This window comes from Mytilus galloprovincialis, chromosome 8 (assembly GCF_965363235.1).
Source record: "Mytilus galloprovincialis chromosome 8, xbMytGall1.hap1.1, whole genome shotgun sequence".
Classification (NCBI taxonomy): domain Eukaryota; kingdom Metazoa; phylum Mollusca; class Bivalvia; order Mytilida; family Mytilidae; genus Mytilus; species Mytilus galloprovincialis.
Window position 1 is genome coordinate 86,957,669 of NC_134845.1, and position 65,436 is coordinate 87,023,104.

At 31.5% G+C, this 65,436-nt stretch overlaps 2 protein-coding genes and 1 long non-coding RNA gene across 3 annotated transcripts; all 3 read left to right on the top strand.

Annotated features, from left to right (window-relative positions):
* Window positions 1-10,741: 10,741 nt before the first annotated feature.
* LOC143043811 (uncharacterized) lies at window positions 10,742-28,667 on the top strand. Its single transcript, XM_076215992.1, has 3 exons — window positions 10,742-11,081; window positions 26,338-26,425; window positions 28,498-28,667. The coding sequence occupies exons 1-3, from the start codon at window positions 10,776-10,778 to the stop codon at window positions 28,665-28,667; spliced, it is 564 nt and encodes a 187-aa protein (XP_076072107.1). The 5' UTR covers window positions 10,742-10,775.
* Window positions 14,004-21,794, top strand: LOC143042740 (uncharacterized). Its single transcript, XM_076215182.1, has 3 exons — window positions 14,004-14,644; window positions 15,929-16,042; window positions 18,418-21,794. The coding sequence occupies exon 3, from the start codon at window positions 18,425-18,427 to the stop codon at window positions 20,516-20,518; it is 2,094 nt and encodes a 697-aa protein (XP_076071297.1). The 5' UTR covers window positions 14,004-14,644; window positions 15,929-16,042; window positions 18,418-18,424; the 3' UTR covers window positions 20,519-21,794.
* A 27,622-nt stretch (window positions 28,668-56,289) lies between the features above and the next one.
* LOC143043639 (uncharacterized) lies at window positions 56,290-60,715 on the top strand. Its single transcript, XR_012968521.1, has 4 exons — window positions 56,290-56,636; window positions 58,192-58,279; window positions 60,033-60,166; window positions 60,585-60,715. It is a non-coding gene; the product is annotated as an uncharacterized LOC143043639 (long non-coding RNA).
* The last annotated feature ends 4,721 nt before the right edge of the window (window positions 60,716-65,436 follow it).

Genomic DNA, 65,436 nt, shown 5'->3' on the forward strand with positions numbered 1-65,436 from the left:
GGTATATCATCGTCGTAACTAGTCTGAGATTACTCTGACGTCCAAACGGCTGTTTTGCCAGACAAGCTTGTCTCGGACTACATCGTAACATGTGAAGATTGGTTGGTTATTGGTTAATAAAAAAAAGTGACAAATATTTCATGCAAATTTAGGACGTGACAGTTATCAATACATTAACATACAATATATAGGATTACTCGATCAGGGGTTTAGGTCTTGTAACTGTTGTATAGGCCATCCCGCACAACCATACCATTGTGAATACCCCACATGTCAATGCATGTTAGGCAATAAACAGGGGTGGATCCCGCCATTTTTAAAAGGAGGTTTAAACCATACTAGTTTATATGTAACTTTTTAAATCATGCATTGATCTTCCAAAAAACATGAAAAAGGGGGGGGGGGGGTCCAATCACAGGAACAATTTTTTAACAAGCCCAAATTCTTACTTTGCCTTTGAACAGGCTACTATCCAAGAGTGTGGAGTATTGGAACGTCGATTCATACCTGTATGCACAAATTTAACAAATGTGAACATTTTTCCTTCAAATTCTTGGGTGATGATCCATGATCAATGATTATTCTGATAGACATGTATTAAAATATTCATTTCTACTCACCAATTGCAATTTCCAGCTCAGCTTATATTGTACGATAGGTTCCTTCTACCATGTCAACGATTTTATGTAAAATAAGTTAGCTATTAGAAGCGCTGACACTGCCGACACACATGCGACATGAATGCAACAAAAATAAAGAGGGTACGGTAACGTTAAATCGTTTACGGGCGAAGAATTATTTTCCGTTTTTAATTAAACTTGTCAGATTTGATTAATTATCGTCGAAAAATGTCCCTAATGGATAGTCATTCAAATTAAACCAGCTTTATTATGCTGTATGCATGTAATATATATGTAACCTGGTCTTTAAATGTACTTTAAGTACAGTGTCTGACGTATTTATAAACATTTTCTTGATTATTTATCCTATTTCAAATATAAATTTGAATGAATTTATAAGCCTTTTTCTGCTATAATATTCAAACTTTATTTTTTAACGAAGGCTTCTGGTATGTAGTTTTTTTTACAAAAGGCTCTCGAATTATAGACACATTAAAAAAATAAAGATGGAAAGCAGGGGCGGATGCAGGAATTTTCGAAAGGGGGGGTGCTAACCCAGGGCACCTAGGGCAAAGGGGGGGGGGGGGTGCAAAACATATGTCCCGATACAAATGCATTGATCGGCAAAAATAAAGGGGGTGCGCACCCCCGGAACCACCCCCCCTGGATCTGCCACTGGAAAGTCAAACGCATGAGTCTGGCAAAAATAAAGTTAACGGACAATGTCATGACAATAAACAGAAAACGATAAAAGACAGAGTTATATCTATATATTTTTTCCCCTGCCTCAAATTTACTCAAATGCAATTTATATAGGTAACATAAAAGATAAATGATAATGCATTCATTTACAATATTTAAAAATAGTTACATCTTAAATTTAATTTAACATATTAAGATCACGTTTTCAAGTGTTCACGGCCGACATCCGTTATTATTAAATAAGGGTGTAAAAATGAATGACAAATTCTTCACCACGTACGGCAGTCTGTAATTGCATATAAAACGTATTGCAATCACTTGACAAAGTTGTAAACCATTAAATACAAAGGTTCAGGTGCTTATATTCAATAATTAAATATTATTTCGGCAATCTGTTGATTTTTTTTATTCAATTCGCGGCGATTTGTGCATCAGTATGACTTTGAGCTACTTTTTTTATTTATATAATTATAAAACAGTGTTAAATAATTAAATAGGAAGAAGTTAGAATTAAAATTGAATATTTGTTTTATTTAAATAACATGATTAAGGGGACGTGGTAGACTTTCAGTTAAAAAAATCGTCTTCTTTCACAGTTTTATTTTATTCTTGAAAGGGGAGCAACCCCTGATAAATAATGGGAAAGTTTCACTCGTTTTGTGTCCAAATTATTAAAATCTGAACACGACTGGACACGGTCTGACAACATCTTGACGTCAGTTTGTATCCATGGTCTGTTTTGGTCTGACACGGTCTTAACGGATCTAAACAGCTCGCTAGAAGATACAGTCTTAAATATCTTGACATGCCTTAACGGGACTAATTTACCTAATGAGACTATCGATCCGAATGGAGACTGAACGATCTGACAAATCTTGACGTTTTCCTCTAGCGGTAAATCCAGTCAATTAAGATACGATCAGACCAAAATGACCGTTTCAGACTGAAATCGTGCTACTAGTGTCATGTCAGCACAGAAGTACTGATTTCTGGGCTAGTGATACACTCGGGGAAATAAAACTCAACTAACAGTGGCATCGACCCAGTTGTTGTAAATAAACTTATCAAAGATACTAGGATTCAATTTTGTATTTACGCCAGCTGCGCGTTTCGTCTTATGAAAATGAAATAAAGTTAAAAGAGCCAAATAAAGTAAAACTTAAAGAGCATTGCGAACCAAAATTCCTAAACGTTTTGCCAAATACAGCTAAGTTTATCTATTCCTGAAGTAGAAAAGACTTAGTATTCTTAAAAATTCAAATGTTTTGTGCCTATGAATGAAATATGCTACAACGTTTACTAAATCATAAGGAAGTGAACAAAATTAATGGTTTTCATCAATAGAATAATTGATTTACTTCCAGGATAAGATATAATGTCGAATAAGGCAAACGTCATCATCATTGTTTGCCAATAACCCCATTGGCGATACTTGAAGAATGGAAAAGCGTGAAGGTTTGAATGGGCAATCGAGTTAAACTTCCTTGAAAAAGATTTCATTCAAATTGTTATGTGTATTACTTTTTTTTAATTAGAACACTCCCTTGGTACCATTGAGACAAAATATTTTAAGGAAAACCAATATTTGAAACCTTTAACAACTTCATGAGTTGCATTATTATGTGGGTAAAGTTTTATAAAATCTCCCAAGGCTAATACATTGTCGGGGTATTTCTTAATAAGTACAATTAATAATTGCTGGTCCTTCTATCATTTGGAGTGGTTGCTACATCTGTGCTTGCCTTAGATGTTCGAATGAATGCATGCATAAACCTGAAACGAGGGAAACCCTGACCGTGATTTTTATTGAAATAACAAGACATGTTTGAACTAGTACCCTCTGAGTGTTGTCGAGTTCAGAATTTAGTACGTTTGACATGTTTGAACTAGTACACTCTGCTTGTTGATGAGTTCAGGATTTAGAACGTTTGACATGTTTGAACTAGTACCTTCTGGTTGTTGGTAAGTTCAGGATTTAGTACGTTTGACATGTTTGAACTATTACCCTCTGATTGTTTATAAGTTTAGGATTTAGTACGTTTGACATGTTTGAACTAGTACCCTCTGATTGTTGATGAGTCCAGGATTTAGAACGTTTGACATGTTTGAACTATTACACTCTGATTGTTGATGAGTACAGGATTTAGTACGTTTGACATGTTTGAACTAGTACCCTCTGATTGTTGATGAGTTCAGGATTTAGTACATTTGACATGTTTGAACTAGTACCCTCTGCTTGTTGATGAGTTCAGGATTTAGTACGTTGAAATGTTTAAACTAGTACCCTCTGATTGTTGATGAGTTCAGGATTTAGAACGTTTGACATGTTAGAACTATTACCCTCTGATTGTTGATGAGTTCAGGATTTAGTACGTTTGACATGTTTGAACTAGTACCCTCTGATTGTTGATGAGTTCAGGATTTAGTACGTTTGACATGTTTGAACAGTACTCTCTGATTGTTGATGAGTTCAGGATTAAGTACGTTTGACATGTTTGAACTAGTAGCATCTGATTGTTGATGAGTTCAGGATTTAGTACGTTTGACATATTTGATGCTACAGCTGAGTTAGAGTAATCTGATCATGGTTTTGTATATTTTTTTCTATAAACTTGTGAACTCATGTTATGATATTAAGAGCACAGTTTTGTTCTAAGAGAGCTGTGATGTGGTAACAACCAATTTTAATAATGCATATATGTATCCCCGAAGACAAGTTAAGGTTCTTTTAAAAGTCTGAATTTTTTATTATATGTGACCAAGTTTTCTGACTTTGTTGCTACCACAATAATATCTTATTTGTGTGCCGGCAAATATTGTGAATCCTGAAATTGTCTACTTACACAATCATGTAAACCATAAATGCATTTCCATAAGGAACGACATTAAATATCAATGAAGGATTAAAGACTTAATTAAAATAGTTTGTGGGTTAGGTTGGGGTCAAAATTACTTGAAGTTTTGTTTAATTGACATCGATGTTATATATATATTCTTATTGGTCAATTATTTTTTGCCAAATTAACTTAAGAGTGGGATAGAGGGTCAGTGAAAAAACTATATGAATCATTTTTTTTTATCCTAAATTGATCTTTTGACGTCGTCCCTTTAAAGAGAAATGGGTTTAACAACTTGGCTTGATACAAACTCTCGTTATTTAATTTGAATGAAAATAATAAACTCGTCAAAGGCTCGTTTATTATTGTATTGATATTAAACAATTTCAGTTAATATCAAGCAACATCCCATTCTCACTCGTTATGAAATCTACAAACACCATGTTATTAATAAGTATGTAAATTGATATTTTTTTTCATTTTTTACTCAGAATATATTTATACATTGAAGGATTGTTAATCATAAGGTGCACTCATCTGTTCATTTTGAGGTTCTTGATGTAATGTTATAATAAGTTATTTCTTAAATTTCTGCAGTAAAATGCAGTATGATAAACGGCTACTGTTCTACTTTGTTTTTTTATAAATTTACCTACATGTAGCTGTACATTAAATTTTTTCACAGATCTTAATCTTTCTCTATTAGTGTAATTAATTCGATAATTTAACTTTTTTTCTTCAGTGGTTGTGTATTTGTTAAACGTTTATTGCATGAAATCATTGACTGGTGACCAAATATCCTCATTATAGGAAGCATCCAGACAGATAATGATGTTGTATCAGACGCGTCATTGTAACCAGTCAACTTGTCATATCTATGTTATCATTTCAATGATTAAATTAGATTTATGGACTATTAAATACGTCAGGAATTCATATTTTTTTATCCTGGTTTATCGATATTGCTGTTTAGGGAATATTTTCAAAAGCACCGTTGTTTGTTGTGGTGACTAGAAGTACCGGCCAATATTTATTTGTATTATTCATGTTCATTAAGAAAAGGACCAGTTAAAATGTTAACCTTATAGAACTTTACCCACATAGATACATATTTATAGCGCATGCAGTTTTTACTTTGTACTTAATTACCATACGAATTGATAAAATGTATTGCACAAAGGACTTAAATATAAGTCATAAGCTGTTGAACTTCAACACATGGATGAACAAATAATTCTCTTTTTTGTTTAATTAATGTATGAATAACATAGTATATGAACTGATGTAGTTATGAAAAAGTCAATTAAACAGTTAAATAAATAAAGGCGGATTATTTTACGCCATTCTACTGGATACTAATAAAAAAAGAAACCAAAGTGAATATCCGTATACCTTTTATATATATCTTTTAGGCTATAATACGATATCAATAAAAAACGGATGACAAACATTGTATATGTACTGCTTTTTCTATTGTGAAGGTAAATATATATATTATTTTCATTTATATAACCTTCGGCATTGATTTATTTATTGATTGCAACAAATGAACAAATATATGTGATTATTGTTATGACCGCAGAGGAGCTCATATACTATCATGATTATCATCCCTTCTGACTTTTACTGACTAACCGTTTCACCGATGATACCGGATATGATCTTTAAGTCGTAACTACAATTCACTTTCCTTTTCACCACGAATGTGATATCGAATTACCGAAATAGACTTTTTACCGTGTTGCAATAACACAAGTAGCACGACGGTGCCACATGAAGAGAAGGATCTTCATACCTTGCCGGAGCAACTGAGATCAACCCTGTTAGTGGTTTGGTTGTTGGTGCTTAGTCTTGAGTTTTCTATGTTTTGTCTTGATGGTAGTTACAAATCCTCTTCGATGTTCCCCTTTGTTGAGCTCACCTGGCCCAAAGGGCCAAGTGAGCTTTTCTCATCACTTGGGGTCCGTCGTCCGTCGTCGTCCGTCGTCTTTAACTTTTACAAAAATTTTCTCCTCTGAAACAACTTGGCCAAGTTTAACCAAACTTGGTCACAATCATCACTAAGGTATCTTGTTTAAAAAAATATGTCCAGGACCCAACCAACCAACCAATATTGCCGCCATGGCTTAAATAGAACATAGAGGTAAAATGTAGATTTTGGCTTATATCTCTGAAACCAAAGCATTTAGATCAAATCTGACATGGGGGTGAAATTGTTTATCAGGTCAATATCCATCTGCCCTCAAATTGTTAGACAAATCAGACAACCCGTTGTTTAGTTGCTGCCCCCGAATTAGTAATTTTAAGAAAATTTTGCAGTTTTTAGTTATCATCGTGAATATTATAATAGAAAGAGATAAACTGTAAACAGCAATAATGTACAGCAAAGTAAGATTTACAAATAAGGCAACATGACCAAAGTTGTCATTTGTCCCCTTAATGAGTTTTTACCCTTTATAGTTAATTTCTAACAATTTTTCTAAAATTTTAGTAATCTCTTAGGTGTAATATCACCAAATCATGGTACGTCACATCCGGTTATGTACGAAAGAAGGTCTAAAAAAATATTCCCTTGAATTCGACAGTTGTAGAAAATTAACCCTGCATTTCAATGCACTTAAATTTTTCTGAGTAATAAACATGTATGTTGGATGTCTAAAAGAGCATCATTCCTTTTTTAGATGATGGTCTTATAAAATATTTTGGAAAGTTAACGCTACATAGTTACCAGTAAATAACAGTGTAAAATTTGGGTTGTTTACTTCCGGTGATGGTTACTTTCTTATATGCAATGAAATGTGGTGTGACATTTTCACTGTAGCACTGGAAAGGATTACATTTTATTCATGCAAAGTATTTCTTTGGTTGAAATAAAGGTAAATACTGTACATTTTTTAAAAATGCCAATTTAACAAAGACTAATAGGGGAAAATAAATGGTGGTATTATACCTTTAATAAAATCTTCTTCTCTGAAACTACTGGGCCAAATTTAACAAAATCTGCCATAATCATTAATGGGGTATCCAGTTTACAAAATGTGTCCGATGACATAGCCCATGAACCAAGATGGCCGACATGGCTAAAAATATAACAAAGGTAAAATGTTTATTTGGTAAAGATCTATCTGCCCTGAAATTTTTAGACCAAACAGACAACTTTTGGTTGGGCTGCTGTTTCTGAATTGGTAATTTTAAGAAAATTTTGCAGCTTTTAATTATTATCTTGAATATTATTATAGATAGAGATAAACTTTAAACAGCAATAATGTATAGCAAAGTAAGAACTACAAATAAGTCAATTTAATGTCTTCACAAGAGACCAATGACACAGTAACTAAAAATTTTAAGACATATCAATTATCTGGTCATTTCTGTACATTTTCGGTTTATAAAACTTTGCATTTTTCGATAAAGTAAGGATTTTTTTTTATCACAGGCAAAGATTACCTTAGCAGTATTTGGCACAACTTTTTGGAATTTTGGATCCCCAATGCTCTTCAATGTTGTACTTGATTGGCTCTATCACTATTTTGATATGAGCGTCACTGATGAGTCTTATGTAGATGAAACGCACGTCCGTTGTACTAAATTATAATCCTGGTACCTTTGATAACTTTTTACACCACTGGGTCGATGCCACTGCTGGTGGACGTTTCGTCCCCGAGGGAATCATCAGCCTAGTAGTCATCACTTCGGTGTTGACATGAATATCAATTTTGTTGTCATTTCTATAAATTTCCTGTTTATAAAACTTTGAATTTATCGAAAAACTAAGGCTTATCCCAGGCATAGATTAACTAAGCCGTATTTGGCACAACTTTTTGTAGTTTTGGATCCTGAATGCTTTAACTTTATACTTGGTTGGCATTATAACTTGTTTAATATAAACGTCACTGATGAGTCTTATGTAGATGAAACGCGCGTCTGGCGTACTAAATCATATTCCTAGTACCATTGATAACTAATTATATGTATAATTTAATGAGCAAAATACAATTAAATTATACACCAAAAACCGACGAAGTGTTATGGCCAGAAGACAAACAAAAATTAAAAGACAATAACTATGGATTTTGTCCTGATCGTTCAACTGAAGATGTGTTGTTAACATTGTATGGAATAATAACACATGCAGATTTTTCCCCACTGAAGCTATGTTGTGCCTCCGTGCACATTCAAAAAGATGTTGTTATACGACATAGAAGAAATTCATGACAACAACCTCTTAATTAATGACTTAAATTTGTATCTATTGTTAAAAGTTTATATTCATCAGTGCATCACCTAATTGATTCGTAAATATGGTGTCTGGTGCTCATTGATAATCTTCTTAGTGTTAAACAAGGGGACCTTTGTCCTCCTTGCTTTTATTTATTCATTTATTTAAATTGTGTCTTTGTGTAGATTTTTATCTACCTGGTCTTCTTTGCTGATGATACTGCCTTTTTTGGGAAACATCACAAAAAGGTATGGAGCATTGAGCGATTAATACATATATAAGTAAGCAATTAATGTAGTTGTTAAATTTGATAGATGCTTTTTGTGTTTCTTTGTTTTATATTTCTTTGTTTTTGTTCAAATTGAGATTGTGACAGGGTGATGACTGCTGGACCCCTATTTTGACAATTTAACATAGTATGTCTGTTTTGTTAACGCATCGTTGTAATTATAATGGAATTTGATATGACTGTCATACACGTGAAAGGTTTATTGCTATACAACTAGGTTATATCCACCGTTTTCTACATTTGAAAATGCCCGTACCAAGTCAGAATATGACAGTTATTGTCCATTTGTTTGATGTGTTTTATCATTTGATTTTGTTATTTGATTAGGGACTTTCCGTTTTGAATTTTTCTCGGAGTTCAGTATTTTCGAGATTTTAATTTTTGCTAGTGTATAGTAACACATGGAACATAGAAGTAACCACGGAAAGGATATGGTTTTTCTTTAAATGGATTGAGGTTTGTGGTAAGTCGTTCTTATTTTGAGCGATTGTGAACTAGAATTAGAGAACTCTTAGGTAAATCTTTGGCAATATTGATCCACTATATAATGGGATGATTAACTCAAAGGAGACTACCAAAACAAGGATGAAGAGAGTTGCCAACAATGTAAAATTCGGAAAAAATAGGTATGTTACTTCTGATCAACAAATATTTTTATTTGATAGCTTAGTTGTACAGTAATTTGACATAACTATGGGGTTATGTTTTTGTAGACATGTTTTGAAACTTAAAAAAATGTTATTTGCAATTTTTTTATGACGAACCTGGACATTTGCATTGTCTTGGCTATTTCAATTAACCTGTCTGTCAAGCTTAACACATCTCTGTTATAATTGTTGTTTAATGTCCAACTTTGACAAAACATAGGTAAGTGAATAAACTTGTAATCAACAACCATTGAATGAATATATTGAAAAATAACACATTATAGATGAGTATTAAATGTAACAACAAAAAAAAAAAACTTGCATGCAAGACTTAGTTTAGTATATATTCATGCATTAGTTCAATAATTTCGATAACATCAAATCTTTCAAGAAACTCGTTTCATAAGACTTTAATGAATGTATTCATATTCATAGTAAATCTAGATTCTGTAAACTAAGAAATTATTGCAATGATTTAATTATTGCGACAAATTTGACAGGGTAATTGTCGTAATATTTTAATCTCGCGTTTTTTTATATGAATTAAACAGGATTTTTTTCTCAATATCACAAAAATTAAAATCACGTTTAAGTCTAAAATAACAAAATCGTAATATTATAATAAATGCACTCAATAATTTCTGAATTAACAGTACTAAGGTATATATAAACATCCGTTCATTCATGGCTGTCAATTTAATTCTCCATATAATAACATGCATTCATTGATGTATAATTCTTATATGATTTGCATATTAGGGAATACACCGATATGATTGGTCGAGAGGACTTTCGGTAGTTGATCTTGACGTTGGTCATTTTTCGATAGACGATCATAACGACGTTAAACGAACTTCTTACGTAACCAATTTAAACATGATGGCGGCGATAATAACACCGAAGTTAACAGAATTCATTTTCACTGCACGTTATAAATAATAATAAATGAATAATAAACACAAAAATATTCGTTTGAATGATAAAAAGAGTTTTTACAGTTTATTTTTTTCCAGATAGCAAATTTCATTGAGTACATATTTTTGCGTTAACCAACAAATATATTTATGCGTGAGGCCTATTCAATGAAATAAAAACAAGTAACGTGTGATAGAGGTAACGAGTGTGGAAAAGTATATTCCTCATCTCCAATTGTAAAGAATTGTAAGGATTCAACGCCTTTTTAAAGGAATCTGTTGGTGTATAAACTGGACAAAGTCACTCACAAACATATCATAAAAGTCTTTTAGTGAGTGAATTGGTCGAGTTTATACACCAATAAATTCCTTTTAAAATGCGTCTTATCCTATAATTATAATATGGCTATTTGTTTATGAGTTCATTTTTGTCAACGAAATGTAATAAAGTAATTATCAATATACACATTTGCACATTAGCTATAGTTTGATTTGTTTCAGATTTGTGTTGAGGATTTCTAATTATACATACTTCAATTTGAAACACATGTTGGTTCGTTCTAGGACAATGTTGATTATTAAAGTAATGGTCACTAACTTAATTCTCACAATGGTGTGTTTAGTAGCTGGTGGAAGTTTTCATAGTGGCCAGTACCTTGAATCTCAGATACTGAAAGTATTTTTCAATGTAGGACCAAGGATGTGCATGTTACGATGCACTAGGTACGCAGGATGTACTGCGTTAAACTTCGTTAAAAGTCATTTATACTGCGAGCTGCTTAACGCGACTCAACAGGCCACAACAATAGATAAGGAACATTACATGTACTCAGAAATGTCAACATGGGCAATAGTAAGTACTTAAAGAACATGTGTCTTATTTCTACTTTTATTATAATTGAGGGCAGTGATACAGATGGGTGCAGTCCTAACCTGTACAGCAAGTTAACTTGATAACCAGTCATTTGGACTGGTCAAAGTTAACCTGTGACCAAATTTAGGACTGCTCTGACCAGTCCTAGGACCAAAATCTAGTTAACTTGCAAAGCGGACTTGGTCCCAGGACTGTTTTTATGTCTGCCAAAAAGTTAACTTCGAAACAGGTCCGCTATTGATATAAGTTAACTTCGAACCAGTCCTGCCGTAAAGTTAACATAAGTTAACTTCGAAACCAGTCCTGCCATAAAGTTAACATAAGTTAACTTCGAGACCAGTCCTGCCACAAAGTTAACTTTTGCTTTGACAAATCCTATCAAAACCAGACCTGTTCCCAAGTTAACTTTTGACTGGTCTGCTCAACACTAAGTTAACTTGTAACCAGGACCGCTCTACATCGATTTTTTAAAAATATTTTTTAATTTCTTTGTTTCGTAGTATAAACATCGAAAATAAAGTAAAACTAATACTTCCGTTATATAAACAGGATTTAATACAAATATTTGAAAATAACGTTCGCATAAAACGTTGCTTGAAACACAAATTTATCTGTGATCTGCCAATCTATAAATCAAAAAACGATCTTGGTTACAATGATAACGGGCACTAAATATATATTCCAATACCTATCAAATTCAACCATATTTGCACTTTATTTATATGTATATCTATGAAAGGATATATTTTAGAGGAAAGCATCATTTTAACACATGACTACAAATTTTTGTTTGCATAAATTTAGGGTGCCTTCCTGTCCTCCTTTTATTCAAAATTTTGATACGTAACAAAATTTCAGTAGTTTTGATACCTCATACTGACATGTACAACAAAATTATTTGACTGCATCAACTAAAACTGACCATATGTGCACTTTAATTTGTAAATCTATATACCAGCATAGTAAATCAGCCATATTTGTTATGTCAGGATTCAATGTATATTACAATGGACAGCAATATTGCTATACAATAACAACAATTTTTTGTTCGCATAAATTTAGGGTGCCAGCATATGTCCTCCTTTTATTGAAAATATTGATACGTAACAAAATTTCAGTAGTTTTGATACCTCTTGCTGACTTGTGCAACAAAATTATTTGACCGTGTTGACCAAAACTGACCATGTGTGCACTTTTTTTTATAAATCTATATACCCGCATAGTAAATCAGCCATATTTTTTTCAAATTTTTGTTCGAAAAATTTAGGGTACCAGCATGTCCTCCTTTTATTCAAAATTTTGATACGTAACAAAATTTCAGTAGTTTTGATACCTCTTGCTGACTTGTGCAACAAAATTATTTGACCGTGTTGACCAAAACTGACCATGTGTGCTCTTTTTTTATAAATCTATATACCCGCATAGTAAATCAGCCATATTTTTTCAAATTTTTGTTCGCATAAATTTAGGGTACCAGCATGTCCTCCTTTATTCAAAATTTTGATACGTAACAAAATTTCAGTAGTTTTGATACCTCATACTGACTTGTACAACAAAATTATTTGACTGCATCAACTAAAACTGACCATATGTGCACTTTAATTTGTAAATCTATATACCAGCATAGTAAATCAGCCATATTTGTTATGTCAGGATTCAATGTATATTACAATGGACAGCAATGTTGCTATAAAATAACAACAATTTTTTGTTTGCCTAAATTTAGGGTGCCAGCATATGTCCTCCTTTTATTCAAAATATTGATACGTAACAAAATTTCAGTAGTTTTGATACCTCTTGCTGACTTGTGCAACAAAATCATTTGACCGTGTTGACCAAAACTGACCATGTGTGCACTTGTTTTTATAAATCTATATACCTGCATAGTAAATCAGCCATATTTTTTCAAATTTTTGTTCGCATAAATTAAGGGTGCCAGCATGACCTCCTTTTATTCAAAATTTTGATACGTAACAAAATTTCAGTAGTTTTGATACCTCATACTGACTTGTACAACAAAATTATTTGACTGCATCAACTAAAACTGACCATATGTGCACTTTAATTTGTAAATCTATATTCCAGCATAGTAAATCAGCCATATTTGTTATGTCAGGATTCAATGTATATTACAATGGACAGCAATGTTGCTATACAATAACAACAATTTTTTGTTTGCATAAATTTAGGGTGCCAGCATATGTCCTCCTTTTATTCAAAATATTGATACGTAACAAAATTTCAGTAGTTTTGATACCTCTTGCTGACTTGTAAAACAAAATTATTTGACCGTGTTGACCAAAACTGACCATGTGAGCACTTTTATTCATAAATCGATATACCAGCATACTAAATCAGCAAATTTTTTCAAATTTTTGTTTGCATAAATTTAGGGTGCCTTCATGTCCTCCTTTTATTCAAAATTTTGATACGTAACAAAATTTCAGTAGTTTTGATACCTCATGCTGACTTGTACAACACAATTATTTGACTGCATCAACTAAAACTGACAATTTGTGCACTTTAATTTCTAAATCTATATACCAGCATAGTTATCAGCCATATTTTTTATGTCAGGATTCAATGTATAATACAATGGACAGCAATATTGTTATACAATAACAACAAATTTTTGTTCGCATAAATTAAGGGTGACAGCATGTCATCCTTTTATTCAAAATATTAATACGTAATAAAATTACAGTAGTTTTGATACCTCATGCTGACTTGTCCGGCAAAATTATTTGACTGCATCTACTTAAACTGACCATATGTGCACTTTAATTTGTAAATCTATATACCCGCATAGTAAATCAGCCATATTTTTTATGTCAGGATTCAATGTATAATACAATGGACAGCAATATTGCAATACAATAACAACAAAGGAGAAGGTATGATAAGCTATCTAATTGGCCCCCTATTTTAGTGAAAAATCAAAGACAATTGTTTTTCTGAAATATATGTTTTTTAACTTCCATAAATATCGAACTAATAAAAACACCATTGAAGTTCGAATATTTTTAACTTTTAACAATTGAAACGACACGTTTTTCTTTGCCTAGTAACGCAAAAACAACAAAATGGTCGGTACCTAACAGTAATATCGAATGAATTAAGTAGGAGCGGACGCTCGCCCCAAGAAGATATTTTTAGATATTGCCAAAAATGTAATGTTGTGTCACCTTACAAAAGGACTTTTTGGGGCGAGCGTCCGCTCATATTGAAATTTTAAAAAAACTGTCGGAATTTTGACCGAAAAACTTACTTTTTACCGGTTGACGGAATGAACTCGTTTTATTTCCCGAATTTACGTACATGTTTCCAAGCTCATTTTCATACACGTAGATTAAGTTAAAAGACTTATGTTGACTTTTCCAGTGATATAAATACATGGAAATCAACAACGAATTTTATTTAATGAAAAATAAATAGTTCATTTTGAAATGCCGGATTGTAAGACTTATTTTGTGACTCTGTTTCTGTCGGAAGGAACTGACACGATAGATTACATTGGCAACCCAGAGAGCCGTAAAACAAAGGTATGTACTTCAATATTTTTTATATAAATTGAAAAATGATTTGATTAGAAATCTGTTATAAAACATTTTGTAAACAGAGCAACAAATCGCCGATAAACTTGAGATAATGTGATGACAGGGAAGCGGCAGACGATCATGAGCAATGCCAATGGCAAAAATATTTCTGTAGAAAATACTATGCGGTAAAATACACGTATTTTTTGTTTCAACTTCGATATTTGTAAAAACAAATCAACCCAGCAAGATTTATTTAGTTTATCAACTGAATTAGAGGGGGAAATATCCATCACTGATTTTGACAAAACATTTAAGTACATTAAAATTACATTGAATAAGTGATCAGCCGCCGTGGCTCAATGGTACACATCGCTGCTCTGCAACCTAGACGGTCATAGATCGTATCTCAGACACATTTTTTTTTTTTTTTTTTTTTTTAAATATATAAATAATGTCACCTGAATGTAATACTCGGTTCTTTAAGGAAATAACAAACATAACAAACACTTATAAGGCACAAAGATGTTCACTAGACCTATATCATGCGGGAATTGTAGATAATGAATATTACTGTTATTTCCTTTCATGATTTTATTGAAAGTGACTTCTCAGCTTAAATGATTAAAAAACCAACAAGCAAACAATTAAAGGCTATGCTTCCCTGTCACGCCAACTCTGTGTATTTTTTAAAAATATTTCTGCTTTGTATCCATCCATCTGCTGAGTTACGCCATTTTCGAATGATTTTTATAGTCAATTCTTATGTGTCCTTGTCGGTGTTGTTGCAAGGGGGGTTACTTCCTATTTTTTTTAGTGGTATGAGTGTGCCGCAAAACAGGGTAACTTTTTCATGCCCTGTTTGTTAGAACAGTCTCCCTTTTCATGTCCTGCTGGTTAGAACAGTGTCGTCCTTTCATGCCTTGCTGGTGAGAACAAGGTCTTTTTTTAAACAAAGTATTTGTCTGGAACAGGATCGCGTATATAACTGTTTAAGATACAGTATAGAGCCCAGGTCTAGAACTGCATCTATTCTATACGGTCTAGAACAAGGTATACATTTTTTGAGCGTGTATAGAACAGGGTATGTTTTTTCAATATTTTTGTTTAGAACAGGATATATGTTTTTCATTACTTTCTGGTTAGAACAGGATATGATTCGGCAAGTGCTGTAGGCACAGTTATACCATAAAGGATAGTCAGTAACCCAACCCAACAACCTAACCATGCCAACCACAGCGAAAATCTATGATACATTTTTAATCAACATAACTTTTTTTCTTTTTTTAGATTCGAGATACGTTGTACGTCGCAGCAATACCCATGGCTTGGTTTATTCACGCATGGATTGTCCTAGACATTAAAAGATGGCGGTGGTAGTGAAAACATGTATTAAACTTGAATGTAAGTTGCAAAATTATTCAGTGTTATTGATTATACTTGAAAGGGGCATTATGTACCATATATGTAATAAAATAAATACATGTACGAAAATCAAATACATATTATCAAGTCCATGCATCGTAAACTGTTTGTTAAAGACTTTTAATACGACCGCAACATTTTTTAGTTATATTGCTATCATGTCGTTGTCCGAGACACATTTGGTTTCCAAACAATAACTTAAGTTTATGTGAATGGATCACTTTAAAATTTTACCAGATGGTTCAATACTACAAAAGAAAGGTAGGGATTAAGTTTGGGGGTAATACATTTAGGAAGTCGGGGGCCAAAAAATGACCAAATACATGCAAGAATTATATTTCAGTTTTCAGACAAAAGCTTGTGTTAAAGTGTATGGATCGCATTGAAATTGTAATACAAGATATCATACCTTAAAGGAATAAGCTGGGATTTACTTAAGGGTAATTTCTCCAAAGGGGGGAGGTAAACAAGAAGGGGCTCAATTTTTTTTTCGATTATACAATTGTTTGTGTTTCATGTGTAATTTTGTCTGTTTTTTTTTTTTATCAGAGTGAGCATTGGGACAAGTTGCGCTAGAGACTGTATCTAATTCGGAATATTCTCATTGCACAAAAACTTTACAAATAGATATAGGAAGATGTGGTGTGAGTGCCAATGAGACAGCTCTCCATCCAAATAATAATTTATAAAAGTAAACCATTATAGGTCAATGTACGCCCTTCAACACGGAGCCTTGGCTCACACCAAACAATAAGCTATAAAGAGCCCCAAATTACTAGTGTAAACCCATTCAAACTGGAAAACCAACGGTCTCATCTATATAACAAACATGTTACTATATCCTTTACGCACCTGCCCCAGGTGACTTCTGCATTTTGATAACTGCTTAACAATCTTGTTCATGAGCACTATCCTCGAGAAGGATACTATAATAACTCTTTTTGATTTTTATTTATGCATGTTGTGATTAAAAGTGCTAGAATATAAATAAACTAGAACACACCCGCGAAATCGCGGGCATTCAGAGCGTAGTTTATAGTATGTAAAGTGTTGTTGGAAGAATTATGTAAAATATTGAATGACTGGAGAATTTCAGCAAAAGTATCATAAGTCAAAGGTTATTGGGGACAGGAAAATGTGTGTTTTTTTTTATCCTTCCTCCTTTATTTCCAAAATTCCCAATTTTGGTTTTCTATCAATTTCAATATGAACATAATACATTTAGTGGGGAATTTCAGCAAAAGTATCATAAGTCATAGGTTATTGGGGACAGGAAAATGTTTTTTTTTATATCCCTCCTCCTTTATTTCCAAAATTCCCAATTTTTGGTTTTCTATCAATTTCAATATGAACATAATACATTGAGTATGTTATGAACATTTAAGTAAGGAGCCTGTAATTCAGTGGTTATCGTTTGTTTATGTGTTACATATTTGTATTTCGTTCATTTTTTGTACATCAATAAGGCCGCTAGTTTTCTGGTTTGGATTGTGTTACCTTGTCAGTTCAGGGCCTTTTAAAGCTGATTATGCGATATGGGCTTTGCTCATTGTTGAAGGTCGTACGGTGAACTATAGTTGTTAATTTCTGTATCAGAAAAGGTATCAAAAGTTCACATGAATAATTTTAGTGTTTTATATAAATCTGTATATTATGAACATTCATTACTATATAAATATAGTGTATTTACTTTCAATTTTAAGTTTACTAATCGATCCATGGTGGTCATTGATATAGTATACAGACCCTCTCTATTTAATAAACTATGTGACCGCCGTGGATAGTAAACTTGAAAATGATAACAGATAGAATTCTTAAAATACAGTATACAGAAAAACGCAAACCGGAAGTCTAATCAGACTTAAAATTTCGTCCAATGACGGGACAATATCCGGATGCCTTTTTTCTCGTTTTTCTCCCAAAATAACTCAATCTGAATAATCATATGAATGGATGACAAATGCGACTATACACTGTACCTATAGGACACAGAGGCGTGTTGATTAATTTATTGTGGAAAGAAGAGAAGCGACACCAAAAATGAGGTCTTCTCGTTTAATAGTATAGAAGCTATTTTATAAAGAATGTAATGCTGCTTCTGGTGCATGGTCAAGAAACACTAAACATTACGGGTTATATGACTACATATATTATTAACTCATGTATATTTCACGTTATGGGTTTTTTTTGTTTGTATTATCTATATTGTATTTTTTTAATATGAATATCACTGTACTGGTTATGCCCATTATGGGTCCTCTATAGGAAATAAAATTGATCTTATCTTACATGCTGATATTTTTTTTTTTTTTTTTTTTTACATTAATCAATAATATTTGTTTACATTTTTCCAGGTGACTGATGGCTAAAGAGTTCAAGTGTGTGGTTTGTGGTAGATGTCATCTAAAATCCAGACGTAAGATAACAACTAAAGCACTGAAACAGTTTGTAAGAAAAAGAATTGAGCGAAACCTTGAAGAAAATGATGTGATATGTGAGAAGTGTAGATCAATATACAGGAAAACACTAAAAAAAGTAAACAATGAACAGAAAGTTTCAAACTGTCTTTCCGAGTGTATTACAGATGACAGTGACTCTGAGTTTGTTATAAATACAGAAGAAGCCGTATCCACGAAAATACTAAGTCCGAAACAAATTGAACTGAATATTTCTTCCACTCACACATCACATAGATTCTGCATTGTATGCAAGAAGGAAGGTACCAGTAGAAATAAGTTATGCAAAGTTCCTTTACAGGCAAGAACCCAAGCCTTTATAAAAAATGCCGTTTTTATAGATGGAAATACACGCTGTTGCAAACATCATTTATCTGAACAACTTTTCGACGACACATCACTTCAAGCATTAACTGCAAAATACACTACAACATATATGAATCGTTCTGATATAACTTCATTATTAGAAAATGTGAGAAAAACCTTGGCAACCTCTCATATCCTGAATTTTGACAATCCATTATCATTATCTGATGGTGACTATTACAATCTAACTGGATTATCAAAGCAGCAATTCAATGAACTCTCCTCATATATTGTATCAGCACGTCAAACCAATGTTAGGTCTGTACGCACATGTATAGCTGTCTTGTTAACAAAACTAAGGACAGGACTTCCAAATCATATACTTGGAACAATATTTTCGTTAGCCAAAAGCCAAGTGCAAAGATGTATTCATAGTGCCAGAGTTTCCCTTATGCAGGATTTTGTACCACATTTCATTGGGTTTCAGCATATAAGCCACGAAGATTTTGTTCGGAACCACACCACTCCAATAGCAAAAACTCTGTTTGCCAATGATTCTGAAGATGCTGCAATTATTGTCATGGACGGTACTTATATCTACCTCCAGAAAAGCGCTGATTATGAATTCCAGAGGTTATCATACAGCCTGCATAAAAACAGACCGCTAGTTAAACCAATGGTCATAGTAGGAACAGATGGATATATCCTGTCAGTACTGGGTCCCTATTTTGCAAACGGAAAAAATAATGACGCGGCAATAACAAAGCACATGATTTCTGTCAATGCCGAAGGCATGAATGAGTGGCTAGAGACTAGCGATGTTTGTGTGGTCGACAGGGGATTTAGAGACGTGGTAGACTTCTTAAGAGAACAAGGGTATAACGTAGAAATGCCCGTTTACCTGAAGAAGGGATCAAAACAGCACCCGGTAGAAGAAGCCAACGCCAGCAGACTAGTAACCAAAGTGAGATGGGTCGTTGAAAGTGTGAATGCACGAGTTAAACAATGGAGGTTCTTCGACAAGGTAGTTTCTAACCATTTCATTCCAATAATTGGTGATTTATTACGGATTGTATGCGCTGTTTGCAACAAATTTCGGCCACCACTTGCTGGTACACACCCTGAGGATAAAAGTATTGCCGAAGCAATGCTTGAAAAATGCAAAAAGGGAAATGCAATCCAAAAGATGGTGACGGAAGAAGGCTTATTGACCAAACGTACCATTTACAAATTAGTTGATGCATCAAATGTTTTAGATGAACTAGCTGATTTTCCAGTTCTGAGTATGGATAAACTACGAGAAATAACCATGGGGGTATATCAGCTTAAACAGGCCCCTAACTATGTCAGAGAACACGAGGGTGAAGACGGAAAATTTGAACTGTATGTGTGCAAAATCAAAGCAAACCTGCTCAAAATTAAAATACAATCTAGGCATAGTAACAAACTTTCCCATACTGTCTTCATAAGTTACAGTGACGAAGGAGATATAGAAGGATGGTATTGTACATGCAAATCGGGAGCACGAGTAGTTGGTTGTTGTGCACATGTTGCAAGTGTGCTATGGTATCTGGGGTATCAAAGACTTGAACAGCAGTCTGGATCAAGGAGAGACTTTAAAACATCTGTTTTAGATGCATCTCACATACCGAGTTCTGATGAAAGTGACTGTGATTCTTTGCCAGAGGAGTGAAATAATTAATACAAACTGTGTGTATGTGACAGCTACTCTTCACTTATATTTAGGGCATAACTTTAATTAAAATTTGTTTTTCAAGAAAATGTTTAAATAAGTCATGTATTCACATATTTTATGAGCATTTACAAATAGCTAATGTCTTACTCTCATTGTTTACCAAATCATGCTGATTTAGTCATTATATTGTGGTTAAATTACTTTTCTATAATGAAATGGTCATAACTTATTCATGTTAGTAAATTTTATCGTCAATGCAAATGTTAGTATTAAACAATATTTTCATATAATTTTTCGGTGTACTTAAAATTGGAATATCGAAATCTCAGACGATAAGGAGTACACAGGCTATTAAACAAATTGCTGTTCATATACTTACATGAGATTGTTGTATTTTGTATAAGAAAAGACTTTTCAATTAAAATGTAGTAACATAAAAAAAGTAGAACGATGTTATCATGGTTATGTAATAGTCACGTATTAAATATATTTTGTGTTTCCATGATACCCACTGAATTTATAAGTCTAACATAAGTCGAAAACCTGACCTGTTTGGAGCAATGGAAAATTATTTTTGTTGATTTTAAAGTTTAGAATATAAGATGGTACAAACTAGAATAATAATACTCTTGAAAAGTATCTTAATATGTTTGTTAAAACACTTTCCCTTCTGACTTGCTGTTGTTGCTAAGGAAATACTAATAAATATATACATGATGTTGATAACTAGAACTACAAAAAGCAAACGCAAGCCGTTACTCAAGATTTTAATATTGCCTAATAAAGTCCTCAGTGGTTTCCAGAGATCATGGCCATTACTAGATTGAAGCTGTTACTGTGACGCAACGCATACTAAATATGCATCTCGATAATTTTAAGCATTTGACACCACCTAAAGTATTTTAAATATTTCAAAACCATTTCAAAGAGATAGTTCACCAATAAAGGATATTTTATGGTATTCAGTAAAATCTGTTGTTAGGCAATAAACTGTTCTTGTTAGAAAAATTGCTCTATGAAAAGATCTTCTAATGAACTTTTATGCAGTTATATGTAAAGAGAGTGACTAAAAAGACCTGTAACATACTAGTATCTTATAAATTGTTAACCGTTGCTATGCACCATTTCTGTTGCTACGTTGTTGTCAAGCATTTATACAATAGAGCTACAATTAAACTGACATTTTCATTTCTTACCAATTGTTATTCTTGAACATGCATTCTGTTTTCGCATTTATTTGTACTAGTACAATAAAATGACTACTTCATTTGCAGTTAGCTTTAATTTAATATTTTATGCTGTTGCTAAGCAACATTAGTGTTGCTAGGCTCAATATAAACCTAGTAAAAAAAGATATGGATTACTCACACATTGTATTATAATGAAACACCATTATATGAACACAAACAATGCTAGATGCATTCTTAAAAGGACAAAAATCACCTTTAATTAACCGTTGCTAGGGAATATTTCTGTTGTTATGTTGTTGCTAAGCATCCTGTAAACTCAAATTGAAGTGACTATTCATTTGTAACTTCAAGTTATTCTCAAACCAACCATCTTATCTGGAAATATGGTTATTTGTACAGATACAGCAATTCATATCTGCTTATTTTATTATATAATTAAAACGGTTGCTAGGCAACCTTCTTTTTACCGGAACATAAAAAAATCATTTTTTTTCTAAGTTTCTATACTAAGGCTAGCAATGGTACGAATAAAGGCTTCTTTGGAGAGGGGGCCAAAAACGTCCCTTATCATACCTTCTCCTTTGTGTTCGCATAAATTTAGGGTGCCAGCATGTCCTCCTTTAATTCAAAATATTGATACGTAACAAAATTTCAGTAGTTTTAATACCTCATGCTGACCATGCTGACTTGTACAACAAAATTATTTGACCGCATCAACTAAAACTGACCATATGTACACTTTAATTTGTAAAGTTATATACCTGTATAGTAAATCAGCCATATTTTTTGTGTTAGGATTCAATGTACAATACAATGGACAGCAATATTGCAATACAATAACAACAAATTTGTGTTCGCATACATTTAGGGTGCTAGAATGTCCTCCTTTTATTCAAAATATTGATACGTATCAAAATTACAGTGTTTTGATTCCTCATGCTGACTTGAACAACAAAATATTTTGAGCGCTTCCACCAAAACTGACCATATGTGCACTTAAATTTGTAAATCTATATACCATATATACCGGCATAGTAATTCAGCCATATTTTTTATGTCAGGATTCAATGTATAATACAATGGATTGCAATATTGCAATACAATAACCAGCTGATAACAACAAATTTTTGTTTTGCATAAATTTAGGGTGCCAGCATGTCCTCCTTATATTCAATATATTGATACGTAACAAAATTTCAATAGTTTTGATACCTCATGCTGACTTGTACAATGAAATAATTTGACCGCATTGACCAAGACCAAAACTGACCATATGTGTACTCTAATTTGTAAATCTATATGCCAGCATAGTAAATCAGCCATATTTTTTTATGTCAAGATTCAATGTATAATACAACGGACAGCTATATTGCAATACAATAACAACATGAACAACACATTTTTGTTCGCATAAATTTAGGGTGCCAGAATGTCCTCCTTTTATTCAAAATATTGATACGTAACAAAATGTCAGTAGTTTTGATACATGTACCTCATGCTGACTTGTACAACAAAATGATTTGACCGCATTGACCAAAACTGACCATATGTGCACTTTAATTTGTAAATCTATATACCATGTATACCCGCATAGTAAATAAGCCATATTTTTTATGCCAGGATTCAATGTATAATACAATGGACAGTAATATTGCAATATAATAACAACAAATTTTTTTTCGCATTAATTTTGGATGTCAACATGTCCTCCTTTTATTCAAAATATTGATACGTAACAAAATTTCAGTAGATTTGATACCTCATGCTGACTTATACAACAAAATTATTTGACTGCATCAACCAAAAACTGACCTGCATATGTGCACTTTAATTTAAAAATCTATATATATCCGCATAGTAAATCAGCCATATTTTTGATGTCTGGATTCAATGTATAAAATAAATGACCGCTGTTTGGATGGCGCCTAATTATGTCTTCTCCTGGCACTCCTGTGAACATGTTAGTAGGACGGCAAATGTAAGCAATAAGGAAAACAATTAATGCAATTTTTTTTCCGCATACATTGAGAATGTCAGCGTTTCATCTCTGTATTCATAATATTGAACAGTCACTAGGGTGTGTAAAACGAAACTATTAGGCCGCATCATCCAAGTACATGTACCAACACTGACATGTCTGAATTCATTTGTGATTTTTAATAAAAAAAAGTATTTGAGGTTCTCTTCTGGTAATACTGTTTATCTATTATGTCGGTTGATTGATTTTGTTTGTAGTTAAACGTCAAGTGACAACTATTTCATTCATGTGCACAAATCTCCCGACAAATCTGGATTGTTGTTAGTTTTACCACATCGTACATATCCGGACACTGTACAACTGTACAATTTTCGTTAGAATATTCTGCGGAAAAAGAATAGTAAATCCAATCCAAATAAGTAGAATAACAATGAAATATCCATGCATGTATAAATGCGTAAAGTAAAAATTATGAAGGGACAGGTAAAACACGGGGAACGAAGTAACGTCGACAAAGATGTTGATAACCCATGATATACGAATGTTTTTCCGATGCGTTGGATAACCCTAATTTCTATCCGCCTTCCAATTAAAAAAATATGATAGCTCTATGTAATTGACTAATGTTTAGAAGAATATATAAAAATAAAAAAAGAAAGAATTGTGTTGTTATTAATAATGTCTAGTAGAGTATAGCGAGTAAAGTAATTTGCTATCAGAGGCCTTCTTGGGAAGAACAATGCGAATGTTGTTTATACATATTTTAATAAAGCTCAAGTCTGATATGAAAAGTCGCAAAAACGATAACAATTCATAAGCAGACATGTCCCCAGGTCTGGTCAGAAGCAGACCTGTCCACAGGTCTGGTCTGGGGCAGACCTGTCCTCAGGACTGATCAAAAGCAGACTTGTCCACAGACCCGTCGATAGGTCTGCAGCAGTCATAAAAAAGCGGACCGTAGGTTTGGTCCACCGTAGACGAAGTTAACTTGCTGGTCTGCTTAAAAATTCTCAAGTTAACTTAAAAAGCAGTCAACAAGTTAACTCTAAGTTAACTTTTGTCAAGGTTAGGACCGCACCCATCTGTACATGTGTAATAGCTCTGAATATTCATTTATAAGATTATACATATTTGCCAATGTTTTTATTCATTTTATTCATGTAATTATATTTTGTTTATACATTTATTATAACTGTATGTGCGGAACATGTTTACCTTTCCAAAATTATTTAACCAGACTTTGTTATTTTACAAGATATCAAAAATATCTTTGGCCAAGTAATAGATAATAAAAACAAATCCTATATGTCCCAATATGTCACTACTGCTGATTAAAAGTCCATTTCGTATGATTAATTTAACAATTCCCATTGAATTATTATAAATGGCCTTAGGGTATTCAAAGTTCCAACCGAAACGGCGGAGGACATATTAGCTCAAATAGAGGACATTTTAGCAAAAGGACGTAATTGCGCCAAAGTATAACTCATTTCAGCGGAAGATTTATATCCAATTTTAGCGAAAATTAAACTTGTCATGCCAGTTTTATCTCTATATGTTGAAGCAATTGTATAACAAATAATAAATAAAATAAAAATACATACTAGATAAACTAAGACAGTACAATATAAAAATTATCATGTCCATAAAGCATCACTAAAAAACTGAAAGGTAATATCAAATGTTAAAAGTAATAGCCTGAAAATGTTATCCCAGAAAATGTATGTAATGGGCTCTGGTATTCCCGCTGCAAAAAAAAAACAATTGCAGCAAGGGACTGTTCTTTCTCTTTATCTTGTTAAGATTGTGTTACTCATTCGCCTATACTTTTATTCTTATATATGTTGGTGTTTGCATGATAGTATAAAAAAAACATAAATAACTGGGTGACAACTATAACATTATACACCTATTGACTGGGTGTGAGGGTAATAGCAAGTTTGTTGTCCCTGAGATACCAACTGGGTGACAACTATAACATTGTTCATTTTAGGAAGCATACAACGACTCTGGATCATTATTTGTTGGATTTTAATCACATGGAAATTATAAAAGTGAACATATCACATGATTGTACAAATAACTTAAATATAAAGCCATCATGAATTACTGATCATAGGTTTAGTAAGGGAATATTATTCACACACTCAGGTAAAAATCTATCGTTTGTTTGATTTATAGATACCACGGTCAAACAGATAATGTGTATAGCCTAATGGGATGATCATTATTTTTATACAATTAGTTATATCTATAACAGACAAATTATAATGCGTTTGTTTTTACGAAGTTGTAGTCAGTCATCATAGTTATTAATATTTTTTGAATTGCTCCCTACGATTATATCTAAATTTGACAAGCTATTTTCAATAAAATAGGTTTCTCGCTAACTATGCTCACTGAAGTGCAATTGGCCGTTTCAGAATCTAAAGCATCATGGGTAATTTCATTGTTCGTACCCCAAAGTGAAAATAACGTTACGTCATTGGTTGAATTTCCATTGTTTATAACGTTTTAAACCAATCAAAACGCTTTGGTGTACGCTTTTGAAAATATTACCCAGGATGCATTAGATTCTGAAACGGCGAATTTGTTCGATCTATCGACAAATGAGTTGTGACCAATTAATAACAAATATATTTTTACAGGAATCAGATACATGCTGGCCAAATCCATGTTCATTTGGAGAAACCTGTATTATCACGAACAAAGACCTTCCAGTGTGTGTTAAACTAGGTACGATTTTCTTAAATTAGTTAAAATGATCATTTACTGGTTAGTTATCCCCGTAATATGTCAATTAACATTTTGATAACATTGTGTGATTTGATAAAACAAAAATATTATAAATGTGTCAAAGCAGAATAATAGAAAATAACATATGTCTTATTTCAATATCACAACTATATCAATCCAAGACAACAATATAATACTAAGTGCTCTGCAAAATTATTATATTGGTTGAGGGTTGATATGGAGTGTGATATTGAATATGCCATACAGTCATTAAATGGTGTAAATCTCCCACTAACACCATTCACTATATGTATGCACCATTGGAACATACACATACGATGTTTCTTTACACCATACACGTTACCCATTACATCATAATTCAATTTATCAAAGAAAGCGTGCGACTACACAAATTTGCATTAAAAAAAAAGATAATTTGATCACAATATTGTAAGTTAATGAATAAAATTAAAAATCAGTTCTTATCAATAGTTTGAATAGTTTTAAAACTTTTGTATCTGGGCGTCACTAGTTAGTCTTGTGTGGACAAAACGCACTTCTGGCCTGGCGTATTAAAATTTTAAATCTGGTGCCTTTTGTTAGCTATTTTTCATGTGTTTCTTTTGTCAAATATGTTCTCATAATTATTTGTATTGTAGTCCTGTAATGTTGTGTTGTCATTTTAATATCATATTTAACATGCCATTAAAGTGGGAGGTTTGGCGTGCCACAAAACCAGGTTCAATCCACCATTTCTTCTTTAAAAAATGTCCTGTACCAAGTCAGGAATATGGTAATTGTGAATATCAATAATGTGATCATTTTTATAAATTTCCTGATACAAAACTTTGATTTTTTCGAAAAACCAAGGATTTTCTTGTCCCAGGAATAGATTACCTTAGCCGTATCTGGCACAACTTATATTTACGTTTCCCTCAGTTTTGGTTTGTGACCCGGATTTGTTTTTTTTGAAATATGAGTTTTGCACATCGATATACTACTGTTGCCTTTATTTAAATGTTAATCAAAAAAACAAAACCAAAATTGCTTTGACAGATCTGTTTTGGAATTTTTCAATGATTATCGTCAAGATGTAAATGTTAATCGTAATTGTTTTATAGAGGAAATCTGCGTTTATAACCAAAATTAGCAAATTTAAATCGTACCAGAAGAAAGTGTTTAAAAACTTTTATGTTTCTCAATATTTAAAATAACTTTTAAATTACTGAACCGGTTAAACATGTTAAAGTTACGTCAAATGTGTTCTGTCTATGTTTATAACATTTAGTATTTAATTTTATGTCGTTAAGAACTGACTTTTATTTAATTTACTTTTGCTGATTGTATTTTTTTTCTTTATTTGTATTCGACATTGCATATCAATCTTATTTGAATACATATAATGTGTTCATGCTTTTCTAACAATCTATGTCCTCATGACTAGTTATACTTTCTTATGTTATATTATCATGAGGGTGTATAGATTGTTGTAAAATGACCAATATCAAATATTTTGTGTTTGGCAATAAACTTGATATAAAAAAGGGTTCAGCGTATTTAAACACAAACTACTTTTGATTAGCAATAGAGATTCTGAGAATACAAAAAACACGGGAATGCAATTAATATAAATCACAGCAACTTATATATCTCTGGATTTAACCGATTTGAGCAATAATCCAATTGTTCTTATTCTGATATGAAAACAAGCACATGATACTTTTAAAAACATCAACGCACAAAAAGATATTAAAAAATATGGACAAATTATTTTATAGATTTCATTGAAACACGCTAGTTTTACAATTTACACTTTAAAAAACTTTATCAATGATATTGATGAATCCTTTTTATTTTATATATTAACAAGGTCATCGGTATAGATCGATCTTATATAATTCTGGAGCACCAGATATCACCTTCGATTTTTGGTATGGTTCGCATTTTTTTCTGTTGGTCTCTTTTTCTATAGCTAAGACGTTGTATTTTTTTTGTTCGACTCTTGCGTTTCAATGTCCGTTTAGAATCTTTTGCCTCGATCCCTTTCATCAACTTAGTTGTTTTTATTGTAGAGAGATCAGATTATCTAGGTTGTTACAAGGATGATGCTAGCAGGCACTTGAAACACAACATAACAAGCAGCTTCCACATGTCTCTTGCATTCTGTAAGCAACATTGCAGTGGATATCGATTTTGTGGCATGCAAGTTCGTATCTTCCAATATTTACAAAGACCGTTTTAACCTAGGTTAACAAATATCAATTTAATGTCGAGCAACCGTTATTTGAATATACATTAATAACTGTACCCTCTACAAGAAGACGAACAGGAAATGATCAAGAAAAGTTGCAAATGTAAATGGGGAATATGTCAAAGTAACAAAAACCCGATAAAAGAGAAAAAAACCAACAGAAGACCACCAATGGGACTTCAACACATTAAGAAAAAAATCACTACAACAATTCAACGTTGGACCTCTTCATTATTTAAAGTTCCACATTATGCACTGGTTACCTTAATTACACTTATATACCTATATGGAGTAATTTTCTTTCAGAACGACAGGTCATTCTTTTTCAGAATCAACCCGGACGATACCATCTTTCAATGATATATGCTCCAAGGCATAAAATAATGACCTGTGTGAGGTCATTATTTTCCTTGATAAACATGCAATCTATGATTTACTTCAAAACTTTATTCGTCTAATAGTTTTTTGTTGCCTATTTAGAAATTTATTTTTTAAAGTTCAATCGATGATAGGTGTAAAAGAAACCGTCATTGTAGTCCTGCATTTTAATTTAAGAGACAAATAACGTGAAGTTTTGTTAATTTTATCGCTACAATAAAGAAACATTATCATATATGTCAGATGAATTTTAATGTAGACTTTCATAAAATAAATCCAGATTTAACATACTCATGTGTAATATTTTGAAAATCTTATTGAGTCAAACTGTATAGGTTGATTGATTTTTGGTTGCTTGCTTAACGTCCAGTGGCAAATATTTCATGCATGTTCAGAACGATACACACTGAATAGGAAATCATACTGTGACCTACATGTATTTATGTTCGTCTTCGTGTCAGTTCTTAACTTTTTTAAATTTATGTATACTTTTTACTCTATCAAATGATCAACTAATAAGATAATCTTATATTCTATTGAATAACATTAACGTAACTCACGAAAGGGTCGGGTGCGGAGGGTATATAATTATATCCTGATTGTCTTTTAATAAAATGTATTGCTATTCAAAAGACAATCTTTCTGAATTTTTCATTCGATTCAAGTTAAATTGTTAAAAAAATAACCACTTTTCCGCGATAGAAATAACGTAACAAATAGAAGAAAAAAAACCATATCCCCTCCCCCTTTTTCATAAGCTAAGTGGTACAATAAAGTACTTACAATGTGTCTTGTATTTGTCATACACCGTTATCGGATGGTAACAATAAATTTGTGTCTTACTTCATGCAGTTAAAGTAATATTTTAATTGTGGATGGATAATATTTTTTAAAAGATTTATATTTAAATTATTTTGTGAGTTTTATTTCACATTCTAAATGAGCCGCAGGGCGTATTAAAACCTGAACGCATTAGAAAGGAATATCCCACTTTAGTGTTGTCGGTAAAGTAGGATACTAAATTTTACAAATTTTTATATATTTTTTTTTTACGGTATATAAGTCAGATAATGCATATTTTAAGGTTTTTCTTGTCGTAGAACACACCTCAGGGTGTCAGGATTGTTCATTTGATCAATCCTGACACCCCTCGGTGTGTTCTACGACAAAAAAAACCTTAAAATATGCATTATCTATAACATAAAAAACGATAAAATATCGTTTATTTCTGCCTCCAGGTAAAGTTTTACTTTCTAATCAACATGTCCAGCTGTTTACCAATTATAATTTATAATTTGTAGGTAGGTTCCTTTTGTCTGTGTGGCAATGTCCTGATTGAAAGTAAATATCCAAAAATTCCAGAAGCAGAATGCGACCACGATTGTAACGGAGAACAAGGACGAAAATGTGGTGCACATTGGAAAAATTCAATTTATTTAGGTAATAAAAATATATTTTATTACGATCAACAGTCACTACTTTCGATAAACAGTCACTAGTATCATTTAACAATCACTAGTCTCGATTAACAGTACCTACATTAACAGTCACTTGTCTCGATTACATTGAAGTGCCATTTGAATACCACCAAAAAATAATTGGACAGCCAACAATATTGTCTAATTAACTAGAGGCTTCCAGGATCACGAGTCATTTTTCAATATGTGGAAATACATAGTTTGAGTTTTAAGTTATGTCTTGTCAAATATAGGTTATTCTTATTATGATATTTGTCAATATCTAATGTAATTATTGGCACTTATATGTGAGTATACACAATTCAAAACCAAAAACCCAATCAAATCTAAACAAAGAACCTTTGAAAATGACATTATAAAGATGTTTAATTTCATGATTAACAAAACACATCTGTAACGTTTGATCTGTTTTTCAACAAATAATCGGCATTTTCATGGGAACCAACTGTGGCCCTGTTTTTTGCAGAGTTGTTCCTTTATGCATATGAAACTGACTTCTTAAAGGCGGTTGATATTGTAAAGCAGCATCTGCTGATACTTCCGAAACATTAGCTTCCTGAGATCATCTCAAGTTTGTGGTAGGGTTCGTGTTGCGCAGTCTTAAGCTTTTATTGTTTATTTTGTTTTAATTTTGTCTATTGTTTACTGTTGATTGATTAATGGTCTTGGTTTGTTTCGTATATTTTTTTAGCCTTTGCGTTGTCAGTTGAAACTTAACGATCTGGTTTTAATGTTGCTTTGATGTCATTCGCATCTCTTGTGTTTCCCTTACAATTTTTTGAAATAAAAGTAAAAAACAGTAAAAAAAATAAGATAAAAAAAAGATGCAGTATGATAGAGGCTAACAATAAACAGTTGGGTGCAGAACAAGTATTACATGTAGACGTTGTTTACTCGCGTGCACTTCAAGTAAACGCCGTATTAACTGTGCGTTAACTCCAAAAATTTGGGAGACATAAAAAGTAAACGGGCGTTTCCGTTCGCGTTTACCTCCGCGTTAATGCAAAATCTGCGCGTCTTTTTATTTTATAAAGGCGAAACAGGCGTTAACTTTCGCGTTTTCATCCGCGCTAACGTGAAAAGAGGTGTGTTTTCTTATTTCGTCGAAATAAACACACGTTATTGTTTGTAGTAAACGTGCGTTAACGCAAATGGTACATGTATGTGTATCCTGCATACACTGACTTTAGATATCAAATGATAAAGTCCATCATAATGAAAAGACCAAGAATTCATTTTCAATTGACACATACAAACAATACAGTAAATTAATAATGCTATTAAATCTTTTTAATTAACTGAAAATTAATCATGCAATATTTTATTTTCTACACAAATATACAGTACAAGCATGTCTTTCTTTTAATCAAATAATTAAATCATCACCAAAATCTAGCAGTTTTTACGTCTGACTGTCTGACCTAGGATGACTCGTAGAAAATAAAATTATTTGACCTCATTAACCAAAACTAACAACGTTTGCCCTTCATCACGTAAATCTATATAGCTGCATGACAAATGACAGCAATATTGGACAGCAAAATTTTGTTCGCATCGATTGAGAGTGCCAGCATGTCCTCTTTTAAATCAAAATATTGAATCGTAAACAAATACAAGACGTTTTCATACCTCAGATTGACTCGTAGGACAAAATTATTTGTCTGCATCAACTAAAGCTGACCATATTGGCACTTTATTAAGAAAATATTATTAGCCGCACAGTAAATCAGTTGTATTTTTTTTTTTATATCAGGATGGATTGCATAATACATATGACAGCAATAATGCAACAATGACTAAATAATTTGGTTTGCATCAATTGTAGTGCCAGCATGTCCTCTTTTTATTCAAAATTATGAATTGCAAACACATATCAGAAGTTTTCTTACCTCAGACTGACTCGTATAACAACACTATTCATGTTATTTGTCCGCATCAACTAAAACTGACCATATTTGCACTTTATTATGTAAATCTTAATATCCACATAGTAAATCAGTTATATTTTTATATTAGGATAAATTTTAAATAAAAATGACAGCAATATTGGGAAAAAAATACTAAAAATTAAAGTAAACGCAAAAAAATGAAGTTAACTAACGAAATATGTGCACGCGGCGTCAACATGCGTTTACTTTATGTAATGCTTGGACTGGACCAAACTGTTGGTAACCGTATGACTCTCAATAATGAGCAAAATCCATACCGCATAGCCATTTTTAAAAGGCCCCGGCATGGCACATGTCAACAGCGTAGTAAACGGTCAATAAACCTCGTAACGATGGATGCAAGTAATTGAAATCAGTCCGTATATTCATTTTGTAAATTTTGTGTTTGCTAACGTTATTGATATTTAAAGATGTAATCTATTAATATTACTTGAAAGTTATTTATCAAGAACTCGATTGTTGGTTAGAGTTCATTAATATAAAAATAGTAACTCTTACAAAAAAGTCGACTAGAGACTTTTATCCTGTTAGCATTTCTAAAAGGACACGAATTGCTGCCAATTTAAGCTCTGAGAAATACTCAGCGTTACATTTTATTTTTTTTGTCAGTTTTACTGTTCTTTTCTTTCCATTACCAACATTATCATGTTCAAGATTAAGACAAAACTTTAAAAAATTTACCCTGCCACAAATTTTGTCTGGATTTACCATCATCACGAACGCTTAAAAAAACATAATGAAAGACACAGATAGAATAGCCTAATTTCAGTTGTTTTGTAATTGGTATATGAACAGATTATTCTTTGCAGTCTGTTTGTATTATTTTGATAAACGATAAGGGTAAAATGGTTACAGGACTAGAAATGATACGCTATACTTGTATATGATGACATATCTTTTGAGTTTGTGTTGAATTAGGAGATAACTGTATTGTATTTTAAGCTCCGACGGCTTCAATTGGTGATTTGATGGTCGCATATTAAGTTTACTGGCGCCGTCAGTATAAAAATGCACTTACGTTTTGTTTCTTGCAAGTCGTAAGTGCATTACGCATTAGAACGAAATTCAAAGTATTATATTCATTATGCTCAATAGTTCAATATCTTATTTCACGGTATCGCAAACATTATAAACGATAAAACAGTAATGTGTTCTTATAATAACCGATATTCATCCTATAACCTACATTGAACATTGTTTAATTGTTTAAGTTTATGTAAAAACTCTTCATTCTGGTATGAAAGTTAATATTTCTTTCTTTATATTTTACAGTTTGAAGATACCACCCTTATCAAGACCACCATTATCTCATCTGAATTATACGACACGAGTGCCTGTCAAAATTATTAGTGCACCATTATGTTGAACACTATCAAAACTGGCAATTGGAGACATGCATGGATGTTTTCTAAAAATGCAACATTGTCCAGTTTTTGTAGTGAATAAAATAACTCTTTCTAATGATGACTGTTTCATTCTTGTGAAAACATGTTAAAAGTAAAATCATAAAAATAATGAACTTGAAAAATGAAATTGGAAAGTCCCTGCTTACATGCCAAAATCAAATGACAAAACACATCAAAAACGAATGGACAAAAACTGACATACTCTCAACTTGGTACAGGCATTTTCAAATGTAGAAAATGGTGGCTTAAACCTGGTTTTATAATAATAAACATTTCACTTTGTACGAAAGTCTCATCAAATTCCGTTATGCTTACATTGATGCGGGAACTAAACAGACATAATAAATAAAATAGTGAACACATGGGTACAGCAGTCATGCAGTTATATATTTTATGAATATTTCGACATGTTTGCTAAACAATAAAAATACACTGCTATAAATTATCGTCAGATGCTGGGTGGGATTGGGTGCTTAAATTTAAGCAGCCATCTGCAATGCAAACATAGTTTGTGTAGATTCTAGTTTAAAATTCATATTAACATGAAAAAACTCTTCATTAAAATCATTGTGTGCCACAGTTTTAATACCTTTCACACTTTGAGGTTCATTACTAAATTAGTGTCATTGAACTACTTCTGACCTCTGTAAAATGACAGCTTTGGTTATATTTATTAAGAACTTTGAACCATCCTACCAGTCTCATTTAACACTAATGAGCATAAGGAATGATTATAAGAAGGATGTAAAAATAATAATTAATAATCAACGTGAGTTTAAATAATATGATAACTAAAGACATACACGTTTCCATTTTCATTTATATTTGTGCAACCTATACAGAAATTGACAATCTTTAACGAGCAAAATTGGTTCATTTGGATGACTTTATAGATCAAACGGTACGGATGCGATTGATAAATAAGTACTTACAAATGACAAACAAACAGGTCCATCAGCACAAAGGCAATTAATGATAATCATATAATTTTCAATCAAAATAGTAATAATTTAATTTTGGATGTAACGCGTCTTCTGATTGGCTGACGTTATTTTGTTATGAGCCATAGACATAATTTAGTCATGTGACCGTGACGTCATCAACGTTTTTTCATGGTTTTCTACGGTTTAAAATGGAATTTAGAATTAAATTATAAGAAATGACTGTAATATTTTTTCTGTCTATTCGAAATAACATAAAACATGTGGTGCGGACTGTTAAATAACCCGCTACGCGAGTTATTCAGTGTGCACCAAATTTTTTATGTTATTTCTTTATAGACAGAAAAAAATATTACAGTCATTCCTTAAATAAATACAAAAATAATTATGAAAAACTCATACCACATGCACCACTGGTACTCTTGATATAGCTTAAGATTCTAGGTAAACTGTATAACGTTAAATCTACGTTTCAAGACATCTTATTACTCAGAAAAAATTACAATCAAGAAGTTGGTAAAAATCGAATTTGTTTAAATAATGTATTATTAGCTAATAGAAATTTGTCATTAACGCTAATACTTGAAAATATAATATTTTTTGTCTGGAATAAGATTTTTTTATGAGTAAATAGATCAAAAGTACTGAATCAGATATTGGATCAATAAGGACTTTTACAAGACATGAAGCAAAGTAAAGAAGCACAACGACATTAAGTGCAAAATGTAAATTGTCCAAGCAAGACATTATTAATACAGATATAAATAGACGAAACTCATACCGATAGTTCTTTTAAGGGCATACGATACAGTTTTGATCCTGTATTTACAGTTTGATGACAATTTCCATATAGGCTATTTGTTGCCTGATTAAATCAAATATGTAATAAAAAAATATACCTCCATGTGCTACTTTTTGAGTTTTATGAGGTCGAAAAATTTTGTATATTTGCTCAAAATTCAGATTTGTGGCCGTATTTTTCCTTTCGAAAGAAAGACATAACTTTTTTGATTTAAAAGATAAACACAAATGTTTTTGTTAAATAATTTGTAATTTCTGTATTTAATAAGTATCCTAACAATTTATGCATCTTTTATTCAGAAATAACTAATATTTATCAAATAGTCATCAATTTAGAAAAACACGTCATTTTTTGCTGTATATTTATCAAAATTAAAAAAATTGCGCTATTTACAGTTTTATAAAATTTGGTCCATATAATCTCCCTGGAAAATGTCGTTTTAAAAGATAGGGGTCCATGAACTCGTTTTCAAATTAAATCAGTTTGAATGATAAAAATCAGTCGAAAAATGCATCTTTTCCCGATTTGTCACAGTTTGTCACGAAAATAACATTTTAAGTTAGCAACGTCATTACCTCCCCTGTAACTGTATCGTATGTCCTTAAGGTAGATTCATGCTATACCGCCATCTTGAATTGTACAATCACAGTACAAAATCGGTCTATTTATTTGCCCAAATCAGCAAATTTAGAAAAACACATTTGCAATTTAATGGTTAGACTGTTTATATATATAAAGAAACTTGTTAATTTATTGTATTATTCACAATACTTTAACAAATATCATTCGTTTTGGTTTTTAAAATAATTTTTTTACAAATGAGCTATTTAAGGGGAGATTACTCTTTTAGTACAAAATTTATACTGGGCTTATAGGGAATTTTTTTAATTTTTACTTGTGGCAAGAAAACAAGTTCGGTGACACCATGTTTTCTTTTTATTTTCTTAAAAGATATTATGAAACCTATCTTCTCACAATTTATTTCAAAATTCTATCTCATAGAATTTTTGTATGCACTCTTATGTGTTTTTTCATGAACAAACTAACCAAATTTAGGCAATTTTCAACGACTCATACCTTGAAAAATAGCATAGTAACCCATACTTTTTATTATATTTTTGAATAAAGCATAGTAAAATCTTCATTTTGGCAAATTATAAGAAAATTCTGTCTCAAAAACATTTACTTATGATCTACCTTAATATAAAGCAACGAATTAAACCAACGACAAAGAAAACCTGATTACAGACAATAATAAACTTTTCAATATTTTTTTACGTCTCGTGTTTCGTGGATATTTCAAGTTCAATGACAAAAGCGTTAGTGTAGATGGTCAGTTTATCGTAAGATATATATTAAAATGAAGTTAGAATAGCAGACGCAGAACTGAGCACATGTAGACGGTATGTAAATATTACAGTACAAATTGGGTTTCCAATATCCACTTTTTAAAGACAGAATTATGATTTGTATTAATTACAATTCAGTACAAATCTTAGGTATTATAGAACACTAGGATTCTTGTTGTATTATAATATATTATTATTGATATATCTGCACCAATTTATTTATTATTTATTAAAAAACGGTAATACAATCAACAAAAAGAAACAAAAAATCAAGTGTAATTACCACCCATAGGGTTGACAGAACAAAAGTTACATAACTTACTGATTTACAGTAATACCTATCGCAATTTGTAAGGTTGTTCACTGTAAAGACATGCAATTGGATGCTATTTTCAAAGACCATCTAAGCTAATCTTGGTATAATGGGTAAACTTTTTTACAAACACTTTCAAAAGGCAAATTCTATAAAAAGAATAAATAAAACGCATGGAAAGAATGTACGGGATGCGAAAGTATATGCAGGCAATTATATCTTATAATCAACATTCATGTATGTGTTCTGTAATGTATTGCTGTCATCAAAACACGTTTAGTCCATTATGGTAATGTAATATACAAGTACATGCTGTATTATATATCAAGTTTGATTAAATCTCGTCTCAACTGATTGATAGTTGCTACATAATGTATTTTCACCTCTAAATCGTCAATAAAAAAGGTTACGCACTTGAATTTTGAAAAGCTTTTCAGCTGTAGAGTTTCAATTCACTTATTACCAGGTATTGTCATGTAAATTAACAGATTTCATTAATTACATCAAACGTGATATATTGTACATGAATAATGTCATGTTGTTCAAAGCATCACACAATTTGTAAATAGGTTGTTTCAAGATCTCACTTCTCGTCCCACGATTTCAGAAAACCCTATTTCTTGAAAACATGTATTGTTGTCAACTGAAGAAGAAAAACAGTTGAATGTATTGAGAAAGTATTTAAATCTGGAAAACATGTATTTCTTTTTCATATGAATGTTGTGAGTTTGTAGTTATGTTATTTTTTGTTGTTGCTTAGTTTGCTTTAATGCATGATTTTTTTAAATAGTAAAAGCCGAGCGGTAAAAATTGGAGTCGAAATTTTACGTTTTCTTGGTATTTATGGGTATTTTTCTACTTAACAATCATTCATCATCTCTTTATAATTTATATGTCTCTTTATTATTAAAACAAATCTAGCATCTTCTCTTTTTTTTGTTTTGTTTTTTTAAATAAGACAATTTACCCCCCCCCCCCCCACCCCCCACGAGTCCTTAACTACAAAATACTTTAAATAGAAAGTAAAAGCAATCATACTATTTTCTACGTAAATATCATTTTGGTGGTAAGCGATTTGGGCAATTTGATATTAGACGTTTTATCGTTAAAAGGCGGTATGATGTTCATCCTGATCATTTTCTTAACTGTTAAAATACAAAACAATGAAACCTCTTAATTGACATTGCTAGCGTATTAGATATATATTATTAAACAAAAATGTAAATGTTAGAGAAAGAAATATTTACATGTAACTTTATGTGAACGTTCAACCAATCATTTTTGTTATAATATGCACTGTACCAAGTCAGGAAAATGGACATCATAGTTCGTTTCTGAGTGTGTTACATTTCGGTAAGTGTTTCTGTTGTGTCGTAGTTCTCTTACATTTGATACGTTTCCCTCAATTTTAGTTTGTAACCCTGATTTGTTTTTTCTCTATCGATTTGTGAATTTTGAACAGCGGAATGCTACTGTTGCCTTTATCTAATATAAAAAAAGAAGATATGGTATGATTGCTAATGAAATAACTATCTACAAGATACCAAAATGACACAGACATTAACAACTATAGGTCACCATACGGCCTTCAACAATGAGCAATACCCATACCGCATAGTCAGCTATGAAAGGCCCCGACATGATAATGTAAAACAATTAAAACTAGAAAACTAACGGCCTTATTTGTATAAAAAATGAAAGAAAAACAAATATGTTACACATAAACAAACAACAACCACTGAATTACAGGCTCCTGACTTTGGACAGGCTTTTAGATAAATATTGTGGCGGAGTTAAACATGTTAGCGGGATCATAACCCTCCCCTAATCTGGGACAGTGGTATAACAGTACAGCATAAGAACGAACTATGACACACTGTTGAAAAAGACTCATCAGATGGCCAAAAACACAAATGGACGTGGCTGAGTACTTAAACATCCTGACAACAAAAAGACACTAGAAACAGATCTGAGAGTACTCGTAGTTATATGAAAGCTAGTTGTTGTGCTCTCCCGTTTGAAGTAATTTTTCTACAGTTACAGCCAAACTTCAAAACCAAATGTTTATATCTATGGAAAAAATTAGTAAAGGTTTTTAGTAATTTATTGTAACGCCATCCTTGGTTTAATAATTTACCAGTAATGCATAGATTGCGTTCGTTAACATCAAAAACGTCACAACAGACACGGGAATAGCGAACGAGCTGTGAAATATAAACACCGTAAGATGGTGCCAAGGGAACATCACCATCTTAAAATGGAAAATTAACAATAGGAAACGAAAAATCGGCCCTTTTGTCGTAAATTTTAGTGTGGAGTTGCCAGGGAATGAAAAATCGTCCCTTTTGTCGTAAATTTTAGTGTGGAGTTTCCTGTTTATTATCTCATTTATAGATACTGTAAGCTGCTCAATGTTTATAATAGTTTTCATTGTAATGTGTAAGTACCAATATTTGATTGTTCTTTTTTTATTTGTTTCGTTGTTTTTATTTAACATTCAATCTTATTATCTTCTATCCTTTTTATTCTTCTTATAATACATTGTACAACATATGGACTTCTGTTTATCTACACCTATATAACGTACTTTTAAAGTTCTTATAATATTTTCTCCTAAAATAGATAAAAAGGCCAATAAAATCACATTAAATATAACATAAACGATTGCAGTATGTATCAGCGAATATTGTTTGTTCAAATTATTTCATCTTATATAAATAAAAACATAGGGTATGCAACATCGTGGAAATCATTAACTATTTACTTACACCATGCCTTCTATCAAAAACATTTTACATTTCAGAAAAAAAAACATGACAAAAACAATACAGTCTTCATGTTTCAGACAATGAAAAACCCTACAATTTATTATATTTAATGCTATAAAAAACTATTAACATTGATTTAAAAACAAGTTAATTTGTGTTTGCATAATGCAGACGGAAAGAAATCAAACAAATAACAAAGTCTTATGAAATTCAATCAATTTAAATGTTTGGAAAAGAGGGACGAAAGATACCAAAGGGAAAATCAAACTCATAAATCTAAAAGAAACTGACAATGTCATGGCTAAAAGTGAAAAAGACAAACAAACAAATAACAGTACACATGACACAACATAGAAAACTAAAGAATAAACAACACGAACCCCAACAAAAACTAGGGGTGATCTCAGGTGTTCTGGAAGGGTAAGCAGATTTTGCTCCTCATGTTGCACCCGTCGTGTTGCTTATGTGATAACAAATCCGGTAAGTAGTCTAATTCGGTAGGTCACATTCATGAAAGAGAAGGGGATTGTAGTTACGACGTAAGAAATCTATCCGATATCATTTGTGAAATGGTTATTCCATAACGATCAACCAACTCGTGATGGCGTCCGTAAAATTTATGAAGGGATAATTTCAACTTCACCATTTGGAACTCCTGGTTTAATATCGTCCTTGTGAGCAGCAACCCCCTATCAAGAAAATCCTGATAGGAAATGCAAGCACGGGAATATCGTATCAATTGGGAGATATATACCCCGTATGCAGGTGCTGCTAGAATGTTGCTACTTAGAAATGGAAAGTTTACAATTAGACAGCTGAAATCATCTCTTTTGTCGTAAAGTTTTGTTTTTAATCGACCCTCAATGTCAATTTCTAGATATAAGTCAAGATATGAAGCTCACTTAACTGTATCTGTAGTATCCTTCATCTCTAGTTCAATGGGATAGATGTGTTCCACATAGTCACTAAATGTTGAATTATTTAGTGAAAGAACATCATCTATATAGCGGTAAACGGTACTCTATAAACTCAAGGCATGTATCTGTAGAACGGTTCAAAATACCCCCAAACTAAACCTTATTTATCCGAGGAAATTTGCTTTTTTTACATTTTTGCTTGTAATTGATGATTGTACACATGACGAAATTCTCATTGAAAACAGGGAATACATTAACCTTGTTGTCAAAAGCAGGAAAGAAACAAGTGTGATTAAATAAATAATATAATAGTACACACAACAGCAAACCACTGAATAACAACGGACATTAATATAAGGCAGTTCAGATGTACACCAATAAGGAAATATAAACTGCGCGTCACACGAATGTATCAACGCAACACAAACTGGCGTCACATTCAAATCTCTATGAAATAATATAAAGTAATGATAAAGTTTGTAATGCAGTTATTTTATGTTTTTTCTAACCATTACAAGAAAATGATTAACTAACTTGGTAATAAGTAATCATGTAATTATTGGTATTAAGTCCAATTTAGTAACGTAAAAAAAGAACAAAAAAATGAATTACAATGCTGTTGATTAGAAAATGTCAGAGAAAATTTCAGAGTAAATTTGAAATTATTCATTTTTTGTTACTTGTTATAATGGAAACAGACCTTTCAAAACAATTTTGCATACACCATAATGTGAATCACCATAAGTATTACCGACAGTACGTAACATGTTAAAACATTCTCCTGGGGAATGTTAACTAAGTGCACATTACTTTTAATAGTAAACATATTTCAAAAGCTTTTCATTTATTATAAAGAATAAGACAAGTTAGACATAATCTGTTTGGTCTATATCTTAGACTTGAATAATCAAAATATATAAATATCACTGATTTCCAGTAATGATCATGTATATCAGTTAAAATATTTAAAAGAATAAAATACAGAAAAAAAAAACATATCAAATGTATCAGGCTTTATAGGGGTACATTAAAGTATGTAAAGAATGACGTTCCATTTGGCCAGTAGTTTTACAGTGATGTGTTGTAATACGTGAGCTCTTCTGTTCGGGCTGACACATGATTCCTTTTTTTTTAATTTATCATAACATTGTTTGTAATATTTCGCCGGTATTGCAGATTAAATCTGTTTGGTGCATAGCTCAACAAGAATGAGTTGTCACTGTTTTTTGGATCCGTAAGACTCCAAATTAATGTTACTTTGAACAACTAAAAAATGTGTTTTTTCACCACGCGTGCATTTTAGGTTGTAATTATTTTGCTAGGACAGATAAAACATGTGTGTGTAGGATACATTCAATGTTTTATTGTAACGAGATTGCGAGTTAGAGGATGACAAAACATATTAAATATACTTACGTATAGCATCATCCTGAAAAGTTGGGATCAGTTTTTGTATCCCTCAGAACGACCAGTATTCTGTCATTTAACAGTTTTAAATAGTTATAGAACAAAAAGAACTTAAAAAACTTCTTGGATAACATTGTCAGAATCAGGTCTAAGGTATTAATGTCTGGAACTTGGTTAACTGTCAGGATAAGTTTTAAAGTAGAACCTGTAGAGTCGGTTCTAGTGCTGAACAGTTTTAATAACGTTGATAATACCACACTCTAGTCGTTATCCAAAGCCCAGACAGTACGCTACACTTTTCTATGTTTCTTGTATCATATTATCACTTAGATAAGAAAAATTAAATAACAAACCAAAAGTTGGTTTTAGATTTGTTATTCTAACATGTTTATAATGAGCCTACTGACTAATGTATAAGTAAAAACTTTGCGTAAACACAATATACCATGTTTATCATGAGCCAACTGACTAATGTATAAGTAAACATTTTACGTAAACACAATATACCATGTTTATCATGAGCCTACTGACTAATGTATAAGTAAACATTTTACGTAAACACAATATACCATGTTTATCATGAGCCTACTGATTAATGTATTAGGAAACATTTTACGTAAACACAATATACCATGTTTATCATGAGCCAACTGACTAATGTATAAGTAAACATTTTACGTAAACACAATATACCATGTTTATCATGAGCCTACTGACTAACGCATAATAAAACATTTTACGTAAACACAATCATAACAATATACCATGTTTATTATGAGCTTACTGACTAACGTAGAAGAAAACATTCTACATAAACACAATATACCATGTTTATCTTGAGCCTACTTAGTATTTTACAAGAAAACATTTTACGTAAACACAATATACCATGTTTATCATGAGCCTACTGACCGATGTATAAGAAATCATTTTACGTAAACACAATATACCATGTTTATGATAAGCCTACTGACTAACGTATAAGTAAAGATTTTACGTAAACACAATATACCATGTTTATGATAAGCCTACTGACTAACGTATAAGTAAACATTTTACGTAAACACAATATACCATGTTTATGATAAGCCTACTGACTAACATATAAGTAAACATTTTACGTAAACACAATGTTTATCATGAGCCTGCTGACTAATGTATAAGAAAACATTTTACGTAAACACAATATAAAAAATAATGTCTTACTTATATATGGTATGCTGAGACGGATAACATATACTTTTAAAATTGCCGTTATTAAAATAAGAATGTCGGTGACATGTTTTTTTTTGAAAGATGATTATACAGATTGATGGTAACTATGTGAGTGTTTATAAAAGGAGAAAAAAAAAAATGGATATAACCATATGATAATCTTAGAGAGTGTTTTATTATTTTTCAAGATCTGCTTGCTCATTACCTGCTTTTTAAGAAAACGAATTTGAGATATTTCAGTTTTCGATCTAACCAAAAGCAGGCACACAAATATCAATCATTTGTCTTCATACGGAAATATCACAGTGCTACTCCTTTTCATCTTTGAAACCACAATAAATACATGCATGGTTTAATTTTGTTAGATCAGTGGTTGTCCTTGGTTCGTGTTTTTCATACTGTTCTTTTATGAAATGTTTGATTTAAATAAGGTCTTTAGCCAGTTTTCTTAACAGGATTGTTTCATAACTTCGATGGCTGTGCCCTTTCTAACCGAAGTAATACGACTGCCTATGATTGCTTACACTTCATATATATATTGGATGGTTGTCGTTAAGAAATTGTAGCACATCTCCTTATTTTCATTTTCAAATATACTTAATTGCAATTGAAATGACAAGAATACACTGATTTACATTTCATTAGATTAAATTTCATTTATATCACGGGAATAATAAAACTCGTAATATGAAAAGAAAAAGTACAAGCTGTTCCATTAAATGTTTCATATCATGAAGGTAGAAATAGAATGCAAACAATAATTTCCTGGAAAGACAAACCGGCATCACGATTAAACACCTAAAATAAATGTATAAAAATGTCCTCACTTCTTTTTATGTAGATATAACAGTGACATAAAATGTCAGCGGTTTTACAATTTAAAGGTATGACGTGTGGATTTTATCGGAAATAACTATTGAACTAGTTACTGAGTTATTTACTATATATCACTAGTTTTTTATTTACTAAATAATCATTTATTGGGACCGTTCCACAGAACTTACATCTCGTATGCACACTGGTTAAATGATCTCATCAAACTTACGTAATATGGTAAATCATACCTTATACTGTAAAATGGTTTGATAAATTAGCCCTAATAAAATTAAGATATTTTATAAAGTTTAAAATACGTTTTGTGTTTGAAGTTAAAATTTTAATTCTAATGTGAAAACAGTCTACATGAAAGCAGACTTTTGTAATAAAAATTGAAAAAGCGGTTTTATTTATTTTTTCTATCTAATTAACCATGAAGAGGATGTGTGTTAGATAAACTGGATTGCGTAGGCGTAGGTTAAGTACTTAAATGGGACATCAGAAATTTTTAATCAATATTCATTGAGAAAATGTAGTATGTTTTATGACTTGCTGCTATCGTATAGCCCGTGTACAGTTTGTAGTCATTTCTGGTTCTCACTCTGAAAACAGCTCACCTCGAATCTATACCAGAGCTAAAAACGATAAGTGCAAGAATTTTCAGTTTTGATTGAATCATATAGTTATCTTTAATTAAACCTATAACCTATTCAAATCAACTAGGATTTTCTTCAATCTCTTTAACTATTTCAATTATATATTGATCTTAAAGAATGCCAGGTTGTTTGGTAGTTTGATTTAATGCTTTCAAATTTAAAGATGTAATCAAAAGGTAAAAAAAGCTGTAATGTTCGGTTTAAATTAGATAGGGTGATTCAGACCAGTCAAGACAAATTTTGAAGGTAAGACAAGGAGAGGAAAGGTCAAGCCCTTTGTCGAGACCATTTCAGACTACACCAAGATGACCAAGGACTGCATTAGACTTATTACATGAAATCGAGACCAACGTCGATTACAGTTAAGTGCCGAGTTAAGTTATGTCTGAACAGTGTGTAGTGTCTACGTAAAAAGCTCGAGGGCAAACATTGAATTAATTGATTGTCAACAAACAACAAACACGTAAGCAGAACAACCATCGTTTTAGATACATTTTACCCTAGGCTGTTGTCAAATAATTTAATTAACATTTTTATTGATTCTGCAAATTACAACATATTCGTCTAAATGATATAGTTTTGAAAATAATTGATAAATCGACCGCAATTTCTATCAAATCAACTTTCAGTATATTCTGTCATGTTCATATTGTTCAAATATAGTTCTTTAAATTTAATCTTCTTTTTCCTACAAATGAACATTTTTTTGAAATCATTACGAATGTCCTTTGACATAATGAGAAAAACAGCAAAATCTGTCAAACTGTTCAGAACTCGCAGAATGTTTCCACCAAACATAATCAGTTTCATGGAATAGGATTTGATATTAAGTCCCGTTTCTGGAAACAGTTTTGCCACTATAATAATTACGGAATTTGGCAAAAATGCAAACATGTTTGTGACGGACAGAATTAAGAATATTTTACATAATCTAGATTGTAACTTGCTTATAGTTTTCGTTCTATCCTGGTTCTCAGATAAAGCCATCGCACGTTTGTTTTTATACAACACGTGAACAATCATTCCATTTATGACAGTAAAAAACATGATCTGCACGGGTCCGTCAAGAAAACGAACGATAATCATCAATATTCCAAAATATTCCTCATTCTCAAGGTAAAAGTCAGTAACGGAATGTGTATAGATCGTTGTATTCAGTGCATTCCCATAAAAAGGTACCATTTTAGTAAATAACGGTGTAACAATCGTCGCAAAAATGCTTACAAATAAAGCCAATATAATGAATATACTTGAATGGGTTGCTGTAATCGACAAGTGTAGTTTCAAAGGGGTCTTGATTGCTATTAAACGTTCAAATGACAAAATACAGAACACATTCAAACTGAATCTTCGGAAAAGAAAACTCAAGATGTCGGCATTCCAAAAATAAATGTCAACTGCTGTTTCATAAAGTGTCTTGGATTCGTTCAGCTGAAGAAGTCTAGCCAAAGGGAGAAACAAGTCAGATACCAAACTAAGAATGTCTGCCAGCAAAATGAAGGCCATGTAAATAAACGACGAATTTGCGTTCCGTTTAGAAAATAAGTTATTTGCTACAAACCCATTCCCTATAATGCCAATTGGACACACGAAAGGTATAACAAACACGTCTTGTGCAAATAATAGTTGATCATATATGCCTTTAAGATGGTCTGTTTGGGGTTGAAACATTATTGCGCTACCAATCGTCGTTACATTGGTGTTACGCAAAGACAACTTCGAAGAAATAGTTATGCTGCTTGAACTGTTATAGTTAGGATTAGAACGCATATCACGTGTACTCGAATCATTCGAAATATTCTGAAAATATAATGTGAACGTACCAGTGCTACTTATATCCTCAGTTGTCAAAGTAGCGCAGATTGTAGGATAAATATGTAGAACATATATCAAACCAATTGTAAATGATTGCATGGTGTCTGAGGGTCCTGTATTTTACAAACTCCTATACAAAATTAAACATATTTGTATATTGTCTATTTCAGAAAAGCTACACACAACATGCACAATCACATTAAGTACATCATATACTACTTATACATGTCACACGTACGTTTGATTTGTTTATACTCAATATTTGTGTTTAAAAAAGGGTGAACTCATTGCACAGCATTTTCAGTGTCAAAAAGATATGAAAAGATCTGTATGGATTCCTACGTAGCAGCAATATATAGATATATATGCTGTTTACAATTGTACATTTTTTTTAACAACTGTTTTTTTTTCACATATTATCTGTATGTTTGCAAACATGTTGTACAACTTCATCAACAATATATATGTTATTAATAATAATTATCAAAGATGTTATTTAACTGTATTTTGTAGGATACATTACAGCACACAACAACGATCTTGCTATTTCTAAACTATAATTAACGTATAATGTTAATGAAATAGTGATACGGATCTTATTTGATTTACTGAATTAAAACAAAATAGTTAAATCGGCTGTTACCTTAAATAGACATGATTAAATAATTAACAAATGTGTCTTTTTACTAAGCCTGCAAATCGCATGTTATATACAACGAGCATCAAACTTTCTTTTGTGAAATGCCCGCAAAGAACAATTTAAATAGCTTTTTAATAAGTGGGGGCCATCACGAAGGTGTCCCATTAATCACCTAAATACATAATGTTTGCCAAAATAATGAAATAATCATTTATTATGTATTAGACAAGATAATCAAATATTCAAAAGTATAAGCATATAATTATTGAAAAATTGTGTCTGTTAGTTAGATAATCATTATTAAAATTGTCAAGTAATCACAATAATCAAAACCCCTTGAGGAGGATCTGAAATGACGGGAAAGAAAAAAATACCGTTTCGAAACGTTTTGTCGAATCGTTGCAAACACAATGTTATGTTACCATTTTCATCTTTCAACGTGATTATTTAAATCACATATAGGAATAATTCAGTAAAACAATTTTGTATCTAGTATGCACTGTCAGAATTTCATTTTGCCTAACATGTTACTAAATGTAAATAAATTTAAATACGTTATTACCTACAAATATTAAATGAAATCTTACTGTTAGCAAAAATAGATAAACTATAGGTTTTTGTAAATCCTTTCCGTATTTTGCAGCAGATCGACACATCAGCTGTTTTTATATAGGCTATAACGAATAAGAAGACCACGTGACTTTCTAAAACGAAATAATGAATAGAATAAACACATGTACACACATGATAAAGATTGCTTGAATTAAAAAAAAGTTGATGCATACACTTTACGTCATATAGTAGGTAGGCAGCCTAAACGAAGGTATTTGTATTTAATATGAATAATTATAATGTGTTTGATGTGTAACTTAAAACAATGCTAGCTTTGTATTATTCTGACTTGGTATATCATGTATATCATCTTCAGTTTTAAAGATGTATCATGAAGGAAAAATCTCTCCAACTTTTTACTTTATTTGACGTTTTACACATTTTTTGTTCGAATGTCACTTTTTTTATATATACTTAAGTAGAAATGATTATCGTTTCAAATATCGACCTATATTTATTTTACTTTTAGATAGGAATAAAAGAAAGGAGTGCAAATGCGTCAAAATATTGTCGGTCCCGACGGTTAGACTGTCAATATGAACCGTCTACCAAAAAACCGCCAGCGGAAACGGCTTTATATATATATATTCATCATTTTGTATTTGTGCATTCGTTTCTTGAAAAGTAAGTCTTTCGAACAACACGCTACCAGAAGGAATAAATGTAAGCGCATTTATATGTTCAAATTCCGGATATGGATGATTTATTTTTGGTCTAGAATTATGAACATTTAGTCCTTAAACAACACTACAAATACAATACTATGAGTGAATAAAAAACGACAGAAAAACGACAACACACTAAAAATACAATACTATGGCACAATGAAAACGACAGAAAAGACTAACGACAAACTACAACTCACAAAACACTATACAGAAACATAAAAAAGTCCTAAAATACTGTTGAAAATATAAGTGTGCATGACGGGTCAATCAAATCGCGTTGTTAGAACTGTTAACATATGTTGTTGACTCTCATCATATAAATACGTTTTAGATTTGTGTATGTCCTTGATCGAATCATAAGGGCTCAGCAAATTGTAAACCATTTTCTACATCGTAGATTGTTTAACGCTTAAAACATGATAGTTTAAAACATAAACACGGATTTCCAGTGATGGCGGAGGAATCATTACAAATAAAAAGATACAAGTAAATATACGGTGATATATAGCATTTAAAAAAAAGTTTACTGTTTTAATAAACGATATTTCAAAATCATTTTTTAACTCCATGTTTCACAAATTTGAAACCATGGCCACTTGCTCACATATTTCGCTCAAGAAAAACAACAAAACAGGTGTTTCTTACATGTATTAGTAGTCGTGTCGTGAAGACTGGTGTGTTATTCCTGCTTCATCAGGCTTTGACAGCTGACAGGTTTTTAAAATACATCCAATTGTTTTGAGTTAAAAATCACAGGTGACTTGTCTTCTATATTTACCTAATGCATTTGTGATAATTACAGGAAAAGTAAAATGAACAGAGTATGTCATTTTATAAAAGAGGCGAAAGATACCAAAGGAATAATCAAACTCATAATTAAAAACAAATGATCATGTATTTTAAAAATGTGATTAAAAAAAGTTAATGCATAGTTTTTTCACAATCTTGTTATGAAAGTAAATTAGTTATTTACAATTCATCATTATATTCCGGTATTCGTAAGATGTGTAATCAAGCGAGGTAGTGAAGAATACACTTCATTAATGCTTTCACAGAAATACAGCTTCATTGTGTATCACTGCACCCGAGGTTTGACAACTAAGTTTATCCCAATTAACACTTATAGGTCACCGTAAGGCCTTCAGTATATATAATATATAATTCTGATTGACAGTTTGCCATTGGTTTTTTTGGTAGATTTAATCATAAATCTAATATGCATCAAGACAAAAGATTTAATAGTAGAAAGGTAAACAAAACAGCTCATTTCAAATTAGATATTTTTCGTCGATGATCATTATATATGCCATATATCTTTTATATTTGTCTTTTCGGGCCCTTTTATAACTGACCATGCGTTATGGGTTGAAATTAGTCTTGAAGGTAGTACGGTGACCAATATTTGTTAATTGCTATGACACTTGTTCTCTTTTGATAGGTTGTTTCATTGGCGAACATTTCACATTTTCCTATTTTAATATCATATAATAATTTCAATTCAAAAATCAAAAGCATAAGAATAAAACGGCTCATATGGCTAGCAACTGTATAATGAACACAATATTAAAAACAGACTCCAAAAAAAATTACCCCACAACAGCCGTTGGGATATCCCGTGCTAACGAAGTATAAGTTAATGTTGCCCACATGTGGCAACCATTGAACATTTTGTGGAAATGCACAGATATATATATTTTTTTGAAGATAATTTCTAAAAATTAGAGGGAAGGATTTTCTACGTACAACCTGTCGGGCATGTATAAAAAAAATACTCCACAGTACTAGTTAAACAAACAAATTATAGATAAACCCTAAATCGAGATCAAACTGATAAACAACAACAAACTATTGTTGATAATACTACATAACGTTTAAGTAACACTTTTGTATATTTTGTACACTTTTGTATATTTCCAGGATTATCCTTCTTGATCTATCATTACTTTCATCACACTAAATAGACAATAGATGATTTTATTTGTTGATCGTCACGACATTAAACTTTACATGGAAAGATCAAAGATAATTATTCAAAAAATAGATATTACTTTCAATTTCAAAATCATGGATCAAAATTGCTGGGAGTTTTGTTTACTTGACATCGATGTTATTTATATTCTTATTGGTCAATCAATTTGTTCAAAAATTAAGTTAAAAGGGATGTAGGGGGGTCAGTAAAAAAAAAAAACTATATGAATTAAGTTTTTTTTTTTTATCCTACATCGAACTTTTGATGTCGTCCCTTTAAAGAGAAATCGGTTTAACAACTTGTGAAAATTTGATATGGCTTGATACAAACTTTTGTTATTTAATTTAAATGGAAATAATAAACTCGCTAAAGGCTCGTTTATTTTTGTATTGAAATTAAATAATTTCAGTTAATATCAAGCGATATCCTATTCTGACTCGTTAATATATGAAACCTATAAATACAATATTATAAATCAGTCTGTAAATTGATATCTGTTTTCATTTTTTACTCAGAACATACACTGCAGCTCGGGTGGATTTTGCTTTGTCCAGCCGTCAACAGTGGGAGTGGGCATCGGTGGGCAAAATTTCTAGCTTGTCCACTCTGCCCACCCATAGGAATGGGCATTCCATTTCTTTTGTTTAATCAAAAGACATGGAAGTACAATAAATTGAAAAAAAAAAATAAAAAATTAAAAAACAATAAAAAAAAAAAAAAAAAAACAATAAATTGAAAAAAGCAGATAAGCATTTGCAATCAATATTTTTACAAAAAAAAAATATTATAGTTAGAGCATGTAGAGTGGGCAGGTGGAAAAAGCAAAATCCACACTGGCTGTTGTGAATTCATATCTTGAAGGATTGTTAATCATATGGTGAACTAATCTGCTCCTTTTGAGGTTCTATACCCTTGATGTAATTTTATAACAGGTTATTTTCTAAAATTTTATTCATTCCAAGCGTTTTATCAAATTTACTCCAGCGCCAGTAAAGTGCAGTATGATAGACGGCTACTGCTCTACTTTTTTTGTGTACAAATTCACCTAAATGTAGCTGTGCATGATAATTTTTTCACAGATCTATATCTTTTTCTATCAGTGTAATTAATTGGATGTTTTACCTTTTTTCTTCAGTGATTTTGCATTGAGTAAAACGTTTATTGAAGGAAAAAAAATGACTATTGATCAAATATCCTCATTCTAGGAAGCATCCAGCTAGATAATTATGTTTTATCATACGCGACATTATTATCAGTCAACTCTTTATATTTATGTTATCATTTCAATGATTAAATTATGTTATATGGACTATTAAATACGTCACGAATTTATTTATTTTATCTTGGTTTATCAATATTGCTATTCAGGGAAAATTTTCAAAAGAACCTTACTTTGTCGTGATGAATAGAAGTACCAGCAAATATTTGTTTGTATTCTTCGTGTTCGTTAAGAAATGTCCCAGTTAAAATGTTAGTCTGTTGAAATTTTATAGAACTTTACCAACATGATACAATTTTTTAGCGCATGCAGTTTTATATGTATCAAATACGGGTTTTCCTTAAGATATTGTGTCTTCAGGATACCAATGAAATGTTCCAATTAAAAAATAGCGAACATTTTGAAGGGAACATTAATTAAGGAAGTTAAACGTGATCGTGTTGCTTGCCCACTCAACCCATTTTTTTTTTACCAAACGTCAAGTATCACCAATGGGGTAAGTGTCAAAATATGGTGATGATTTTTTACGTATTTGACATGTACTTTTGGTACATTTGTTTTCGTGGATTATACTTAGATGTTCGTAGCTATTTAATTTTGTTGATTTACCGAAGTCTGCTAACAGGCCTATAGAAATTTTGTTATTCGATGATCGTATAATGTCTTGGTTCAACTCTACCGACGAAATCCATAAAATTGGTATACAACGAAAAGTAAAAAATCCAAGAATGAAACCGATAACAACGAGTAAGCTATTAATTTGTTTGGCTTAAATATTCTGTAAATAAATCGCATCGCAAACTAACCGTAAAAACCGTTAAAACAATCGTCAAATGCATTCACCGAATCTAACGTAACGTTTTTTATGAGCGGTGTACGAGCGATTTGCGATACCTGCATATTGTTTAGAATTATTACATAATCAATCAATCCGTAAACTCTCTTCAAACTTTGTACTTAATTACCATACGAATTGATAAAATGTATTGCACAAGGGACTTAAATATAAGTCGTAAGTTGTTGAACTTCAGTACATGAAAGAACAAATAAATCTCTATTTGTTTAATTGATGTTTAAATATTATAGTATATGAACTGATGTAGTTATGAGAAAGTCAATTAAACAGTTAAATAAACAAAGGCGGATTATTTTACGCAGTTTTACTGGATACTAATAAAAAAAGGAAACAAAATTGAATATCCGTAATGCCTTTCATTATATCTTGACGTCTATAATACGATATCAATAAAGAACGGATGACAAACATTGTATATGTACTGTTTATTCTATTGTGAAGGTAAATATATATATTTATATACCCTTCGGTTTTGATTTTATAAGTAGATTTATTTATTGATTGCAACAAATATATTTGTTTATTGTTATGATCGTAGAGGAGCTCATTATTATCATCCCTTTTGACCGTTATGGACTAACCAAATATGATATCGGATATGTTCTTTAAGTCGTACATACAATCCATTTCCCTTTTCATCACGAATGTGATATCGAATTACCAAATTAGACTATATACCGTGTTGCAATAACATAAGTAACACGACGGGTGCCACATGTAGAGAAAGATCTGCTTACCATTCCAGAGCATCTGCGATCAACCCCGTTAGTAGTTGGGTTCGTGTTGCATAGTCTTTAGTTTTCTATGTTGTGTCTTGTGTACTTATATTTGTCTGTTTGTCCCTCTAGTATCTTTCGCCCCTCTTTTATTGTGTTTTCTATATTTATATTTTTTTTGATTTTGTAAATGTTCAATATAACTATATTTGATCAAATGATAGTAACGAATCATCTTTAATGCTCCCCCTTGTTTAATTTTCTTTTCAACTCATTGTTTAACAATGGAAAACATAATGATAATTTGACCTCCGTGTACACATGGTACAGTGCAGTCCTGAAAAGGTTTACTTTGTTTACCCAAAAACTGCAGGTCGATAGTATAAGTTAGCATTTTTTCTGATTATTTACTATAAAAAAAGATGTGGTATAGCTGCCAATAGAAAACTCTTTGCGAAAGCCAAATGACACAGTAACTAACAACTTCAGAACATTTCATTTATGTGGTCATTTTTATAAATGTATTGTGTATAAAACTGGGAATTTTTCGAAAAACTAAGGATTTTCTTATCTCAGGCATAAATTACTTTAGCCGTATTTGGCACAACATTTTTGGAATTTAGGATACTCAATGCTCTTCAACTTTGTACTTAATTGGCTCTATATATTGTTTTTGATATTAGCGTCACTGATGAGCCTTATGTAGATGAAACGCGCGGTTGGCGTACTACATTATAATCCTGGTACCTTTGATAACTCCGAACATCACTGGGTCGATGCCACTGCTGATGGACGTTTCGTCCCCGAAGGTATCATAAGCCCAGTAGTCAACACTTCGGTGTGGACATGAATATCAATTATGTTGTCATTTTTATAAACTTCCTGTTTATAAAACTTTGAATTTATCGTAAACCTTAGGATTTTCTTATCCCAGGCATAGATTACCTTAGCCATATTTGGCGCAACTTTTTGGAATTTTGTATCCTGAATGCTTTAACTGTGTACTTGATAGTTTGATATGAGCGTTACTGATAAGTCTTATGTAGATGAAACGCTTCTGGCGCACTAAATTATAATCCTAGTACCTCTGATAACTAATTATGTGTTCAACTGAAGATGGTTTGTTAACATTGTATGGAATGCTAACTAAAAAGTAGAACTACCCCTTAATTATTGGCTAAAATTTGTATCTATTGTTAAAAAACTATATTCATCAATCCGTCGCCTAATTGATTCGGAAATGTGTTGTCTGATGTGTACGATAGTCTTCTAAATGTTAAACAAGGGGGACCTTTGTCTTTTATTTATTAAATTAAATTGTGTCTTTGTGTAGATTTTTATCTACCTGGTCTTTTTGCGGATGATAGTGTCTTTTATTTAGAAACATCACAGAAAGGGTTGGAGCATTAAGTGGTAAATACATATATAAGTAAGCAATGAAGGTGGTTTTTAAATTTGATAGATGCTTTCTTTGTGTTTCTTTGTTTATTAATTACTTGTTTTGTTGTTCAAATTGAGATTGTGATACGGTGATGACTGCTGGACCCCTATTTTGACAATTTTACATACATGTAGTATGTCTGTATTGTTCACGCATCGTTGTAACTATAATGGGATTCGATACGACTTTCATACACGTGAGAGGTTCATTCTTATAAAACCAGGTTATATCCACCATTTTCTACATTGGAAAATGTCCGTACCAAGTCAGGAATATGACAGTTGTCCATTCGTTTGATGTGTTTTATCATTTGATTTTGCTGTTTGATTAGGGACTTCCCGTTATGAATTTTCGCCGGATATAGTGCTTTTGAGAATTTAAGATTTGAAAGTGTAAAGTAACACATGGAACATGGAAATAAACACGGAAAGGATATGGTTTTTCTTTCATAGATTGAGGTTTGTGGTTAGTTGTTTTTATTTTTGAGCGATAGTGAATTAGAAATTGAGAACTCTAAATTATATCTATGTCAGTATAACTCCTCTATGTAATGTGATATTTTTTGAAAACTCAAACGCGACTATCCAAACAAGGATGTAAACTTTCGGAAAAAAATGTATGTGACTACTGAACAACAAATATTTCTTTTTAATGGCTTAGTTTTAAAGTTATTTGCAATAACTATGGGATTATGTTTTGAAACTTGACAAAATGTCATTTGCAATTTGTTTATGGTGAACTTGGACATTTGCATTGTCTTGTCTATTTCAATTAACATGTCTGTCAAGCTGTCCTCTTGCTCTGTTTTAATTGTTGTTTAATGTCCATTTTTGGCAAAACAAAGGTTAGTTAGTTACCTTGCCATCAACAACTATTGAATGAATATATTATGACAATAATACATTATAAATGAGTATTGAATGTAACAAAGAAAACCTTGCATGTAAGACTGAGTTTAGTCTATATTCATGCATTAGTTCAATAATTTCGATAACATCAAATATTTTAAGAAACTCGTTTCATATGATTTATTCATATTCATAGTAAATCTATATAGTAGTACTAAGATGCGTACATTCATGTATAACAATCTAATTATCTTTATATCAACATCCGTTCATCCATGGATGTCAATTTAATTATCCGTATAATAACATGCGTACATTGATGTTTAATAATCTGGCTTTTTTCTATTTGTTAATTTTTGTCAACGAAATGCAATCAAGTAATTTTCAATATACACTTTTGCACAATAGATATACGTTGATTTGTTTCAGATTTGTGTTGAGGATTTCGGATTATACATACTTCAATATCATACACATTTGGGTTCGTTCTAGGACAATGTTGATCATTAAAATAATGGTCACCAACTTAATTCTCACAATGATGCGTTTAGTAACTGGTGGAAGTTTTCATAGTGGCCAGTATCTTGAATCTCAGATACTGAAACTGTTTTTTAATTTAGGACCTCGAATATGCATGTTACGATGCACTAGGTACGCTGGATGTACTGCTATCAACTTCGTTAAAAGTCATTTATACTGCGAACTGCTTAACACGACTCAACAAGCCATATTAGTAGATAAGGAACATTACATGTACTCAGAAATGTCAACATGGATGATAGTAAGTACTTAAGATTTTTTTACTAACCTTTGAAATGCTGTAATTTTCTTATGAATGCATAGAAAATAATAAAAGAGGTATATATAGATAGATAAAAGATTAATCTTTTAAATGAATGCAATATTTTATTCTGCAATCATTATGTAATCGATTATTATGTAATTAGTGGCAAAATCTGGGTAAGTTCACTTGAACGAATTTAGCTCTATCATCTCTTTAGCTATACAGAAAATTTTAACGAAATCTTAATCAACACATCATGGGCTTCAAAAGGGTGTCTAAGATTGTATTCCATTCTCTCGTAAATCTCTAATTAGTGTAAACATCCAAACTACATAAAAGAAGATAATGTTTAATTAGGTGTAAAATTTGTTCTATAACATATAATAAAATCAATCCTCTAGGGATACCTATACAGAAGCTAATTTCATTTGAAAGTGGAAATTTGGTGAAAAATATTTTAGACACAGTTAACATTATTTTTGCTTACATAATTGTTGCATAATACTAACATTGCATTAATTTGAAAGAATAATCTGTTAGCTATCTAAAACTACCATTTTTATAAATTTTCAAGCATTATTAAGAAAGTTAGAGCATTTTAAAACCTGGGAGTTGGAGTTATAAAATCTTTGTATTGTGCTACCTTAAAGAACATGATATGTCTTATTTCCATTTTTAACAATAATTGAGAGCAGTGATACATGTGAAATAGGTCTGAATATTCATTTATAAGATTATACATGTTTGCCAATGTTTTTATTCATTTTTTTCATGTAATTATATTTTGTTTATACTTTTATTATAACTTTATGTGCGGAACATGTTTGCCTTTCCAAAATTGTGTAGCCAGACTTTGTTTAATATTGTTATTTTACAAGATATCAAAAATATCTTTGGTCAAGTGATATATAATGAAAACAAATCCCATATGTCCCAATATGTCACTGCTGTCACTAAAGCTAAACACAAACTATAACGCTTTTGTTTACGGTGTGGTAGTCTTACATCAGAGTTATTGCTCCCTACGATTACATCTAAATTTGACAAGCTATTTTCAGTAAAATATATTTCTCTCTCACCATGCTCATGCACTTAAGTGCAATTTGTTCAATCTATTGACAAATAAATTGTGACCAATTAATAACAAATATATTTTTACAGTATTTTTTCCTTTAAAAATGTCCTGTACCAAGTCAGGAATATGGCCATTGTTATATTATAGTTCGTTTCTGTGTGTGTTACAGTTTAACGTTGCGTCGTTTGTTTTCTCTTATTTTTGAGTGTAAATTGACATTGCGATAAGACGTGTCACGGTACTTGTCTATCCCAAATTCATGTATTTGGTTTTGATGTTATATTTGTTATTTTCGTGGGATTTTGTCTGATGCTTGGTCCGTTTCTGTGTGTGTTAGTTACATTGTAGTGTTGTGTCGTTGTTCTCCTCTTATATTTATGCGTTTTCGTCAGTTTTAGTTTGTTACCCCGATTTTGTTTTTTGTCCATGGATTTATGAGTTTGAACAGCGGTATACTACTGTTGCCTTTATTTACAGGAATCAGATACATGCTGGCCAAATCCGTGTTCATTTGGAGAAACATGTATCATCACGAACAAAGACCTTCCAGTGTGTGTTAAGATAGGTACGATTTCTAAAATTGGTTAAAATAATTATTATAAGCGCGCGACTACACAAATTTGTATTTATTTTTAAAAACATAAATTTGGATCACAATATTGTAAATTAATGAATAAAATAAAAAAATAAATAGTTCTTATCAATATTTTGAATAGTTTAAAATGTTTAATCCACAAAAAATATCCAAATTGCTTTGACAGATCTATTTTGGAATGTTTCAATGATTATCTTCAAGAGAAAGAATATCTATATCTAGATGTAAATCGTAATTATTGTATCGAGGTTATCTGCCTTTATAACCACAATCAGCAAATATAAATTGTACCATGAGAAAGTGTTTACATACTTTTATGTTTCTCAATATTTACAGATACAGCAAGTTTTAATTTACTGAACCGGTTAAACATGTTAAAGTTCGGTTAAATGTGTTCTGTCTATGTTTATAAGATGTATTATTAACCAACTAAGTACATTATTGCCAAAAATGACTATTTTTTTAAAATTACATATTTTCTGTAATGGCCCTGTTTTTCTGTAATGGCCCTGTTTTTTTCTGTAATGGCCCTGTTTTTTCTGTAATGGCCATGTTTTTCTGTAATGTCCCTGTCTTAATGCCAAGTTTGTCTGTATTAAGCCCAGTTAGTTTTTTTTTAATAAAGTTAATGAAATTAAGTTGTAAAGAGTATAATACCTTTTTGTATTTTATTTTATTTAGTAACCAGCAACTAACATTAAAGAACCATATAAAGCTGGGAACAGTATATATATGTTCCTGTATAAAGGGATCACTGTTCATCCTGTTTTTCAACACATAACTTCTTTCAACTTTATTTGGATATTTCGTATATTTAAAGCTTTATCATGATGAAGTTCAAATTATTTTTTTCAAACTAAACTGTTATTAAAAGAGTAAGAGAGTACATCAAGTTGGTAGCAACACATATACTTTTGTTCAGTTGGTTAATAAATGTATTAAGAAATGGGTGTTTTTATAATGGCCCTGTTATATGTCCTCGGTCAGTAATAATGGCCTCGGATGTCTGTAATGGCCCTCGGCGTTGCCTCGGTCCATTACAGACTTTTATTTAATTTACTTTTGCTGATTGGATTTTTTTTCTTTATTATTCGACATTCATCTTTTTGTGTGTTTTGTACATAATTAAATGGTTGCATATCATTCTTATTTGAATACAGATAATGTGTTCATGCTAACAATATATGTCTTCATGACTCGTTATACTTTCTTATGTTATATTATCATGAGGGTGTATAGATTGTTGTTCGTAAAATGACCAATATCAAATATTTTGTCGTTGGCAATAAACTTGATTTAAAAAAATAGCAACATATTTAAACACAAACTACTTTTGATTAGCAATAGAGATTCTGAGAATACAAAGACACGGGAATACACTGAATATAAATCACAGCAACTTATATATCTCTGGATTTAACCGATTTGATCAATAATCCAATTGTTCTTCTGATGATATGAAAACAAGCACATGATACTTTTAAAAACAACAACGCACAAAAAGATATTTAAAAATATGGACAAATTATTTTATAGATTTCATTGAAACACGCTTGTTTTACAATTTACACTTTAAAACACTTTATCAATGATATTGATGAATTCTTTTTATTTTATAAATTAACAAGGTCATCGTGGTATTTTTTTTCGACTCTTGCGTTTCAATGAGAGTTTAGAATCTTTTGCCTCGATCCCTTTCATCAACTTAATTTTTTTATTGTAGAGGGATCAGATTATCTAGGTTGTTACAAGGATGATGCTAGCAGGCACTTGAAACACAACATAGCAAGCAGTGTCCACATGTCTCTTGCATTCTGTAAGCAACATTGCAGTGGATACCGATTTTGTGGCATGCAAGTTCGTATCTTTCAATATTTACAAAGACCATTTTTACCTTGGTTAACAAAAATCAATTTAATGTCAAGCAACAGTTAATTGAATATACATTAATAACTGTACCCTCTACAAAAAGTCGAATAGCAAATGAAGTAAAATTACGAATGTAAAAGGGGAATATGTCAAAGTAACAAAAACCCGATCAAAGAGAAAAAAACCAACAGAAGACCACCAATGGGACTTCAACATATTAAGAAAATAATCACTACAACAATTCAACGTTGAACCTCCTCATTATTTAAAGTTCCACATTATGCACTGGTTACCTTAATTACACATAAAAAAACGATAAAATATCGATCATTTCTGCCTCCAGGTAAAGTTCTACTTTGTAATCAACATGTCCAGCTGTTTACCAATTATAATTTATAATTTGTAGGTAGGTTCCTATTGTCTATGTGGAAATGTCCTGATTGAAAGTAAATATCCAAAAATTCCAGAAGCAGAATGCTACTACGATTGTAACGGAGAACCAGGACGAAACTGTGGTGCACAGTGGAAAAATTCAATTTATTTGGGTAATAAAAATATATTTTATTATGATTAACAGTCACTACTTTCGATTAACAGTCACTAGTATCATTTAACAATCACTAGTCTCGATTAACAGTACCTTCATTTGTACTCTCTATTAACGGTCACTAGTCTCTATTACATTGAAGTGCCATTTGAATACCACAAAAAAAATTAAACAGTCAACAACATTGTCTAATTAACTAGAGGCTTCTAGGATCACGAGTCATTTTTCAAAATGTTGAAATACATAGTTTGCAATTGAGTTTTAAGTTATGTCTCAATCAAAATTTTGTGTCTTGTCAAATATAGGTTATTCTCATTATGATATTTGTCAATATTTAATGCAATTATTGGCACTTATATATATGAGTATACCCAATTCTAAACCAAAAACCCAATCAAATCTAAACAAAGACTCTTTTAAAAAAGACATTATAAATATGTTTGATTTCATGATTAACATAACAAATCTGTTACGTTTGATCTGTTTTTCAACAAATAATCGGCATTTTCATAAGAACCAACTGTGTCTCTGTTTTTTGAACAGTTGTTTCTTTATGCATATGAAGCTGACTTCTTGAAGGCGGTTGCAATTGTAAAGCAGTATCTGCTTATTCTTCCGAAACATTAGATTCCTAAGATCATCTCAAGTTTGTGGTAGGGTTCGTGTTGCGCAGTCTTAAGCTTTTATTGTTTTTTTTTTAAATTTTGTGTATTGTTTACTGTTGATTGATTAATGGTCTTTTTTTGTTTCGTATATTTTAGCCTTTGCGTTGTCAGTTGAAACTTAACAATTTGGTTTTAATGTTGCTTTGATGTCATTTGCATCTCTTGTGTTTCCCTTACAATTTTTTGAAATAAAAGTAAAAAACGGTAAAAAAAAAAAAGATTAAAAACAGATGCAGTATGATAGAGGCTAACAATAAACAGTTGGGTGCAGAACAAGCATTACATGTAGACGTTGTTTACTCGCGTGCACTTCAAGTAAACGCCGTATTAACTGTGCGTTAACTGCGAAATTTTGGTAGACATAAAAAGTAAACAGGCGTTTACTTTCGCGTTTACCTCCGCGTTAATGCAAAATCTGCGCGTCTTTTTATTTTATACAGGCGAAACAGGCGTTTACTTTCGCGTTTACATCCGCGCTAACGTGAAAAGAGGTGTGTTTTCCTATTTCGTCGAAATAAACACACGTTATTGTTTGTAGTAAACGTGCGTTAACGCAAATGGTATGTGTATCCTGCATAAACTGACCTTCGATATCAAATGATAAAGTCCATCATAATTAAAAGACCAAGTGTTCATTTTCAATTGACACATACAAACCATACAGTAAATTAATAATGCTATTAAATCTTTTTAATTAACTGAAAATTAATCATGCAATATTTCATTTTATGCACAAATATACAGTACAAACATGTCTTTCTTTTAATCAAATAATTAAATCATCACCAAAATCCAGCAGTTTTTACATCTGACTGTCTGACCTAGGATGACTCGTAGAAAATAAAATTATCTGACCTCATTAACCAAAACTAACAACGTTTGCCCTTAATCACGTAAATCTATATAGCTGCATGACAAATGACAGCAATATTGGACAGCAAAATTTTGTTCGTATCGATTGAGAGTGCCAGCATGTCCTCTTTTAAATCAAAATATTGAATCGTAAACAAATACAAGACGTTTTCATACCTCAGATTGACTCGTAGGACAAAATTATTTGTCTGCATCAACTAAAGCTGACCATATTGGCACTTTATTAAGAAAATATTATAAGCCGCACAGTAAATCAGTTATATTTTTTTATATCAGGATGGATTGCATAATACATATGACAGCAATAATGCAACAATGACTAAATAATTTGGTTTGCATCAATTGTAGTGCCAGCATGTCCTCTTTTTATTCAAAATTTTGAATTGCAAACACATATCAGAAGTTTTCTTACCTCAGACTGACTCGTATAACAACATTATTCATGTTATTTGTCGCATCAACCAAAACTGACCATATTTGAACTTTATTATGTAGATCGTATTAGCCGCATAGTAAATTAGTTATATTTTGATATCATGATGGATTGTTTAATACATATGACAGCAATATTAGAAAAAAAATGACTAAACAATTTGGTATGCATCAATTTATTCTGCCAAAATGTCCTCATTTATTCAAAATATTGAACTGTAAACACATATCAGAAGTTTGCATACCTCAGACTGACCCGTATAATAAAACTATTTGTCCGCATCAACAGAAACTGACCATATTGGCACTTTATTATGTAAATCCTAATATCCACATAGTAAATCAGTTATATTTTTATATTAAATTAAATTAATTAAATTTTAAATAAAAATGACAGCAATATCGGGAAAAAAATACTAAAAATTAAAGTAAACGCAAAAAAATGAAGTTAACTAACGAAATATGTACACGCGGTGTTAACATGCGTTTACTTTATGTAATGCGTGGTCTAGACCCAACTGTAGGTAACCGTATGACTCTCAATAAAGAGCAAAATCCATACCGCATTGTCAATTTTAAAAGGCCCCGGAATGGCAAATGTCAACAGCATAGTTAACGGTCAATAAACCTCGTAACGATGGATGCAAGTATTTAAAATCAGTCCGTATATTCATTTCGTAAATTTTGTATTTGTTAACGTTATTGATATTTACAGATGTGATCTACTAATATTACTTGAAAGTTACTTATCAAGAACTCGATTGTTGGTTAGAGTTCATAAATTAAAAATAGTTATTCTTACAAAAAGTCGACTAGAGACTTTTGCTGACAATTTAAGCACTGAGTAATATTCAGCGCTTCATTTTAATTTTTTGTCAGTTTTACTGTTCTTTTATTTCCATTACCAACATTATCATGTTGAAGATTAAGACAAAACTTTAAAAAATTTACCCTACCACAAATTTTGTCTGCATTTACCATCATCAGGAACGCTTAAAAAACATAACGAAAGACATAGATAGAATAGCCTAATTTCAGTTGCTTTGTAATTGGTATGTGAACAGATTATTCTTTTCAATCTGTTTGTATTATTTTGATAAACGATAAGGGTAAAATGGTTACAGGACTAGAAATGATAAGCTATACTTGTATATGATGACATATCTTTTGAGTTTGTGTTGAATAAGAAGATAACTTGTATTGTATTTTAAGCTCCGACGGCTTCAATTGGGGATTTGATGGTCGCAAATTAAGTTTACTGGCGCCGTCGGAGCTTAAAAATGCATTTAGGTTTTGTTTCTTGCAAGTCGTATTCTCTGCCATTACGCATTAGAACGAAATTCAAAGTATTATATTCAACATGCCCAATAGTTCAATATTTCATTTCACGGTATCGCAAACATTATAAATGATAAAACAGTAATGTGTTCTTATAATAGCCGATATTCATCATACAACCTACATTGAACATTGTTTAATTGTTTAAGTTTATGTAAAAACTCTTCATTCTGGTATGAAAGTTAATATTCTTTCTTTATATTTTACAGTTTGAAGATACCAACCTTATCAAGACCACCATTATCAAGACCATCATTATCCAGTCTGAATTATACGACACAAGTGCCTGTCAAAATTATTAGTGAACCATCAGGTTGAACAATATCAAGACTGGCAATTGGAGACATGCATGATTGTTTTCTAAAAATGCAACAATATCCAGTTTTTGTAGTGAATAAAATAACTCTTTCTAATGATCGACTCTTTTATTCTTGTGAAAAAATGTAAAAAAGTAAAATCATAAAAATACTGAACTCAGAGGAAAATGAAATTTGAAAGTCCCTGCTTACATGCCAAAATCAAATGACAAAACACATAAAAAACGAATGGACAAAAACTGACATATTCTCAACTTGGTACAGGCATTTTCAAATGTAGAAAATGGTGACTTAAACCTGGTTTTATAACAATACACATTTCACTTTGTACGAAAGTCTCATCAAATTCCGTTATGCTTACATTGATGCGGGAACTAAACAGACATAATAAATAAAATAGTGAAAACATGGGTACAGCAGTCATGCAGTTATATATTTTATGAATATTTCGACATGTTTGCTAAACAATAAAAATACACCGCTATAAATTATCGTCAGATGCTGGGTGGGATTGGGTGCTTAAATGTAAGCAGCCATCTGCAATGCAAACATAGTTTGTGTAGATTCTAGTTTAAAATTCATATTAACATGAAAAAACTCTTCATTAAAATCATTGTGTGCCACAGTTTTAATACCTTTCACACTTTGAGGTTCATTAATAAATTAGTGTCATTGAACTACTTCTGACCTCTGTAAAATGACAGCTTTGATTATATTTATTAAGAACTATCCTACCAGTCTCATTTAACACTAATGAACATAAGGAATGATTATAAGAAGGATGTAATAATCAACGTGAGTTTAAATGATATGATAACTAAAGACATACACATTTCCATTTTCATTTATATTTATGCAACCTATACAGTTGGTTAGAAATGGACAATCTTTAACGAACAAAATTGGTTAATTTGGATGACTTTATAGATCAAACGCTACGGATGCGATTGATAAATAAGTACTTACAAATGACAAACAAACAGGTCCATCAGCACAAAGGCAATTAATGATAATCATATAATTTACTAATCAAAATAGTTATAAATACAACAATAATTATGAGAAACTCATTCGTGTCACGGTACT

What these genes read in the sequence shown, in the direction of transcription:
- LOC143043811 (XM_076215992.1), top strand. Translation starts at nt 10,776, where the DNA reads ATGTTGGTTCGTTCTAGGACAATGTTGATTATTAAAGTAATGGTCACT. An exon ending in AAATGTCAACATGGGCAATA is followed by an intron (nt 11,082 to 26,337) that starts GTAAGTACTTAA and finishes ATATTTTTACAG; the next exon opens with GAATCAGATACATGCTGGCC. An exon ending in TCCAGTGTGTGTTAAACTAG is followed by an intron (nt 26,426 to 28,497) that starts GTACGATTTTCT and finishes TTTTTATTGTAG; the next exon opens with AGAGATCAGATTATCTAGGT.
- LOC143042740 (XM_076215182.1), top strand. Translation starts at nt 18,425, where the DNA reads ATGGCTAAAGAGTTCAAGTGTGTGGTTTGTGGTAGATGTCATCTAAAA.